Here is a 71,116-nt window from a genome sequence, read left to right as displayed (position 1 = left end):
GCGCAGCCTAGAGCCGAGTAGAGAGCCGAGACCAGAGCCGAGCCTCGAGCCGAGCCCAGAGCACAGCCGAACACAGAGCCCAGATCCGAGCTTCGAGACGAGCCCCGAGACAATCCCCAAGCCCAGACTAGAGCCGAGGCGAGCCGAGTCCAGAGCCTAACCCAGATCCGAGCCCCGAGCGCAGCCTAGAGCCGAGCCGAGCCCAGACCATAGCCTAGAGCCGAGCCCAGCGCCAAGCATCGAGCCGAGCCCCGAGCCCAGCCGAGCACAGAGCCCAGATCCGAGCCTCGAGACGAGCCCCGAGACAATCCCCAAGCCCAGATTAGAGCCGAGGCGAGCCGAGTCCAGAGCCGAACCCAGATCCGAGCCCCGAGCCCAGCCTAGAGCCGAGTCGAGCCCGGAGCCCAGCCTAGAGCCGAGCCCTGAGCCGAGCCCCGAGCCGAGCCCCGAGCCCAGCCGAGCACAGAGCCCAGAGCCGAGCTTCGAGACGAGCCCCGAGACAATCCCCAAGCCCAGCCTAGAGCCGAGGCGAGCCGAGTCCAGAGCCGAACCCAGATCCGAGCCCCAAGCACAGCCTAGAGCCGAGCCGAATCCAGAGCCGAGCCCAGAGTCGGGCGCGAGCTGAGCCTCGAGCCTAGCCAAGAGCAGAGCCGATCATTTGGGCCAGCCCAAAGCCGAGAGCAGACAATTCCAGAGCCGAGCCTCGAGCCCAGCCTAGAGCCGAGCCGAGTCCAGAGCCGAGCCCAGAACCGATCCCCGAGCCCAGCCTAGAGCCGAGCCGAGTCCAGAGCCGAGGTACGAGCGCAGCCTTGAGTCAAGTAGAGAGCCGAGCCCACAGCCAAGCCTCGAACCGAGCCCCGAGCCCAGCCGAGCACAGAGCCCAGAGCCGAGCCTCGAGACGAGCCCCGAGACAATCCCCAAGCCCAGCCTAAAGCCGAGGCGAGCCGAGTCCAGAGCCGAACCCAGATCCGAGCCCCGAGCCCAGCCTAGAGCCGAGCCGAGCATAGAACATAGCCTAGAGCCGAGCCCAGCGCCGAGCATTGAGCCGAGCCCCGAGCCCAGCCGAGCACAGAGCCCAGAGCCGAGCCTCGAGACGAGCCCCGAGACAATCCCCAAGCCCAGCCTAGAGCCGAGGCGAGCCGAGTCTACAGCCGAACCGAGATCCGAGCACCGAGCGCAGCATAGAGCCGAGCCGAGCCAGAGCATAGCCTAGAGCCGAGCCCTGAGCCGAGCCTCGAGCCGAGCCCCGAGCCCAGACGAGCACAGAGCTCAGAGCCGAGTCTCAAGACGAGCCCCGAGACAATCCCCAAGCCCAGCCTAGAGCCGAGGCGAGCCGAGTCCAGAGCCGAACACAGAACCGAGCCCCGAGCCCAGCCTAGAGCCGAGCCGAACCAGGAGCCCTGCCTAGAGCCGAGCCCAGAGCCGAGCCTCGAGCCGAGCCCCGAGCCCAGTCGAGCACAGAGCCCAGATCCGAGCCTCGAGACGAGCCCCGAGACAATCCCCAAGCCCAGCCTAGAGCCGAGGCGAGCCGAGTCCAGAGCCGAAGCGAGATCAGAGCCCCGAGCCCAGCCTAGAGCCGAGACGAGTCCAGAGCCGAGCCCAGAGTCGGGCGCGATCTGAGCCTCGAGCCGAGCCATGAGCAGAGCCGATCCCTGAGCCCAGCACAAAGCCGAGAGCAGACAAGCCCAGAGCCGAGCCTCGAGCCGAGCCCCGAGCCCAGCCGAGCACAGAGCCCAGAGCCGAGTCTCAAGACGAGCCCCGAGACAATCCCCAAGCCCAGCCTAGAGCCGAGGCGAGCCGAGTCCAGAGCCGAACCCAGAGCCGAGCCTCGAGCCAAGCCTAGAGCCGAGCCGAGTCCAGAGCCGAGGTACGAGCGCAGCCTAGAGCCGAGTAGAGAGCCGAGACCAGAGCCGAGCCTCGAGCCGAGCCCAGAGCACAGCCGAACACAGAGCCCAGATCCGAGCTTCGAGACGAGCCCCGAGACAATCCCAAAGCCCAGACTAGAGCCGAGGCGAGCCGAGTCCAGAGCCTAACCCAGATCCGAGCCCCGAGCGCAGCCTAGAGCCGAGCCGAGCCCAGACCATAGCCTAGAGCCGAGCCCAGCGCCAAGCATCGAGCCGAGCCCCGAGCCCAGCCGAGCACAGAGCCCAGATCCGAGCCTCGAGACGAGCCCCGAGACAATCCCCAAGCCCAGATTAGAGCCGAGGCGAGCCGAGTCCAGAGCCGAACCCAGATCCGAGCCCCGAGCCCAGCCTAGAGCCGAGTCGAGCCCGGAGCCCAGCCTAGAGCCGAGCCCTGAGCCGAGCCCCGAGCCGAGCCCCGAGCCCAGCCGAGCACAGAGCCCAGAGCCGAGCTTCGAGACGAGCCCCGAGACAATCCCCAAGCCCAGCCTAGAGCCGAGGCGAGCCGAGTCCAGAGCCGAACCCAGATCCGAGCCCCACAGCCTAGAGCCGAGCCGAATCCAGAGCCGAGCCCAGAGTCGGGCGCGAGCTGAGCCTCGAGCCTAGCCAAGAGCAGAGCCGATCATTTGGGCCAGCCCAAAGCCGAGAGCAGACAATTCCAGAGCCCAGCCTCGAGCCCAGCCTAGAGCCGAGCCGAGTCCAGAGCCGAGCCCAGAACCGATCTCCGAGCCCAGCCTAGAGCCGAGCCGAGCCCGGAGCCCGGCCTAGAGCCGAGCCCTGAGCCGAGCCTCGAGCCGAGCCCCGAGCCCAGCCGAGCACATATCCCAGTGCCGAGCCTCGAGACAAGCTCCGAGAAAATCCCCAAGCCCAGCCTAGAGCCGAGCCGAGTCCAGAGCCGAGGTACGAGCGCAGCCTAGAGCCGAGTACAGAGCCGAGCCCAGAGCCGAGCCTCGAGCCAAGCCCCGAGCCCAGCCGAGCACAGAGCCCAGAGCCGAGCCTCAAGACGAGCCCCGAGACAATCCCCAAGCCCAGACTAGAGCCGAGGCGAGCCGAGTCCAGAGACGAACTCAGAGCCGAGCCCCGAGCACAGCCTAGAGCCGAGCCGAGCATAGAGCATAGCCTAGAGCCGAGCCCAGCGCCGAGCTTTGAGCCGAGCCCCGAGCCCAGCCGACCACAGAGCCCAGAGCCGAGCCTCGAGACGAGCCCCGAGACAATCCCCAAGCCCAGCCTAGAGCCGAGGCGAGCCGAGTCCAGAGCCGAAATGAGATCAGAGCCCCGAGCCCAGGCTAGAGCCGAGCCGAGTCCAGGGCCGAGGTACGAGCGCAGCCTAGATCCGAGTAGAGAGCCGAGCCCAGAGCCGAGCCTCGAGCCGAGCCCCGAGCACAGCCGAGCACAGAGCCCAGATCCGAGATTCAAGACGAGCCCCGAGACAATCACCAAGCCCAGCCTAGAGCCGAGGCGAGCCGAGTCCAGAGCCGAACCCAGTACCGAGCCCCGACCCCATCCTAGAGCCGAGGCGAGCCGAGTCCAGAGCCGAACCCAGATCCGAGCCCCGAGCCCAGCCTAGAGCCGAGCCGAGGCCAGAGCCCAGCCTAGAGCCGAGCCCAGAGCCGAGTATCGAGCCGAGACTCGAGCCGTGCCCCGAGCCCAGATCCGAGCCTCGAGACGAGCCCCGAGACAATCCCCAAGCCCAGCCTAGAGCCGAGGCGAGCCGAGTGCAGAGCCGAACCCAGATCCGAGCCCCAAGCCCAGCCTAGAGATGAGCCGAGCCCAGAGCCCAGCCTAGAGGCGAGCCCAGAGGTGAGTATCGAGCCGAGCCTCGAGCCGAGCCCCGAGCCCAAAGCCGAGCCTCGAGACGAGCCCCGAGAAAATACCCAAGCCCAGCCTAGAGCCGAGGCGAGCCGGGTCCAGAGCCAAACCGAGATCCGAGCCCCGAGCCCAGCCTAGAGCCGAGCCGAGTCCAGAGCCGAGCCCAGAGTCGGGCGCGATCTGAGCCTCGAGCCGAGCCAAGAGCAGAGCCGATCCCTGAGCCCAGCCCAAAGCCGAGAGCAGACAAGCCCAGAGCCGAGACTCGAGCCGAACCCCGAGCCCAGCCGAGCACAGAGCCCATAGCCGAGCCTCAAGACGAGCGCCGAGACAATCCCCAAGCCCAGCCTAGAGCCGAGGCGAGCCGAGTCCAGAGCCGAAGCGAGATCAGAGCCCCGAGCCCAGCCTAGAGCCGAGCCGAGGCCAGAGCCCAGCCTAGAGCCGAGCCCAGAGCCGAGTATCGAGCCGAGACTCGAGCCGTGCCCCGAGCCCAGATCCGAGCCTCGAGACGAGCGCCGAGACAATCCCCTAGCCCAGCCTAGAGCCGAGGGGAGCCGAGTCCAGAGCCGAAGCGAGATCAGAGCGCCGAGCCCAGCCTAGAGCCGAGCCGAGTCCAGAGCCGAGGTACGAGCGCAGCCTAGAGCCGAGTAGAGAGCCGAGCCTCGAGCCGTGCCCCGAGCCCAGAGCCGAGCATCGAGACGAGCCGCGAGACAATCCCCAAGCCCAGCCTAGAGCCGAGGGGAGACGAGTCCAGAGCCGAACCGAGATCTGAGCCCCGAGCCCAGCCTGGAGCCGAGCCGAGTCCAGAGCCGAGCCCAGAGCCGAGCCTCGAGCCGAGCCCCGAGCCCAGCCGAGCTCAGAGCCCAGAGCCGAGCCTCGAGACGAGCCCCGAGACAATCCCCAAGACCAGCCTAGAGCCGAGGCGAGCCGAGTCCAGAGCCGAAATGAGATCAGAGCCCCGAGCCCAGCCTAGAGCCGAGCCGAGGCCGGAGCCCAGCCTAGAGCCGAGCCGTGAGCCGAGCCTCGAGCCGAGCCCCGAGCCCAGCCGAGCCCAGAGCCCAGAGCCGAGCCTCGAGACGAGCCCCGAGACAATCCCCAAGCGCAGACTAGAGCCGAGGCGAGCCGAGTCCAGAGCCGAAGCGAGATCCGAGCCCCGAGCCCAGCCTAGAGCCGAGCCGAGCCCAGAGTCGGGCGCGATCTGAGCCTCGAGCCGAGCCAAGAGCAGAGCCGATCCCTGAGCCCAGCCAAAGCCGAGAGCAGACAAGCCCAGAGCCGAGCCTCGAGCCCAGCCTAGAGCCGAGTCCAGAGCCGAGCCCAGAGCCGAGCCTCGAGCCGAGCCCCGAGCCGAGCCCCGAGCACAGATCCCAGAGGCGAGCCTCGAGACGAACCCCGAGACAATCCCCAAGCCCAGCCTAGAGCCGAGGCGAGCCGAGTCCAGAGCCGAACCCAGATCCGAGCCCCGAGCACAGCCTAGAGCCGAGCCGAGCCCGGAGCCCAGCCTAGAGCCGAGCCCTGAGCTGTGCCTGGAGCCGAGCCCCAAGCCCAGGCGAGCCCCGAGCCCAGAGCCGAGCCTCGAGATGAGCCCCGAGACAATCCCCAAGACCAGCCTAGAGCCGAGGCGAACCGAGTCCAGAGCCGAACCCAGATCCGAGCCCCAAGCCCAGCCTAGAGCCGAGCCGAGGCCAGAGCCCAGCCTAGAGCCGAGCCCAGAGCCGAGTATCGAGCCGAGACTCGAGCCGTGCCCCGAGCCCAGATCCGAGCCTCGAGACGAGCGCCGAGACAATCCCCTAGCCCAGCCTAGAGCCGAGGGGAGCCGAGTCCAGAGCCGAAGCGAGATCAGAGCGCCGAGCCCAGCCTAGAGCCGAGCCGAGTCCAGAGCCGAGGTACGAGCGCAGCCTAGAGCCGAGTAGAGAGCCGAGCCCAGAGCCGAGCCTCTAGCCGAGCCCCGAGCCCGGCCAAGAGCCAAGCCGAGCCCAGAGCCCTGCCTAGAGGCGAGCCCAGAGCCGAGTATCGAGCCGAGACTCGAGCCGAGCCCCGAGCCCAGCCGAGCACAGAGCCCAGAGCCGAGCCTCGAGACGAGCGCCGAGACAATCCCCAAGCCCAGCCTAGAGCCGAGGCGAGTCGAGTCCAGAGCCGAACCCAGATCCGAGCCCCGAGCCCAGCCTAGAACCGAGCCCAGAGCCGAGCCTCGAGCCGAGCCCCGAGCCCAGCCGAGCCCCGAGCCCAGATCCGAGCCTCGAGACGAGCCCCGAGACAATCCCCAAGCCCAGCCTAGAGCCGAGGCGAGCCGAGTCCAGAGCCGAACCGAGATCCGAGCCCCGAGCCCAGCCTGGAGCCGAGCCGAGTCCAGAGCCGAGCCCAGAGTCGGGCGCGATCTGAGCCTCGAGCCGAGCCAAGAGCAGAGCCGATCCCTGAGCCCAGCAAAAGCCGAGAGCAGACAAGCCCAGAGCCGAGCCTCGAGCCCAGCCTAGAGCCGAGTCCAGAGCCGAGCCCAGAGCCGAGCCTCGAGCCGAGCCCCGAGCCCAGCCGAGCTCAGAGCCCAGAGCCGAGCCTCGAGACGAGCCCCGAGACAATCCCCAAGACCAGCCTAGAGCCGAGGCGAGCCGAGTCCAGAGCCGAACCCAGATCCGAGCCCCAGCCCAGCCTAGAGCCGAGCCGAGGCCGGAGCCCAGCCTAGAGCCGAGCCCTGAGCCGAGCCTCGAGCCGAGCCCCGAGCCCAGCCGAGCCCAGAGCCCAGAGCCGAGCCTCGAGACGAGCCCCGAGACAATCCCCAAACGCAGACTAGAGCCGAGGCGAGCCGAGTCCAGAGCCGAACCGAGATCCGAGCCCCGAGCCCAGCCTAGAGCCGAGCCGAGCCCAGAGACGGGCGCGATCTGAGCCTCGAGCCGAGCCAAGAGCAGAGCCGATCCCTGAGCCCAGCCAAAGCCGAGAGCAGACAAGCCCAGAGCCGAGCCTCGAGCCCAGCCTAGAGCCGAGTCCAGAGCCGAGCCCAGAGCCGAGCCTCGAGCCGAGCCCCGAGCCGAGCCCCGAGCACAATGCCCAGAGGCGAGCCTCGAGACGAACCCCGAGACAATCCCCAAGCCCAGCCTAGAGCCGAGGCGAGCCGAGTCCAGAGCCGAACCCAGATCCGAGCCCCGAGCACAGCCTAGAGCCGAGCCGAGCCCGGAGCCCAGCCTAGAGCCGAGCCCTGAGCTGTGCCTGGAGCCGAGCCCCAAGCCCAGGCGAGCCCAGAGCCCAGAGCCGAGCCTCGAGACGAGCCCCGAGACAATCCCCAAGACCAGCCTAGAGCCGAGGCGAACCGAGTCCAGAGCCGAACCCAGATCCGAGCCCCAAGCCCAGCCAAGAGTCGAGCCGAGCTCAGAGCCCAGCCTAGAGGCGAGCCCAGAGCCGAGTATCGAGCCGAGCCTCGAGCCGTGCCCCGAGCCCAGAGCCGAGCATCGAGACGAGCCGCGAGACAATCCCCAAGCCCAGCCTAGAGCCGAGGGGAGCCGAGTCCAGAGCCGAACCGAGATCCGAGCCCCGAGCCCAGCCTGGAGCCGAGGCGAGTCCAGAGCCGAGCCCAGAGTCGGGCGCGATCTGAGCCTCGAGCCGAGCCAAGAGCAGAGCCGATCCCTGAGCCCAGCCCAAAGCCGAGAGCAGACAAGCCCAGAGCCGAGCCTCGAGCCCAGCCTAGAGCCGAGTCCAGAGCCGAGCCCAGAGCCGAGCCTCGAGCCGAGCCCCGAGCCCAGCCGAGCACAGAGCCCAGAGCCGAGCCTCGAGACGAGCCCCGAGACAATCCCCAAGCCCAGCCTAGAGCCGAGGCGAGCCGAGTCCAGAGCCGAACCCAGAGCCGAGACTCGAGCCCAGCCAAGAGCCGAGGCGAGTCCAGAGCCGAGCCCAGAGCCGAGCCTCGAGCCGAGCCCCGAGCCCAGCCGTGCACAGAGCCCAGATCCGAGCCTCGAGACGAGCCCCGAGACAATCCCTGAGCCCAGCCTAGAGCCGAGCCGAGTCCAGAGCCGAGCCCAGAGTCGGGCGCGAGCTGAGACTCGAGCCGAGACAAGAGCAGAGCCGATCCCTGAGCTCAGCCCAAAGCCGAGAGCAGACAAGCCCTGAGCCGAACCTCGAGCCCAGCCTAAAGCCGAGTCCAGAGCGGAGCCCAGAGCCGAGCCTTGAACCGAGCCCCGAGCCCATCCAAACACAGAGCTCAGAGCCGAGCATCGAGACGATCTGGAGACAATCCCCAAGCCCAGCCTAGAGCCGAGGCGAGCCGAGTCCAGAGCCGAAACCAGATCCGAGCCCCGAGCCCAGCCTAGAGCCGAGCCGAGCACAGAGCCGAGTCAGAGTCGGGCGAGATCTGAGCCTCGAGCCGAGTCAAGACCAGAGCCGATCCCTGAGCCCAGCCCAAAGCCGAGAGGTGACGAGCCCCGAGCCAATCCACGAGCCCAGCCCAGATCCGAGCCATGCCCAGCACAGAGCCGAAACCAGATCCGAGCCTCGAGCCCAGCCAAGAGCCGAGCCGAGTCCAGAGCCGAGTCAGAGTCGGGCGAGATCTGAGCCTCGAGCCGAGTCAAGACCAGAGCCGATCCCTGAGCCCAGCCCAAAGCCGAGAGGTGACGAGCCCCGAGCCAATCCACGAGCCCAGCCCAGATCCGAGCCATGCCCAGCCCAGAGCCGAACCCAGATCCGAGCCTCGAGCACAGCCTAGAGCCGAGCCGAGTCCAGAGCCGAGCCCAGAGCCGAGCCTCGAGCCGAGCCCCGAGCCCAGCCGAGCACAGAGCCCAGAGCCGAGCCTCGAGACGAGCCCCGAGACAATCCCCAAGCCCAGCCTATTGCCGAGGCGAGCCGAGTCCAGAGCCGAACCCAGATCCGAGCCCCGAGCCCAGCCTAGAGCCGAGCCGAGCCCAGAGCCCAGCCTAAGGCCGAGCCCTGAGCCGAGCCTCGAGCCGAGCCCCGAGCCCAGCCGAGCACATAGCCCAGAGCCGAGCCTCGAGACGAGCCCCGAGACAATCCCCAAGACCAGCCTAGAGCCGAGGCGAGCCGAGTCCAGAGCCGAACCCAGATCCGAGCCCCGAGCCCAGCCTAGAGCCGAGCCGAGCCCGGAGCCCAGCCTAGAGCCGAGCCCTGAGCCGAGCCTCGAGCCGAGCCCCGAGCCCAGCCGAGCACAGAGCCCACAGACGAGCCTCGAGACGAGCCCCGAGACAATCCCCAAGCCCAGCCTAGAGCCGAGGCGGGCCGTGTCCAGAGCCGAAGCGAGATCCGAGCCCCGAGCCCAGCCTAGAGCCGTGCCGAGCCCAGAGCCCATCCTAGAGGCGAGCCCAGAGCCGAGTATCGAGCCGAGCCTCGAGCCGTGCCCCGAGCCCAGAGCCATGCCTCGAGACGAGCCCCGAGACAATCCCCAAGCCCAGCCTAGAGCCGAGGCGAGCCGAGTCCAGAGCCGAACCGAGATCGGAGCCCCGAGCCCAGCCTAGAGAAGTACCGACTCCAGAGCCGAGCCCAGAGTCGGGCGCGATCTGAGCCTCGAGCCGAGCCAAGAGCAGATCCGATCCCTGAGCTCAGCCCAAAGCCGAGAGCAGACAAGCCCTGAGCCGAGCCTCGAGCCCAGCCTAGAACCGAGTCCAGAGCGGAGGCCAGAGCCGAGCCTCGAGTCAAGCCCCGAGCCCAGCCGAGCACAGAACCCAGATCCGAGCCTCGAGACGAGCCCCGAGACAATCCCCAAGCCCAGCCTAGAGCCGAGGCGAGACGAGTCCAGAGCCGAACCCAGATCCGAGCACCGAGCCCAGCCCAGAGCCGAGCCGAGCCCAGAGCCCAGCCTAGAGCAGAGCCCAGAGCCGAGCCTCGAGATGAGCCCCGAGACAATCCCCAAGCCCAGCCTAGAGCCGAGCCGAGCCCAGATCCCAGCCTAGAGGCGAGCCCAGAGCCGAGTATAGAGCCGAGACTCGAGCCGAGCCCCGAGCCCAGATCCGAGCCTCTAGCCGAGCCCCGAGCCCAGCCGAGCACAGAGCCCAGAGCCGAGCCTCGAGACGAGCCCCGAGACAATCTCCAAGCCCAGCTTAGAGCCGAGGCGAGCCGAGTCCAGAGCCGAACCCAGATCCGAGCAACGAGCCCAGCCAAGAGCCGAGCCGAGCCCAGAGCCCAGCCTAGAGGCGAGCCCAGAGCCGAGTATCGAGCCGAGCCTCGAGCCGTGCCCCGAGCCCAGAGCCGAGCCTCGAGACGAGCCCCGAGACAATCCCCAAGCCCAGCCTAGAGCCGAGGCGAGCCGAGTCCAGAGCCGAACCGAGATCCGAGCACCGACCTCAGCCTAGAGCCGAGCCGAGTCCAGAGCCGAGCCCAGAGTCGGGCGCGATCTGAGCCTCGAGCCGAGCCAAGAGCAGAGCCGATCCCTGAGCCCAGCCCAAAGCCGAGAGCAGACAAGCCCAGAGCTGAGCCTCGAGCCCAGCCTAGAGACGAGTCCAGAGCCGAGCCCAGAACCGAGCCTCGAGCCGAGCCCCGAACCCAGCCGAGCACAGAGCCCAGAGCCGAGCCTCAAGACGAGCCCCGAGACAATCGCCAAGCCCAGCCAAGAGCCGAGGCGAGCCGAGTCCAGAGCCGAACCCAGATCCGAGCCCCGAGCCCAGCCTAGAGCCGAGCCGAGCCCGGAGCCCAGCCTAGATCCGAGCCCTTAGCCGAGCCTGGAGCCGAGCCCCGAGCCCAGCCGAGCACAGAGCCCAGAGCCGAGCCTCGAGACGAGCCCCAAGACAATCCCCAAGCCGAGCCTAGAGCCGAGGCGAGCCGAGTCCAGAGCCGAACCCAGATCCGAGCCCCGAGCCCAGCCTAGAGCCGAGCCGAATCCAGAGCCGAGTCAGAGTCGGGCGAGATCTGAGCCTCGAGCCGAGTCAAGACCAGAGCCGATCCCTGAGCCCAGCCCAAAGCCGAGAGGTGACGAGCCCCGAGTCAATCCACGAGCCCAGCCCAGATCCGAGCCATGCCTAGCCCAGAGCCGAACCCAGATCCGAGCCTCGAGCCCAGACTAGAGCCGAGCCCTGAGCTGTGCCTCGAGCCGAGCCCCGAGCCCAGCCGAGCACAGAGCCCAGAGCCGAGCCTCGAGACGAGCCCCGAGACAATCCCCAAGCCCAGCCTAGAGCCGAGGCGAGCCGAGTCCAGAGCCGAACCCAGATCCGAGCCTCGAGCCCAGCCTAGATCCGATCCGAGTCCAGAGCCGAGCCCAGAGTCGGGCACGATCTGAGCCTCGAGCCGAGCCAAGAGCAGAGCCGATCCCTGAGCCCAGCCCAAAGCCGAGAGCAGACAAGCCCAGAGCCGAGCCTCGAGCCCAGCCTAGAGCCGAGTCCAGAGCCGAGCCCAGAGCCGAGCCTCGAGCCCAGACTAGAGCCGAGCCCTGAGCTGTGCCTCGAGCCGAGCCCCGAGCCCAGCCGAGCACAGAGCCCAGAGCCGAGGCTCGAGACGAGCCCCGAGACAATCCCCAAGCCCAGCCTAGAGCCGAGGCGAGCCGAGTCCAGAGCCGAACCCAGATCCGAGCCCCGAGCCCAGCCTAGAGCCGAGCCGAGGCCGGAGCCCAGCCTAGAGCCGAGCCGTGAGCCGAGCCTCGAGCCGAGCCCCGAGCCCAGCCGAGCACAGAGCCCAGAGCCGAGCCTCGAGACGAGCCCCGAGACAATCCCCAAGCCCAGCCTAGAGCCGAGGCGAGCCGAGTCCAGAGCCGAACCCAGATCCGAGCCTCGAGCACAGCCTAGAGCCGAGCCGAGTCCAGAGCCGAGCCTAGATCCGAGCCCTGAGCCGAGCCTCGAGCCGAGCCCCGAGCCAATCCCCAAGCCCAGACTAGAGCCGAGGCGAGCCGAGTCCAGAGCCAAACCCAGATCCGAGCCCCGAGTCCATCATAGAGCCGAGGCTAGCCGAGTCCAGAGCCGAAACCAGATCCGAGCCCCGAGCCCAGCCTAGAGCCGAGCCGAGCCCATAGCCCAGCCTAGAGGCGAGCCCAGGTCCGAGTATCGAGCCGAGCCTCGAGCCGAGCCCCGAGCCCAGCCGAGCACAGAGCCCAGAGCCGAGCCTCGAGACGAGCCCCGAGACAATCCCCAAGCCCAGACTAGAGCCGAGGCGAGCCGAGTCCAGAGCCGAACCCAGATCCGAGCCCCGAGCCCAGCCTAGAACCGAGGCGAGCCGAGTCCAGAGCCGAACCCAGATCCGAGCCCCGAGCCCAGCCTAGAGCCGAGCCGAAGCCAGAGCCCAGCCTAGAGCCAACCCCAGAGCCGAGCCTCGACCCGAGCCCCGAGCCCAGCCGAGCCCCGAGCCCAGAGCCGAGCCTCGAGAAGAGCCCCGAGACAATCCCCAAGCCCAGCCTAGAGCCGAGGCGAGCCGAGTCCAGAGCCGAACCCAGATCCGAGCCCCGAGCCCAGCCTAGAGACTAGCCGAGCCCAGAGCACAGCCTAGAGCCGAGCCGAGTCCAGAGCCGAGCCCAGAGTCGGGCGCGATCTGAGCCTCGAGCCGAGCCAAGAGCAGAGCCGATCCCTGAGCCCAGCCCAAAGCCGAGAGCAGACAAGCCCAGAGCCGAGCCTCGAGCCCAGCCTAGAGCCGAGTCCGGAGCTGAGCCCAGAGCCGAGCCTCGAGTCGAGGCCCGAGCCCAGCCGAGCACAGAGCCCAGAGCCGAGCATCAAGACGAGCCCCGAGACAATCCCCAAGCCCAGCCTAGAGCCGAGGCGAGCCGAGTCCAGAGCCGAACCCAGATCCGAGCCCCGAGCGCAGCCTAGAGCCGAGCCGAGCCCGGAGCCCAGCCTAGAGCCGAGCCCTGAGCCGAGCCTCGAGCCGAGCCCCGAGCCCAGCCGAGCACAGAGGCCAGAGCGGAGCCTCGAGACGAGCCCCGAGACAATCCCCAAGCCCAGCCTACAGCCGAGGCGAGCCGAGTCCAGAGCCGAACCCAGATCCGAGCCCCGAGCCCAGCTTACAGCCGAGCCGAGCCCGGAGCCCAGCCTAGAGCCGAGCCCTGAGCCGAGCCTCTAGCCGAGCCCCGAGCCAATCCCCAAGCCCAGACTAGAGCCGAGTCGAGCCGAGTCCAGAGCCGAACCCAGATCCGAGCCCCGAGTCCATCATAGAGCCGAGGCGAGCCGAGTCCAGAGCCGAAACCAGATCCGAGCCCCGAGCCCAGCCTAGAGCCGAGCCGAGCCCATAGCCCAGCCTAGAGGCGAGCCCAGATCCAAGTATCGAGCCGAGCCTCGAGCCGAGCCCCGAGCCCAGCCGAGCACAGAGCCCAGAGCCGAGCCTCGAGACGAGCCCCGAGACAATCCCCAAGCCCAGCCTAGAGCCGAGGCGAGCCGAGTCCAGAGCCGAACCCAGATCCGAGCTCCGAGCCCAGCCTAGAGCCGAGGCGAGCCGAGTCCAGAGCCGAACCCAGATCCGAGCCCCGAGCCCAGCCTAGAGCCGAGCCGAGGCCAGAGCCCAGCCTAGAGCCAACCCCAGAGCCGAGCCTCGACCCGAGCCCCGAGCCCAGCCGAGCCCCGAGCCCAGAGCCGAGCCTCGAGAAGAGCCCCGAGACAATCCCCAAGCCCAGCCTAGAGCCGAGGCGAGCCGAGTCCAGAGCCGAACCCAGATCCGAGCCCCGAGCCCAGCCTAGAGTCTAGCCGAGCCCAGAGCACAGCCTAGAGCCGAGCTGAGTCCAGAGCCGAGCCCAGATTCGGGCGCGATCTGAGCCTCGAGCCGAGCCAAGAGCAGAGCCGATCCCTGAGCCCAGCCCAAAGCCGAGAGCAGACAAGCCCAGAGCCGAGCCTCGAGCCCAGCCTAGAGCCGAGTCCAGAGCTGAGCCCAGAGCCGAGCCTCGAGCCGAGCCCCGAGCCCAGCCGAGCACAGAGCCCAGAGCCGAGCCTCAAGACGAGCCCCGAGACAATCCCCAAGCCCAGCCTAGAGCCGAGGCGAGCCGAGTCCAGAGCCGAACCCAGATCCGAGCCCCGAGCCCAGCCTAGAGCCGAGCCGAGCCCGGAGCCCAGCCTAGAGCCGAGCCCTGAGCCGAGCCTCGAGCTGAGCCCCGAGCCCAGCCGAGCACAGAGGCCAGAGCGGAGCCTCGAGACGAGCCCCGAGACAATCCCCAAGCCCTGCCTACAGCCGAGGCGAGCCGAGTCCAGAGCCGAACCCAGATCCGAGCCCCGAGCCCAGCCTAGAGCCGAGCCGAGCCCGGAGCCCAGCCTAGAGCCGAGCCCAGAGCCGAGCCTCGAGCCGAGCCCCGAGCCCAGCCGAGCCCAGAGCCCAGAGCCGAGCCTCGAGATGAGCCCCGAGACAATCCCCAAGCCCAGCCTAGAGCCGAGGCGAGCCGAGTCCAGAGCCGAACCCAGATCCGAGCCCCGAGCCCAGCCTAGAGCCGAGCCAAGTCCAGAGCCGAGTCAGAGTCGGGCGAGATCTGAGCCTCGAGCCGAGTCAAGACTAGAACCGATCCCTGAGCCCAGCCCAAAGCCGAGAGGTGACAAGCCCCGAGCCAATCCACGAGCCCAGCCCAGATCTGAGCCATGCCTAGCCCAGAGCCGAACCCAGATCCGAGCCCCTAGATGAGACGAGTCGAGACCATACCCTAAGCCCGAGCCGAGCCTCGAGCCGATCCCTGAGCTGAGCCGAGAGGCAAGCCCCGAGCCCGGCCCCGAGCTAGTCACCACGACCAGCTCCGTGTTGAGATGAGCCGAGCCCGGAGCCGAGCCCAAAGCCCAGCCCAGACCCGAGCCAAGCAAAGCCTAGAGCCGAGCCCAGATTCGAGCCCTGAACCCATCCCCGAGCTGATCACAGAGCCCAGCGCCTAGCCGAGACAAGACGATCCCAGAGCCGAACCCCGAGACAAGCCCATAGCCGAGCCCCACGAAGACCCAAGCCGAGCCCCGAGTTGACCTGAGCCAAGTCCCGAGCCGAGCCCAGAGCTCAGCCTTGAGCCAAAACCCGAGCCGAGACCATAGCCGAGCTGAGCCAAGCACCGAGCCAAGCCCGAGTTGAGCTGAGCCAAGCCCAGAGCCGAGCCCAGAGCCAAGCCCAGAGCCAAGCCAAGTCTAGCCAAAGACTGATCCGAGCCACTGGCACAGACCAGAGCCGAGACCCGAGCCTACCCCCGAGCCCAGCCCAGAGCTGAGCTGAGACAAGCCCAGAGACGAGCCCTGAGCCAAGCCTGAAGCCGAGTAGAGGTGACCGCCGAGCCAAGCCGCAAGCCGAGCTCCGAGCCGAGCCGAGCCGATCCTAGCCCTGAGCCTGGCCCGGAGCCAAGCCGAGGCAAGCCCCGAGCTGAGCCCCGAGCCAAGGCCAGCCGACCCCGAGCCTTGACCAGAGCCCAATCCCGAGACAAGCCAAGTGGTGAGCCAATCCCCGAGCCCAGTCCCCAGCCAAGCAAGTCGAACCCAGAGCTGAGACCCAAGCCCGGCCCCGTACTGATCCCCAAGCCCCGCCCCAAACTCATCCTGGAGCTCAGCTCAGAGCCGAGCCGAACCCAGAGCCTAGACCCGAGCCGAGCCCCGAGCCGAGACGCGAGTCGAGCCCAAAGCCCAGCCCCGGGTCGAGCCGAGCCCAGCCCTGAATCAAGCTCCAAGTTGACCTGAGCCAAGCTGTGAGACCAGCCCCAAGACGATCCCCGAGCCGAGCCCCAAGCGGAGGCCAGCCGAACACGAGCACAGACCAGAGCCTAGGCCCGAGACGAGATGAGCCCTGAGCCAAGTCGAGCCGGGCCCAGGGCCGAGCCAAGCCGAGCCCCGAGCTCAGACCCGAGCTGATCCCCGACACAAGCCCCGAGCTGAGCCGCAACACAAGTCCCAAGCTGAGCTCTGAGCCGAGCCCCGAGATGAGGCCAGCTGACCCCGAACCTAGACCAGAGCCCTGCCCCGAGCTGAGCTGAGAACCGAGCCAAGCCCCGAGTTGAGCTGAGCCGAGTCCAGAGCCCAGCCCCTAGCCGAGCTGAGCCTAACCCCGAGTCCAACCTCGAGCGGACCGCCAAGCCGAGACTCGAGCTGAGCCCCTAGCTGAGCCAAGCCGATCCCAGAGCCAAGCCCCTAGCCCAGCCCAGAGCCGAGACGAGCGAAGCCCAGAGTTGAGACGAGAGACTATCCCCGAGCCCAGCCCCGAGCTGATCTCAGAGCCCAGCCCCGAGCCAAGCCAAGCCGAGCAGAGCCCAGAGCCGAAACATGAGCCTAGCTTAGCCCAGTCAAGCCCAGCCCCGAGCCCAACCTTGAGCCTAGCCGAGAGGAGCCCTAGCCGAGACCCGAACCTAGCTGAGCCTAGCCCTGAGCCGATCACGGAGCCGAGCCTCGAGTCGAGCCAAGTCTAGCCCCAAGCCGAGCCAAGAGCCCAGCCCCGAGACGAGCCGAGTCCAGAACCAAGCCCCGAGCCTAGCCTCGAGCCGATACCCGAGCCGAGCCTCGAGCCGATCCAAGCCTCGAGCCAAGCCAAGCCCAGAGCCGAGCCCCGAGCCGAGCCTGGAGCTGAGACTAGAGCCGAGCAGAGCTGAGCACCGAGCCGAGCCCCGAGCCAAGCCGAGCCGAGCCTAGCCCTGAGCTGATCCCTGAGCCCAGCACTGAGCCAAGCCAAGTTGAGCCCATAGCCGAACCCCAAGCCGAGCCTCGAGCCGATCCCCGAGCTCAGCCCAAAGCCAAGCCCTGAGCCAAGCCCCGAGCCGAGCCCAGAGCCGAGCCTCAAGCACCCAGCAGAGCCCAGAGCACAGCTTCTAGTCGAGCCCAGCCCTAATCTGAGCCCCGAGCCCAGCCCTGAACCGAGCCGATCCGAACTCAGAGGCAATCCCAGGGCCGAACTGAGCCAATTCCAGACCCGAAACCTGAGCTGAGCAGAAAAGAGCCCCGAACCGAGCCGAGCTCCGAGCGGACTGGAGTTGAAACCCAAGCCGAAACCTGAGCCGAACACTTAATCGAGCCAAGCCCAGAGCCGATATGAGCTGAACCCCAAGCCAAGACGAGCTGAGCCCTGAGCTAAAACCCAAGCCCAAACTCAAGCCGTGACACGAGCTGAGACCCGAGCTGAAACTCGAGCCCAGACTCAAGCCGAGCCGAGCCCCGACCTGAGCTGAGCCAAACACGGAGCCAAGCACCGAGCCGAACATAGCCCAGACCCAAACCCTTAAACGAGCCAAAACCCGAGCCCAGCCTCCAACAGAACCGAGCCGAAACCCGCGCTGACCCCGAGCTGAGCTGAACCGAACCCTGCCCCAAGCTGAGCCCCGAGCCCAGCTCAGAGCCAAGCCTCGACCACTGAGCAGAGCCCAGAGTGCAGCTTCTAGCCGAGCCACGAGCCCAGCCACGAGCCGAGCCAAGCAGAGCAACTAGCCAAGCCCCAAGCCCAGCCCAGAGCGGAGCCAAAACATGAGCCGAGGCCCAAGTCGAGCCCACCCAAATCCCGAGACGAGACGAGATGAAACCCGATCCCACACTCGAGCCAAGCCACAAGCCTGGCCCCGAGGCAAGCCGATCCCCGAGCTGAGCCCAGAGCCAAGCCGAAACCTGAGCCGAGCCTCGAGTCGAGCTATGACACGAGCCCAGCCCAGCCCCGAGCCCAGCTCTGAGCCAAGCCGAGCTGAACCCTGAGCCGAGATGAGCCGAGCAGAGCCGAGCCCTGAAACGAAACCCAAGCCCAGACTCGAGCCAAGCAATGAGCCGAGCTGAGCCCCGAGCCGAGTGCAGCTGAAACTTGACCCGACCCAGAGCCGAACCTAGCTGAATCCTGAGGAGAGACAAGCCGAGCCAAGCCCAGCCCAGAGCCCAGCCCAGAGCCGAGCCTCGAGCACTGAGCAGAGCCTGGAGCGCAGCTTCTAGATGAGCCTGAGCCCAGCTGTTGGAGAACGGCTTGCAGAGAGCAAGGCCATGGGTCTCTGCAGAAGCTGATTGCAGCCATCTGAGGTAAACAAAGGAAAAAACCCAGGGTACAGTTATGCCAAATAACAGACTGTTATGTTAACAAAGAGAGAAACTGAGGTACACAATGGCCTTGATGGTAAAACAACCTTGGGAAAGGAGGCAGGCCAGAAGAGGGAAGATGTTGTGACGTATCTGAAATGCCACAAGGGGCTGGGATATTATAATGTGGCCTTTTACATGTATCCAATAGATTTGTGAGTAGTATGCATGATTATTGTAGAGTGCTTATATAAGGTGTGATTTCTTTCAATAAAGTTGAAGCTTGCTCTATCATTCACATTGAATTGGCTGCTTGCTTCCTCCGCCCGTCGCAAGTGGCGCACTGAACAGGGTTACCCGAACCCTGCTTTTCCACCAGACAGAATCCGGGAAGCGATGGAACGGATTTTCGGAGCAGGAAGGTGAGAAGGTCACTGCCTGGTGCAGGAGATGTGTGCCGTCTCCTGAAGCGCCGGGATTTGTAAGGCTGACATTGGAGCAGCGGATCCACAATATTGCTTCAGGAGATACTGCGGACCGAGAGGGCTAATGAGGAATAGGCCGAAGTGGTATATCCAGGAAAGGCCATAATGAAGGCTGAATTTGGGGAAACCTAGGAAAAGCCAGCACTGGTTGTTAGCTACTGAAGGGATACTGCTGAAGGTCGTCAAGCTACGATACAGGAAAAGGAATCAAAACAAGTCTGCCCGGGCAGGACAATGGAACAAGAGGTAGCCCTCAAGATTTTTGCTTTTTAGAAAAGCGGGGAGTAAGTCCGATAAAAAACTTAGCCGCGCTGATTGGTCTGGGCAAGGCTAAGGGACACTTTAAAGAGACAAATTTATTGTTTGAAGAAGCAGTATGGTGTGATAATCTTTTAGACTCTGATGCTGTAAATCCTGAAAAAGAATCTGAACTGTCTGGTCTGTATCCTCCCTTAATTGGGGATGATCTGTAGATAAAAGTGAGGCGAAAAAACCGTAAAAGTGAGGCGAAAAAACTTTGGTGCAAGGGAATATGGACACGGCAAGAAAAATTCTTACTCCTGTAAGCTATGAGCTGAGTCATCAGCCACGTTGGGAAGAACGGCATTTTTCTGTTATTAAAGATTTAAGCATTAATAAGAACGGGCTGCAAAAACTCAGACTACAACAGCTGTACTGGAGGCGATGGCTCAGGGATATCGATTGGCCCCATAAAAACTGGCTAACGCTTTTAAGAAAAAACGGCATTCACGCTGGCACAGTACTCTATCTGAAAAACCGAGCGTGTGGATCTCCGTGCTCAGCGTTCGGAGCTGGCGGCGGCGGCCCGGGGCCTCCCTGACCCCCCCGCCGCGGAGCAGCTGCCTGCGGCTGAGCCCGGCACTGCGCGCTCGCCCCCCCCCCCCGCCAAAAGCGGCAGGGGTATGCGGCACAGGCTTTATATGTTCTTAATGGAATCTTCGTATTTGTAATATTTGTCACTTTATGTTGTGAGTGATAAGTGTCAGGAGCTCCTTTGTGTGTGTGTGTGATTGTGTGTGTGTGTGTGTCTGTGTGTGTGTGTGTGTGAGACGCGGCCCACTGCAGCCGCGGAGTTCTCCGCCCAGGGAAGCGGCCGACCAGGAACTGCAGGGTCCTAATGCCCGCCCGCTGGGGCATCGGTGCTGCAGTTTGTTTAGGCTCAGTGTTCTCAGTGTTACAGGTGAAATACCTCCTCTAGCAGGGGGCAGTCATTCTGTGTTGATTGTTGTTTTGAATTTAGGTGCGTGCTCTGCGGGGAGAGTGCACCTCTGTACCATCTGCCTAATGAAAATACTGTTAAAAAATCATCGGCAACCTTACAGGGGTTGTTTGTTTTACCAGGGGTCATAGATGCTGATTATGAAGAGAAAAATCAAAATTATGGTCTGTACCCCTATGTTCAGTAACAAAAAAAAAGTAAAAAAATGTTCAGCTTGTTAAAGAAGCTGCAATTACTCAGGATTTGGATCAGCAGGTACCCCTTAAATATTTTTGGACTAAAACAGTAACACAAGGTTAACTTCTGGTAAAATGTACTCTCGTTAAAGCTAAAAAATCTGTCGAGCTGACATGCATTTTAGATACTGCTGCAGATGTGACCATAATATCTGTGAGCAGATTGGCTGTTAGCTCTGGTACCTCAAATGCTTTTCAGGGTTGGTGTCATGCTTTAACAATTTAAAGCAAGGATCTCATTCATGTAAGGGGCCCAGAAAGCTGGGTAGCAAATATTCATCCATTTATATTGGAAAACCCCTATTGCATTTTGGGGTCATAACTGTATAACTCAATGAAGAACTCAAATTGGATCAAATTTGTCTTAATCACCACTGTAGCACAACCCACCCTGAAACCCACCCTGACACTAACCTTGTGAACTGAATCACCTGTGTGCATTGTCCTGCGACAACTTAAAACTGTTATTAAGACTTTAAAAGATTTACAGACACTGTTAGGAACCATAAATTGCTTACAGCCATTGTGGGCCTAACTCATGATCATCTGCATAGCATTTTTGATATTTTGTGAAAAGATCCTTCACTGACATCACCCAAAGTACTTACAGAAAAAGCAAAACAAGATCTTCACCATATAGCTAATAAGCATCGCAAGTACACTGCATTCCCCCACAGGACAAACCATCGTAGAAAGAGCGCACCAGACCTTGAAAGTGCTTTTGCAAAAACAAAAGGGGGGAGAGAGCTTGGCTCCAGGTCAACCATTTGCTCTGCTGTAAAACGCATGCATTTCTTCCACCAGAATGCCAGAGCAACACAAAACCAGTCTTCTTTATCAAGGCATCCAGCTAAAAACATCACTGCAACTTGCCCTGAATACGAGAAAGACTCCATCTCTTCAAACCTTTTAAACATCTCCCCTGTGCTACAGGTGTCACCAATATTGTGTCATTTTTCATCACAGATACCAAATCAACAAGAAGTCCAGAGCAAAGCTCAAGTGTTAACAAAAACCTAGAAAGGGGTAACTGGGAAGGACCATTTCCTTTAATAACCTGGGGAAGAGGTTATGCTTGTGTCTCCACAGGTCTCATCTCCAATGGTCACCGACAAGGTGTGTGCAACCACACCTGAGGGTGAGAGGCAGCCAGCACTCAGGATCCAGCTGTGGGTGCTGTGGGTGCCCCTGTGCCAACAGTTTGCGATCACTTTGACTGATCTTTTAAGCAGAATGTCTGAGTAATGTTTGCTACTGCAACAGGACAAACTACACTACAGTTGCCAATTCTGTTAAGAGAAAATGCTAACAGTAATTGTAACTCCTTTATGAAATATATAGGCTCACTAGTCACTTGTGCAAAATGTAGTTTAGATAAAATATAGTTATTAATAAGGATAAGATGCTGTAAGAATGTGTGTATTCCACTTCCTTTGTTTAGTAATATTAAGAATTAAGAGCTCAAGTGTTTAACCTTATTTAGAAACTCCCTTGGTTTTCCCCCTGGAGTACTGGCCAGGCTCTGGGTGGAACCCAACAGGAGGATGAAATCAGATGTTTCCGCTCAAAGAAAGCTGCCAGTTATTTTGGCCTGTTGCTTTAAAGGCTGGACCTGCTTGCAGCGACTTTGGATGCCTCACCTACGGATGGACGCATCACGTAGGGTTTCCAGTTTGTGAGGAAGGGCACTCTAAATTCTCGCTGCATCCAGGGTTCCCTAGCAGTTGCGGATCTGAATGTTAGTACCGTATTTTCCTTACTGTTTATTTTTGTACTATTTAGTCATATCCCTTAAATATGGATAGTGAAATTAGTCTACTATTTTTAATTAGAACTATTCTAAGTATGCTGTGTTTTGAAGTTTGTCTAACCCTTAATTGATACAGCTCTCAAACAAGTCTTGCAGGTGCCGCAGCAAAACAAAGAAAAAGGAGGGCTGGAAGGCATCGGCCTCACACAGCTTCTAACAAACAGCTAAGCTTTAATGAAGAACAGGCCTCGTAAGATAGATAAGAAACTGCAGAGTGTGCCAAGGTGGCAGGGAAAGATCAATCAGGACAGCAGGCATTTTGCCTGGGCTTAGCAACTGCTGCCGACCCATCCCAGACCTGTTTGGTATGCCATTTGTACTGGTCATTATGATTGGTATAATCAGACAATCTGGCTGAGATGGCAAGATGTGACTCCTTCAGCAGTACCGGTGAATAGCACTAGGTTTTGTAGTGATGTTTATACAATAAATTTACATCTTGAAGAAGGAAGAGGGTTTAATAATGATTTGACTAAAAGGTTACCAATTATTAGATGGTTAAAAAATTTTTGTTTTTACATGGAATAACAGTTTAAATTGTCATTGTAATCCTTTTAATGGTGTTAACCTGTGTGTGGAAGTGTTTTATGAGAATGATGGACTGAACAATAAAAGGGGTCTGGATCACTCAAAAACAAAAAGGGGGATTTGTGGAATGCCTGGGAAACAACGGACATGTTATGAGTGATCCAGACTGAGTGGCATCACTGTAATCAGGCTGTAGCTGTTGGGAAGAACACCGGCAAGGCCGAGAGGATGAGAAACTGCGTGAGTAGCAAAGAAATAAGGATGCTGGACTGTGGGAAATAAGATGTTTGCCTAACAGAAGAACTACGTGTGAACACCATAACGGGACCAACCATAGAGGGCGTGAAGGCTTGTGGACAGTAGTATAGAACCAATCCTAGTTTGTTTGCTTTCATGTGATTGCTCTTCGATAGTATGTGGGATGCTTTGTACTTGATAAGGTACCTTCGACAGTTTAAGGTGCGCTGTATTACAGAGTCGAGCTGCCATACACTTTCTTTTGCTTGCCCAGGGGCATGGATGTAAAGATTTTGATGGGATGTGTTGTTTTAATCTATCCGACCACAGTCAATTAATTCAAAACCAATTACAATGGATGAAGCAACGTTTACAAAAAACACAAGTGGTTGTCAATCCTTGAGACAAATGGTTACAATCTGTGTTTGGTCTGTCCCTATGGCTACAAGGTCTGTTACAAGAAGGATTGCGGTGATTAGGAATAGTACTATTGATTGTAGTAATTATTAAAATAGCATATATTTGTATAATGACAAATATTAGTAAATTTATGCTTGTGCAGCCTGCACAAAAAGAAGAAGGGGGAATTGTTGGAGAACGGCTTGCAGAGAGCAAGGCCATGGGTCTCTGCAGAAGCTGATTGCAGCCACCTGAGGTAAACAAAGGAATAAACCCAGGGTACAGTTATGCCAAACAACAGACTGTTATGTTAACAGAGAGAGAAACTGAGGTACACAATGGCCTTGATGGTAAAAACAACCTTGGGAAAGGAGGCAGGCCAGAAGAGGGAAGATGTTGTGACATGTCTGAGATGCCACAGGGGGCTGGGATATTATAATGTAGCCTTTTACATGTATCCAATAGATTTGTGAGTAGTATGCATGATTATTGTAGAGTGCTTATATAAGGTGTGATTTCTTTCAATAAAGTTGAAGCTTGCTCTATCATTCACATTGAATCGGCTGCTTGCTTCCTCCGCCCGTCGCACCCAGCCCCAAGTCGAGCCAGCCGAGCCGAACCTTATTTAGCATTTCTTGCAGTGTAGGTTGGTATCGTACATATAAAATACCTTATTTAGCCTTTCCTGCAGTGTAGGTTGGTATCTTACATAGATAACGCCTTATTTAGCCTTTCGTGCTCTGTAGGTTGGTATTGTACTTTTATAAAACCTCATTTAGGCTTCCGTGCAATGTAGGTTTGTATTGCAAGTATAAATTCCTTATTTAACATTTTGCATGGAATAGATTTGTATCATACGTTTATAGTGCCTTATTTAGCTTTTCGTGCAGTGCAGGTTGGTATCATACATTTATAATGCCTTACTTGGTCTTCTGTTCAGTGTAGGTTGGTATTGTAATTTTATAATGCCTTACTTAGCCTTTTGTGCAGTGCAGGTTGGTATTGTACGTATAAAATGCCTTATTTAGACTTTTGAACAATGTAGGATGGTATCGTATGTATAAAATGCCTTATTTAGCCTTCCGTGCAGTGTAGCTTTTCATCGTGAGTATAAAATGCTTTCTTTAGTCTTTTGTGCTGTGTAGGTTCGTATCATGTTTATAATATGCATTATTTATTCTTTCGTGCAGTATATGTTGGTATCGTACGTATAAAATGCATTATTTAGCCTTTCATGCGGTGTAGATTGGTATTGTGTGTATAAAATGCCTTATTTATCTTTTTGTGTGGCATAGGTTGTTATCGTATGTTTATAATGCCTTATTTAGCCTTTTGTGCGGTGAAGGTTGGTATCTTGCGTATAAAATTACTTATTTGGTCTTTTGTGCGTTGTAGGTTGATATCGTACATATAAAATGCCTTGTTTAGCATTTTCTGTGGTGTAGGTTTTTATCGTGCATATAAAATGCCTTATTTAGCCTTTCGTGATGTGTAGGTTCATATCTTGCATATAAAATGCCTTCTTTAGGCTTTTTGTGCGGTGTAGGTGGTTTCTTGCGTATGAAATGCCTTTTTTAGACTTTCGTGTGCTGTAGGTTGGTATCGTACATATAAAATGCCTTATTTACCCTTCCATGCAATGTAGGTTGTTATCGTACGTTTATAATGCATTATTTAGCCTTTCGTGCTGTGTAGGTTGGTATCTTGTGTAAAAAATGCCTTATTTAGCCTTTTCTGCATTGTAGGTTGCTATCATACGTATAAAATGCCGTATTTATACTTTCATGCAGTGTAGGTTGGTATCGTACCTATAAAATGCCTTATTTAGCCTTTCATGCTGTGTAGGTTGTTTTCTTATATTATGCCTTATTTAACTTTTTGTGTGGTGTAGGTAGGTATCGTGCGTATAAAATGCCTTATTTAGACTTTCCTGCATTGTAGGTTGGTATCTTGCTTATATAATGCCTTATTTAAACGTTTGAACTTTGTAGATTGGTATTGTACGTTTATAAAACCTTATTTAGCCTTTCGTGGGGTGTAGATTAGTATTGTAAATTTATAGTGCCTTATTTAGATTTTTGTGCGGTGTATTTGGGTATCGTACATATGAAATGCCTTTTTTAGCCTTTCGTGCGCTGTAGGTTGATATCTTGCATATATAATGCCTTATATAGTGTTTTGTGTGGTTTAGGTTGGTATCGTGCGTATAAAATGCCTTATTTAGTCTTTCGTGTGGCGTAGGTTGTATCGTACGTATAAAATGCCTTAGTCTTTCGTGCTGTGTAGGTTGGTATCGTTTGTATAAAATGCCTTATTTAGCCTTTCGTGCGTCGTAGGTTTATAATTTACGTATGTAATGCCTTTTTTAGCCTTACGTGCGGTGTAGGCTGATATCTTGCATATAAAATGCCTTATTTAATCTTTCGTGCAGTGTAGGTTGTTATCGTGTGTATATAAGCCTTATTTAGCCTTTCGTGTGGTGTAGGCTGATATCTTGCATATAAAATGCCTTATTTAATCTCTCGTGCAGTGTAGGTTGTTATCGTGTGTATATAAGCCTTATTTAGCCTTTCGTGCGGTGTAGGTTGATATCTTGCATATAAAATGCCTTATTTAGCCTTTCATGCTGTGTAGGTTGGTATCCTGCGTATAAAAGTGACTATTTAGCCTTTCGTGCTGTGTAAGTTGGTATTGTGGGTATAAAATGCGTTATTTAGCCTTTTGTGTTGCGTAGGTTGTTGTCGTACATTTATAATGCCTTATTTAGCCTCTCATGCTGTGTAGTTTGGTGTCTTGCGTATAACATTACTTATGTGGTCTTTCGTGCAGTGACGGTTGATATCGTACGTATAAAATGCCTTATTTAGCCTTTCGTAAGTTGTAGTTTGGTATCTGTCCTGGTTCAGCTAGGATGGGGTTAAGTTTTCCCAGCAGAGAGGGGGAAGGGATCTCCAGCCGGGTTATTCATACCATGCTGACGTCAGGTCCAGGGGGCAGAAACCTTTTTTACTTTCTCTTTGGCTTTTTGGTGGAGGGGAGCTGTTCCGTCACCATTTTGCGGTACTTCTCTGTATATCTTTTGTCTTGTTTACTGTTAATGCTGTTTATTGTTGTTATAATTGCTGCTGTTGTTGTTCAGATTGTTTATCACACTGTTGTATTAAATTTCTTCTTATTTTAGCCCGGGGTTTGTGCCTCACTTCCAGCCCGACCGGCTGCGGGTGGGGTAGGGGCAACAGCAACGTGCTCTCCGGTCCCGGCAGGGCTTAAACCACCACAGTATCGTACATCTAAAATGCCTTATTTAGCCTTACGTGTGGTGTAGGCTGGTATCTTGTGTATAAAATGCCTTATTTATCTTTTTGTGTGGCGTAGGTTGTTATCGTATGTTTATAATGCCTTATTTAGCCTTTTGTGCTGTGTAGGTACTGGTATCTTGCGTATAAAATTACTTATTTAGTCTTTTGTGCAGCGTAGGTTGATATCGTACCTATAAAATGCCTTATTTAACGTTTCATGAGGTGTAGGTTGGTATTCTGCATATTAAATGCATTATTTAGCCTTTCGTGCCGTGTAAGTTTATATTTACGTATAAAATGCCTTATTTAGCCTTTCATGTGGTGTAGATTGGTATTGTGCATATAAAATGCCTTATTTAGCCTTTTGTGTGGTGTAGGTTGCTATATTGGGTATGAAATGCCTTATTTAGGCTTTCCTGCAGAGTAGGTTGCTAACATGCATATGAAATGCCTTATCTAGCTTTTCGTGCAGTTTAGTTTGATATCTTGCCTTTAAAATGCCTTATTTAGCATTTTGTGAGGTGTAGGTTGGTATCGTATGTATAAAATGTCTTATTTAGCCTTTCACCCAGTGTAGATTGTTATCTTGCATATAAAATGCCTTATTTAGCCTTTTGTGCTGTGTAGGTTGGTATCTTGCATATAAAATTATCTATTTATCCTTTCGTGCAGTGTAGGTTGGTATCGTACGTATAAAATGCCTTGTTTAGCCTTGTTGTGCTGTGTTAAGGATGGTATCTTGGGTATAAAATCCCTTATTCAGGCTTTTGTTGGTGTAGGTTTGTTTCTTGCGTATTTAATGCCTTAGACTTTCGTGTGTTGTAGGTTGGTATCATATGTATAAAATGCCTTATTAAGCCTTTCCTGTTGTGTAGGTTGGTATCTTGTGTATAAAATGAATATTTAGCATTTTGTGCGTTGTAGGTTGGTACTGTATGTATAAAATGCCTTACTTAGCCTTTCGTGCAGTGTAGGTTGGTATCCTACGTAAAAATGCCTTATTTAACCTTTCGTGCAGGGTAGGTTGGTATCGTGTATAAAATGCCTTATTTACCCTTTCTTGCAACGTAGGTTGGTATCGTACGTATAAAATGCCTTTTTTAGGCTTTCGTGTGGTGTAGGTTGATATCTTGCTTATAAAATGCCTAATTTAGCCTTCTGTGCATTGTAGTTTGATATTGTACATTTATAATGCCTTATTTAGCCTTTTGTGTGGTGTAGGTTGGTTTCTGAAACGCTGGGGTTTCAACCCCAAGCCCCAAATCAAGGTTGACACATGGGTGACTCCCACAGCCCTTCCCAAACGGGGGGTGAGTTTCCCTTTAGGCTTCCCCCCAGGGTGGAGCCGGCCTGGCAGACAGAGCCGTTGGGTAAAGGAGCCCCAGGTGTCTGGATTAAGTGACCAAAGGTCAGGTGTCCCACTGAGGGATAACAGCTGGGACCAGTTACTGGAATGGGGGGTATCTGTCTGTGAGGTGTATGCACTATGCAGTTTCCTGTTGGGGAGGCACTTTCTGACTCTCTGGAACTGGACTCCAATTAGGTCTGGTTTTTGTAAACATGGGCTGTATAGAGGTTCAGTTTGTGGCTTCCTTGGTCTTACATGTTTGGCTTGTTGACTCGGTTGTCTCCCGTGCCTTCTATGGGAGACTGCATTCCACCATTTATTCCACCCATTGTTGGTTGTGTGGTGTCATTGTTGGGGTCAGTGGGATTGATGTCGATTGTGTATAATCTGACTTGTTTGTACCCCCAGCACTCACCCATGTACTGACCCTTTTGTATCAAATACAATTTGGTTATTGGTTCATCTTTATGCTGGCTGTGTCCTTTATGCTAGGCCTGATAATTGACAAAACAATAGTGGGAGGGAATTCTTAGTGAAATTAAATTGGCTTTTTAAATATGTAGATGTGGCAGATTGTGACACTGGCAGACTCTTGTTTTTATGAATATGCCAACTTTTGGAATCTGGCTCCTTGCTGGATGGAGGAAGTGGGAGTGGGGAAGGTAAGGACCTGATCCAGAGAGGAGTGAGGAGGTTAAAAGGGTAGGGCTGACTAGAGGGTGGGCTTTGTTCTGTTAGAAATGGGGAGGATGATGAAGTGCTGCTGAGGGAGGAAGGGTTGAAGGTAAGAAGACGGACTGAGTATGGGTTGGGGTGGAGTTCACTGCAGGTCATGTGAAAAAGGAAGCCATAAAGCGTTGGGAAGGAAAGAAGTTTAAAGGAAATTTGGGGCTAGTGGAGCTCTGAAAGTGAAGAGGGTGGAAAGTAGGTCAGTGGAAGGAGCTGGAAAGATGGGAGAGAGATTTTTCTTTGTAAATCAGGCAGGAGTTAAGGGAGAAGCTGGGAGCTAAACAGGTCAAGAGCTGACAGAACTGATTGCCAAGAAAAATTTGTAACCTTTCTGTTACCTCAGATATTGAGATCCAGGGCTTAGTCTTATTTTCTATGGATATTGGCTCTAAGGGACAGTGTGCAGAGGACAATAAGGCAGCGTGTAAAATCTGCATTGCTGGCAACAACCTGTCAGGCATTTCAGCTGAAAGAGGGACCTAATGCAGTTTTTCTACTGTAAATGCCACAGTGTGGATGGTAGTGTTGAGTCTGTTTGCATTTTCATTAGTCAGTTTAACAGAGTTTTTCCTTTGGATGAAAACAAGAAGTTGTCATTTTTGTCTTTACTCTTTAAGAACAGAAATGCCATGGAAAGCAATTTGATCTTTTTATCAAAGCTATACCTGTTCTTTTGAAACACTTTACCTTCTCTGAGCCTGTAAAAGGGGAAAGAAAAAAAAAAGGAAAGGAATATTTCTGCATCTAGATTCATAGAGATTGATGCCTATAACTTCTATTCATGTGAGCTCTGATCAAATGTAAATGACGAAGTATCCTTAGCACTGACATCTTCCCGAATTTGATAATTCAAGTCTTTATAACAAAATCCATTTGCTCCCTTCTGATGTGACAATTATGTGCTCTTCTTGCAGTAGACGACAATACTTCTTTTTCTGTATCTTTTTCTCCTTTCACCTGGTATTTACCAGGGGCAACTATTTTCACAGCTGTTGTTCAGACATGGCTTTTGTGTTCCTTATTTTGCAAGTATATAATATGGGAAATATTTTTTACTTTGTGTTTAAGGCTTGTGTGATAAATTGTTTTCTTAAATGATTTGGCATTTTTCACATTAAAAGGAATTTATGAACAGTTTCAGAACAAGACTACGGCTGTATTAAGTAGATTTAGATGAAGGGGGGGGGGGGGGGGGGGGGAAGCAGTCAGTAGAAACCACAGACTCTTCTATGGACAGAATTGTATTCAGGAGAGCATATACCTGCAGATAGAAAGGTAAGCTTCTGAAGTGAATTCTGTGTGTCTACTGTGTTGGTATTTCTGAGGGAATTATTAAAAGATGTGGTGTCACCCATTTATTCATACTGTACTTTCACTGTTTAACCCTGTGCTTCAGGGGTTCTGCTGGTCAGCAAATTCTGTGGTCAAAAATAACCAAGGCACAGGTGGGTCAGTTAACCCTGGCTTGGGTCCCTGTAGTCATGACACCACGCTGCAGTGTGATGCGGGCGCGGGGGAGTTGTTGGTTGAGGGTGGCAAGCAGAGAAAATGTCTTTTTTGAAGTGGCTGATACCTTAAAGTGCATGTCAAGCTACAGCCTTGTGCTGGGGCTCAGAGACTGGCTGCTGCTGGGATGGGATGTCAGGTTGGGCCTCACAGTGGTGTAAAGATTTCTGAGGTGCTATTTAATATGCCTTGTTCACACCTACACTGATAAACTGATCACCAGAGATACATTTTCAGGACTTTTTTCCCCCCCTATGTCAGACAGAAGGTAACTTTTGGGAGATTTTTGCTTTCCCCATACCTTGGCATGTTGTTCTTTGTATTGCCCATTCCTGTGCCAGAGGAAGGTGCCTGCAATCAGTAAAGGTTGTGCAGAACAAAACATCAATTAAAGAAATGAAGAGAGAGTCATGGCTGGGCTTCAGCTGCTGCTAGCTCCCAGGCACACGTTAAGGATACGTGTTGTGTGTAACACAGTGTCTACTGAATGGAAATTAGTTCTCAGCTACAAAGTCACTTGTTTTTACACTGAATCCCTTCTAAATTTGAATCCTTTCTATTGGAAGAAGAGGTTAAAAAAAGGATTATATTCTATGATTTGATCAAGTGGGAAAATGTTTATGTCTTAAACAAGAATCATCATTGATAAGTGAGAAGTGCCTCGATTTCAGAGACAAGCTGCCAGGCTGCTCCTACTGCCTGTCAAGTTTCTAAGAGCAGAAGGGAAGCAGAAGTAAAGTTAATGCCTCAGGACAGTACGGTTTAGTAACAGGATATGATCAGAGCTGATATATTTACGTGAAATGGAGTGTTCCTGAGGTCTTGTGAATGTATATACTCATAAACATGCATATACTTTATTTTGGTATTTCTAAAGCAAGAAAATAATGAAAAAATAAAATGTCCTCCCTACTTTTCTGTGTCCAGATGCAAAATCAGGAGTGAAACAACCCATTGAGAAGTGAGTAGGAACCTACAAAGCTTATTTGTGCAAACGAAATCCTCACAGCAGACAGACTTAGGGTGGGTGTTGGTGGATGTCAGGTTCTTCATTGCCTGAATTAGGCACTGGTAAGACAAGACATGGAATTCTCAGCATGTTGGTGTCTTTGTGATGTTTTTATTTCAAAGAGGTACAGATACATGAATAAAAATCTTGGGCTTAAGGGAAAGGAATAGTCAGCCATTCAGCCATGGTTCATGAGTGGCAGCAGGATTTGTTTTAATAACTTGAGTTGTGGAACTGGATGCCAAACTATTCTGAACTCAGTGCTTCAATGGAGTCACCTGTCTGCAGGAAGGACCTAGAGGTGGAAGAGAACAGAACTGAAGCAGGGATGCTGTGCTTACTAACAGAAGAAAGGAAGGCACCATTAATGCATAGTTTTTCTCCTGGAGAGCATTCACCTTACATACAGTCTGCATAACAAAGGCATTTGGGACATTATTAAATGCTCTGAAGTGATACACTGATTTTCTGAGGCGCATTTATTGATGCACTGTAGGGGGACTGTAAGGTCTATTAACTGGAGAAGTTCAAAGATACTGTTGTTCAATATTTATTTAAAAAAATATTTCCATGCAGCAGGGTGTCTGATAAATGTTTTCGGATCTTCTGTTGTCCCTGTGATGCACACTTCAGTTTGTTTAACGAATCTCTGCTCTCTGGACCTGACACACGAAGCTGCCAAAAACTAAATTGTTCCTCAGCCTGGGTGGTGGTGGTGTGAGGAAAGAAAAGCCAATGTTCCTATGGGGGAGTAAAACTTTGTCATGATCAGCTGCTTCAATCATTATTGCATGTTTTAAGAGATGGTGAACAAACTCAGGACTTGTTATTCTGTCTCTGTGTTTTCATGGCAAACAGTATTTCTTTACCAAAACCAGAACCAACATTGCAGGTTCTGTCAAGGGCTTTGTTCAAGCTTAGAGTTGTTTGGCAAATAACAAAGGAAATTTCTGGGTTTATTCATTCTACATCTTTCAGAGGTCGAAAGATGCACCTTCAGGCAATGTTTTTGTTACAGATGTATTGCAAGTTGTTTTCACCTTCAGGGTGAGCAGAAGGGATTAGCGGATCCCAATGTGAATTAGAATTTCATTTCAGACCTGAGTTCCATTTGATGTGCTGTTGCTACCTGCTGGGTTTGCACGCTGGTGTTGCAAAAGCCACGTGCTAATAGGCACATGTAGGGAATGGTTATACTTCAGAGTTCAAACAATAGGTAATGCAGGGAAGACTGACATCATAATAGTTTTGACTCTTATGGGCGGCTTCACAGTAAAGATGAGCTTGAATAGGACTGTGTATGTAACGATATTCCTGAGTAGAAATTAGAAGAACATACATCTATGAATAGAAGAAAAACACCCCAAACTGTTACTGCCTGAGATCCCTTCTATTTTAACATTTTTTTTCTTAGACAGACTGTTGGAAACTATTTTTACTAACAGTATTTCTAGACCAAACCCAGACTATTTTGTTCTTTGCTGTATTTGTGTTTCCTAAGGTAAGAGGTGATGCTGTGTCCAAGCAGAAGGCAAGTGCCAATGCATGTGGTGTGGTTTGTCTTTGAGAGTCTGGCTCACTATTAAAGCATTCGACCCAGTTTTGTTGATCTGTTCTCTGGGATGGCAAATCATGTGTGATGTGGATCCGGCCCAATTTTTGAGTGTACCACATGGTTTCCTCTTTCAGCGGATAACGTTTGTTCCCTTGACTCTGTCCTGTTGGATCGGCTGGATTCTCAAGTATCTGCAGGGTGTGTTGGTACCTGTTAGATAAATGAGACAGGTTTTTAACTTCATCTGATCTGACCCAGTTGATACAGCTTGAGGTTCACCTTGAGATTCTGTACACAGTAGTTCCTGTTTTATTAAATGGGAATTGGTTTCATGTAGCTGTTAATGCTCTGCCCCATTTTACAGAGGTCTTTTTCCTCTACATACTGACTGGTGCTGCCAGGGATAATAGAGGTGAGCCAGTATTATTTTTATGCTGCCCTGCTTGGGATCTGTGTTTTCTCTGGAAATGTTTTTTTTATTTGCTAGGAGATTTTGCATCCTACAGTTGTCTTAGTTTTGTTGCTAAATGTTTTCAAAAAGTTAACAAAACTCCTGGCTAAAAGTATATCAGAGGGCATCACAAACAGTTGCAGCAAGCTGGTGAAAATAATTCATTTCAGGTTTTCACTTGATTTGCTGTCCTTAGAGGTCTTGTGGTAGAAGGATGGATTTGGGTGAGGAGATGGAAGACAACTGTATGAAAGAGCAGCTGTCAACACCAGCACTAGGGTGTTATTCATCATTAGCAGACATAGTAGAAGCAGTGTACCGGTTAACTACCAGCACAAATACTGTAAACTGTGGAACAAAACACCAGCTTCCAGCAGTTTTTTCTGGACAATGTTCCTCCCTTTAGTCTGTGATCCTTGAAGTCAGGAGGCCAGGACCCAAAAGTGCATTTGAATTCAGCAATCTAAAACATGTGATGTTGTTGCACACTGACATCCTGCTCATCCCAGCCTCACCCCTCTCAGCCCAGCACAAGCAGCTGCAGTCTGTTATTTATCAGACACAGCAATATTTCATTGCAGACTTGCAAGAAGAAACTATGACTGACTTCTACAACTGTTACTCTGAAATTCATAGATTAGCATTTTTAATAATACTTCAGACTGCATGTCGAGGAGCTTCAGTTGTTCATGTTATCTGAAATAAGGTTCTGTAACCTTGGAAAAAATACACCCTCCTTTTTTTCTTTTCCTTAGGGCATCATAGTATACAGAGCATATAAGTTTTTGTCTTAAGACTGTATTTTTTATTAGAACAGAAATAATGTATTGAGGAACTTCTAATAAAATTAACTGAAGTTTTGCATGAGGAAAGACAGGGTGTAAAGGACTAGATATAGGCAAGGACCATACCATTACTCTTAAGGATATTCAAATATAAGTTGCATTGTCAAATACTGGAAAACACCTACAGTTTAGAGTGCTCATTTTATGCTCCACTTAACCCTCTTTCTCAGTATGGCTTTTTATTTTAAGACCAGAAAAGAAATAGTCCAAATTTAGTCAAAGGCTTCGTTGTAATGAGTTTATCTTTTTTTCCAAGTTCTTACATGAATTGAAGTGATAATGGTGCCCTCTTATTGTATGATCCTGGAATTGAAGCCCTGAGAAATGAGTGAAAGAGCACACTCGATTTTTGTGGTCTGTAAATAGACCTTCACTGTCATCAACTTAGAAATGTCAGTCACTAAGCAAGGAGATTCATTTTGCCTGAAAAAGTAAAAAAATGCATTCAAACCAGTACTTCAAGCCACTTTTATCTCAGCATACTCTAGGAGAAAGGAGTCAGGAAAAAGCAAAAATTAGCATTGCTCTCAAAAATGCCTGCAGTAGTACAAGAATTCTCTTCTCTCATTTTTGCAAAAAGACTGACAAGAGCTTGTTACGGTAAATGCTCCTACTGCTGGAAAAAAAGTCTGATGTGAAAAATGCTTGTTGTGCCATTGGCCCCTCACAGAAGGTTGGAAAAGGGTGCAATAGGAATGTGATTCCTGCAACTGAAGCAGGTATTAAAATATTTTTTTAAGAGAGGATTAATTTTATCTCAATTTAGCCAGTAAGCTGGAAGTACGGGTGGAGGTAAAAAGAGAGTATGGCAATAACAGATAAAGAGATAACAGCTTCATATTTAGCGAGCAGGTATTACTCTTCTATTACCTGCTCCCTTTTGTTGATTTGATGAATTGGGTAATTTGGTTTGTGCTGCCTTTGAGATTTATTTCTAAATACATGTGTGTGATACAGCACTCTATCATGTATGTCCTGTTCACTGCTTCCAGGGTGAAATGTCTTTAGGCTTGGTACATGACATTTCACCCATTGCATTCTCAAGGGAGACAAACGATTTTATGTCCTGTCAAGTCAACAACTCATAAACAGGGCCTTTAGGAATGAGAGGCTCCTTCCTTCTCTCCTTCCTTGCAAACATATAGGCATTGTGTAAGAAGGGAAGAAGGTGCATTGTAATTACAAATAAAGGTGTTAAAAAAAGGAAAAAAAAAAAAGAGCACACTGCATAGTTGGCTGCTCCAGTAATACTGATACCATTGCATACAGTTACAGTTCACCGAGCACATAATGCAGACTTTTAGCTCCTTAACACATACATTATAAATAGGAAGCTAACAAGAAAGTTATAGCCTTGTTATTACATTATTCCATTCCTTTTTGGAAAATTCTGAAATCACTGTGCTCTTAAGTTCTTTTTTTTAAAAAAAAAAATCTTAAAATTTGCATTTTTCTCACTTGAAACTCTCCATCGTGGTCATTAATGGAACGCTGTCAGTCATGCTGACATTTATTTTCCATTTCTGATTTCTGTGTCCAGGACTGATGGAGAGCTGCATTTATCTGTTTAGCTTGCAGAGTCCTTATAGTCTCAGCATTGCCTTTGTATCTGTATAGAGCTTGTGGCATGCTTGGAATGCTGCACGGATTTTTGAAATACTTGTGCTAATTTCGTCTAGATCTCTGGGTAGTACAGGTTTGTCTACCGTAATAGAAAGAAAATCGTTCATAATGACGTTAGTTACTCTCTCTGTACATGTGGTGTCACAGAGCATGAATGTTATTTCCGAGTTACTATGGTGAAGGCATAGTAATCAAACCTGGACGGATGTTTTGAGTTCACATTTCTTGGAGGACTTTGATTTGCTGTGCCTGGAGCTGCAGTTGGTGACCAGATGAGGAGCTGTTAGCTCAAGCTCTCCCTTAACCTCTCCATAGGCTTGCTGCATGAGTAGAGCTAAGTGGTTTAAATGCTGCCTTTTTTTCCCTATCTTGAAAAAAACCCCACAGTCATCTTGCTGGCTGTGAAGATGCTGATGTAACGAGGGATTATCTCCCTAGGATCATAAGGTGATAACAAGATATTCTACTGGATGGTTTTTACTCTCTCTTAATCTGTCCTTTTCAGTTTAGTGACTCAATGTCTGCAGGAGCTGAAGCCTGTACAAGCTTTGCTGTATTTGCTGCTGTAGTGAACAGAACCAGCTGAGTGTACATGCAGGACAAAGGAAAGAGAAACAAAGATTTATGCTTGTAATTCTGAGGCAGCTAATTCATATTATATTCTTCAGTTTATTATTGATCCAGTCCTACAGATTTTGGGTGGTTTTGAAATATATCTGGAAATATATTTTTAAATGTTAATTCAACAAGTAAAGTTACTATTACATTGTTCAGAATTCATTTTCCATTCATTAAAAATGTCATAGCTAATTTATAGGTATCTGTTTGTTTTATGAGGCTATTGACATTTCAGCCCAGTGGTATTTGTCAAGAGGAAAGTTGTTTTGTTTTTTTTTTTCCGTTAGCATTACAAGCAACAAACAGAAATCTCTTTTTTTTTATTTTGGTAAAACTTTATTTCAATATTTTATTAATATTCTCATGGGTGAAGGAGATACTTACGTGATTTAAGAAAAATCTTAACTTCCTTAATGTGGGAAGATAAATGTCTTTGTATATCTTTGCTGTTGCGTTTAAAATACAAACAGCTCTCTACCCAGCCAGTCCTGTTCTAGTTTTTACTGCACTGCAAACCTTCATTAACCTGACTGGCTTTAGTGTGTTGATTTTACTAGAGGTTTGTGGTGTATTGACTGGCCAAGCACTTCCAATCTTAGGTTGAAAACGAAAACTCCGACTCCAGTTACCCTGCAGGCCTGGCTGGGCTGTCACAGTGAACGCTGCGCTGCCTATCTGGAACAGACAATCCCATGGATGCAGAATAAGTTTGATAAAGCAGAGCTGTGAGAAATTTAGCAAGGTACCGGGAACATTAACTAATAATCTCATTTCTCTGGCAATTGAAGGCATTCATGCTGGTGTCAGAGGTACAGTTTGTGAGTGCACTAGTTTTTTTGTTTTAGAATTATCTGCGATCAGGTTTTGTGTTTCTTGTTCTCTGTATAAATACAGTATTAAAATTCACCATTAATCCTGCAGGTGCTCTGTTGAAGCACATGACAGTCACCTTAGAGTATACAACAATTTGCATGTAAAAAATCTCAGCATGAGCCTGAATGTTCTGTTTTGGTGAGAAAACCAAGGCCTTTGCTGGACAGTGTCTCCAGAGAAGCTGTGTGAGGGAGGCATCTGAAACCTCTTTCTTTTTATCCCTCGGGTGGGGTTTGACAGCGAGGCTTGCTGGGACATCAGGGACCAGAATGCTCAGTGCAGACATTGGGGACATTCAATCGAAGTTGTTTAAAGTGTTATCATATGAAATTTTTCTTTTTTCGAATCAGTTTTGCTTTTCTGGAAACCTTGGAGTGTTATTTCAGCTCCATATCACACACGAGTAGGGAAGCAGCTGTGCATGGCAGGGGACCAAAATCCTATGGTTTTATTAATATAACTAAAAAAACAAACACCCCCCCCACTCCCACTTTTGGACTGTTCAGTAGCCTGTGTGAAAAATGCTGGGTTTAGGTTTAATTGATTCTGTCTGATCATAGTGGCAGAGTGATTTTCTCCAGATTACTGGATCAAACTTTTTTTGCATGTGAATTGAGATCAGTAGTGGTGCTGTTGCAAGCAGTACTTCAGTGGCCAGTGCATGTGGTGAGATTGGCTTTTTTCCCTTTGCAATACTCGATTTCATTTGTTTATCTTTAGATAATTTGACCTATGGTCATGAAATAATGGTATCCAAATCGATCTAAAAGGCAGAGAGGCAGAACTGAGCATGGGAATTTCTCACTGCAGTGTATAGATCCACAGTGGTTACTTTTCTTGCTTTTCATGTATTTATAAAAAGAAAGTGAAGAGAATGTTAAAAAAAAAAAAAAAAAAAGGAAAACCCCCTTGAATTTCTCCATCGAGGATGGAGATTAATCTGCTGTTAATTCTGTGTATTCACTGAGAAGTGCAGGACCCGTTATAACTTGCAGTTTTATGTGGTTTTACCTGCTGTTGCGTGCTCTTACACTGTTTTTATCAATCTGGTTGCCCATACTAACAAATTTCAGGTGTGTGAGTGTCTGTGCAAGAGCTGCAACAGGCAGTGATTTAAGATTTTACTTAATGCTTTAATACCACCCTTGATCAAGTTCCTGAAACTCTGTGTCACCAGGAGAGAAATCTTCTGTGGCTGGGCTCTGCTCTCACCTGACAGATCAGCTGCAGAACTGAGATGAGAAACCCAGGTTTGGGGTTGCAGCATTGAGAAGATGTTATACTGTGAGGTAGCTGCTTTTTCACTCACCAGTAGAATAATAAAACAACTTTTATAGATTGAGATACCCATGCAGAGCTCCGCATAGCCTACTGCAGGTAAATAAAGTGCTACAAATATATTGCTGCTTCAGGTGCAAATCCTGAACTAGTGTTTTTAGAACACACTTTTTTATTAAACTTTGTCTAGCAGGAGAAAAAAACCACAGTGCTGGTGGGCAGCATGAGCCTTGGAGGCTGTTTGTTCTGTCTTCCTGCCCTTGCTTATATTTGGGAGAAGAGTGTCTAAATATGAAAAGCCAGGCCCAGTCCTGTGCTGAGAGCAGCAGGGGAAGAGAGCAGTGGCAGTGAGTTCCGCTGCTGGCACATCTTCCCACCCCCTGGTATCTGTATTCCCACACATTAGTATCTGTATGTCCAGGAGCTGCTGAACCGAAAACATTATTTTGGATCTATCTTGGTCTGAATACCCGTATCCTGATGTACAGAGTGTAGGGTATGACAGTGCTTTAATGTGGGCTTCAAAGGTGCATAACTTGGAATAGCTGTTACTGGAAAACTCTTTGTGTTTGGGAGAGATACTCCCTAATTCTGCGACGCAGAAACATGGAATGTAGGGAGAGGCGCTTGGAGGATCTCGCGATGTATGGGAAGAACAGGGAACTAAAGATCTCGTGATGTGCAGAAAGGCGTATATAAAGCAATTGCGCAGTTAACTGAGCAAATAGCAACCACCATATTGGTGTTTGTGCTTTTGTTTTTTAACCTCCTGCAAGGGTTAGCTGTGGTCTGAGCGCCACATTTCTGTGGATTGGCAGGTAGAAAAAGACAGCCAATACCTTACCACAACAAATGGTGACTCTGGTGTACGGATGGTGGTGGTCGGTGGTAGACGGCAGGAGGTGACGGAGCTCCACGCAGGACGGGAGACTCCACGGCGCGCCATGGAGGCCGCAATCAAGGTATTTAAAATATGGGGAAGACAGCATAAGACTTCTATGAAGTCGAGCGCTTTAAGAGTTATGCTACAAAGATTATTAAAGCTCGGCATTTTAGCCAAGCTGATGGATTGCATGAAGTCAGAGCTCTGGCCTCTAATAAAAGCTGATTTAATAGAGCAGGCAAAATTGGGAAATCCAGAGCACTTGGTGACTTGGGATAAGGCAAATGCATTGATGAAAGCCACCCAAGCCGAACAACATGCATCTAAGGATGCACACAGGGGACTGCAACGCTTCTCAGAGAAAATTGCGCAGAGGACCTTGCAGATATTTCCTCTAAGGATGTCCGGGTTTAGCTAAGATAGAGTCAAGGGTTTTTTTGGTTTGTTTGGTTTTGTTTTTTTTTAGCATAGAGAGAGGGGGAAGGGATCTCCAGCCGGGTTATTCATACCATGCTGACGTCAGGTCCCGGGGCGGAGCCTTTTTACTTTCACTTCTGGTTTTGGAGGTTGCGACACACGCGGCGGGCTTGCTCCTTGATCATCTACCAGTATTTCTCTGTATATCTTTTATCTTGTTCAGTGTTATTGCTGTTCATTGTTATTATCACTGCTACTGTTGTTGTTCAGATTGTTCTATCACTCTGTTGTATTAAATTCCTTGTTACTTTAGCCCGGGTCTGTGCCTAACTTCCAGCCCGACTGGCCACGGGTGGGGGAGGGGCAACAGCAACGTGCTCTCCGGTCCCGGCAGGAGCTAAACCTGCACACAGGAGGAAGCTATCAAGCTAGGGGCGGCGTGGCCCATAGAAGGCAAACCCCCTGACAAGAACAAAGCAGGGAGCGGAAATAGCACTAGCCCTTCTGGTCCACCCTCACACACACACACACACCCCGTATACACTCGGGGAACATTACAAAAAGCAGAAGCCACAACACAACCGGCTGACTTTGAGGATGAATGGCGAAATCAAATGCAACAATGGAAAGAAGAAATGCAGGCAGTTCAAAAACAGCAGGAGAGTGAAAAGGGGCAGCCCCAGCCGGATCCCCTGCTCAACTGGCTTCCAGGTGCACCCCTTCCTTTGGAGGAGATGGCACCCTGTGTCTTGGCAGGAATTTTTGACCCTTGCTGTACAAAAGAATCGAGCAACCAGTTTGCTCATTGGCGAGATCAAAAAACTCAGGCGGAGTCAGATGATGAATCAGACGGCAGCGGTCCGAAATCCAATCAAATGGAAAAGGGAGGAGCGATGCCACAAAGGGAGGAGAAGAAACCAGAGGAGGAGATGATGGAATTGCTAGTGGAACTGGCAGCAGCGGTGCAAACACTGGCAGCCTCCACCCAACAGAACACATGCCTGATTGTGGGCGGGGCTACTTCTTGTTTACAAAAACATCCTACTGATTGGCAGCTCATAGCTAAAGAGTGTGTAATGTCAGGCGTGAAGCTTGAACCTACAACCATACATGCTTACCCAGTTAGGCTGATCCCAGGAATGGGGGCCAGGCTCCTCCAATACCCCACAGGCAACCCCCACAAATCAGAGACAGCTTTTCCTATACTCCCCAAGTCACAATCAGATATGCCCGCAATTGTCCACAGGAGGTCCCTCCGAGCCAAGAACCGTGGCTCTTGTTTTAGATTGTAGTGACAAGTCCATGGTCACCGTTTGGATGAGCCAGCCTCGCCCAGGAAGAACAGAAGAAATAGTGCTGCAGGCCATGATTGATTCAGGAGCTGATATAACAGTAGTGCGCGAAAAATTGTGGCCAGGGCAGTGGCAAACTACATTTGGAGGATTTGTGGCAGGTGTCAGAGGAGAAGAAACAGTGTACAAAGCAATTACCAACACAACATTTAAAATCCAAGACCAGGAAAAGGGGGTCTTGATTGCAATACTCAAGCCTATAGTATTAGCAAATCTCCAGAGAGTTTTGTTGGGCTGCGACTGCATGCAACAAAAGAAAATTGGCATTACAAATTTAGATTAGAGGCCACTGCCGAGCACATACCACCCTTAAAACTTACATGGTTAACTTCTTCACTGCTGTGGGTCGAGCAGTGGTCACTGAACTCAGTAAAACTAAGTGCACTTCAACTATTAGTGGAAAGAGAAGTACAGGCAGGTCATTTGGAACCCTCTACAAGCCCTTGGAATACTCCTGTGATAGTTATCTAAAAGAAAGATAAGTCTAAGTGGCGCTTACTTCATGACCTCAGGGCTGTAAATCAACAGATGCAGGCAGTGGTTGTCCTGCAACCTGGATTGCCCTGGGGTTCCACCGTACCGAAAGATAGGTCCATTGTGATTATTGATATCAAAGATTGTTTTTTCAGCATCACTTTACATCCTGCCGACAAAGATTTGCCTTTACCGTGCCTTCTGTGAACCTCGCTCAACCAGCTCAGCGTTGGCAATGGACTGTATTACCTCAAGGTATGAAAAACTCACCTGTCATTTGTCAGCTGTATGTGGCCAAAGCCATCGTGCTCTTGAGAGAAGGTAAGACTGACCATCACGTGGTACACTATAAGGATGACATATTATTAGCAGCACCTACAGAACAGCAAGTGGAACACCTGTTCCAGCATGCCAGAGCCTTGCCGAGGCAAAAATCCAGCGAGGTACGTGATTACAATATCTGGGCATGACTTTAGCTGGGAACCATATAAGTCCACAACCAATAGCTCTTTCTCCACACATTGCCACTCTTCATGATGTTCAGAAATTAGTAGGAGCCTTGCAGTGGCTCTGCAGCTTTATCTGTATTCCTTTGTGACTTACGCAACCCTTTTATGAATTGCTGCAAGAAGAACACTTGTGGGAACCAAAGAAACTCACAAAGGAGTGTCAGGACAATTCAACACTAATACAAGCTATTTTACAGCAACAGAGACCTTTGCAGCAATGGGATCCAAAACAGTCAATCACAGGAGGGTGCTTTATTTCTGACCATGGCACAATAGGCATCCTATTTCAAGGCACAGACAGCAAGCCTGCACCTTTAGCCTGGGTTTACCAAAATACCAACAAGGCCGCCTTTGTTACCATAGTCGCTTATAGGGTGCCTATGTAATATGACCCTTCAACACTTTGGAAAGGAACCTGACACAGTACTCATCCCCTGGAAGCAGCAAGTGTGGGACGACATGGTTAAGCGTTTGGAAGACTTATGTACCATCTTTGACTTTCCAGGCTCCATAGTAACTGGAAAGGGTCTACAATGGGTTTCACACTTGAAAACACTTTAAGCTACAACTCACACTACCTCTAGTCATGCACCCTCTTACTGGCACAACTACCTTTACAGATGCCTCATCACAATCCCAAACAGCTGCAGTCGTATGGAAAGCTGAAGGATGCTGGAAAAAGAAATTGTGGACTCAGACTGACAAATCAGTACAATGGTTGGAAGCCAAAGCAGTCCAGACAGCACTCCAGCAGGAAACAGAGAATCCAATTAATATTGTTACAGACTCTCTATATGTTTATAAACTTGTACACAAAATGACAACAGTAGGATTTGTACAGACAGAAGCGTCAACTTTACTTTATGATGCTCTACAACAACGTGTAGGACAGGCCTTTCTTACACATGTGAACAGTCACCAGTCCCTACCTGGTCCAATCATAGAAGGCAATCATCACGCTGACCAGGCGGCATGGGGTATATGGTCACTAGATGCTGCAAAGCATTTACATGCCTTTCTACACCTCGGAGCAAAAGCCTTAGCGAAAACATGTTGTTTTTTGCTTGTGACAGAGAAATATATAGTGGCACTTTGTCCCTACTGTCACAAGGGCCCACTGTGGGAAGCAGGTGTCAATTCAAGGGGTTTCTCTTCCGATCAGATATGGCAAACTGACATAACAGAATGTGACCTACTAAAACTAAAGAAATACCTCATAGTAACCATTGACATCTTATTAGCCACAATGGCTCGCAAACAAACAGCCAGACACATTATTGTTCATTGGGAGGGTGTCATCGCCTTATTAGGGAAGCCACAAGAAATCAAGACAGATAACGGCCCTTGTTTCATCGCTAAACGTACTAAAGAATGATGTGCATTATGGGACATCAAATTAGTACACGGCCTGCCCTACAACAGTCAAGGACAAGCAATAGTGGAACGTGCGCATCGCACCCTAAAAGCCAAACTACAACAGCTTGGGGAGGGGGAAGGTCATAAGGGGACAATAGCCACAGACCGACAGCAGACTCTTTTGTCCCACGCCCTTTATGCTTTAAATCATTTTGTTAGAGGCGATGAGTCCACACCTCCCCTGTGGAAACACTTTATGCTAACCCAGGCGACAAAAAACTATTCTTTAGTTCAGGTCAAGGAACCAGGAGCGATGGCATGGGAATTGGGCTGGTCGCTGAGAGTGTTTGGGCGTGGGTACGCAGCAGTGGAAAAGGATGGTTTAATTAAATGGATACCTGCACGATGTGTAAAACCTGAAACAACCACTTCTTCTTAAAAGTTTTTGTAGATTTTCTGTGGCCTTTGGCTACTTGGATCTTTCACTAAACGAACCATCTCACCCAGACCTAACGTATGGGTAACTATAGCAAATGAGACGGGAAAAGAACCCTTTTGTCTATCTATGGCAACGCCATCTGATCCGTTCCAAACATGTCTATTAAGAGTTCCATACTTTAATCCATAAGAGTTTATTGAACTGGTATCAAAAGATAGTTGGGCAAAGATGACCTTTTCACAGGTCAACACCACTACCCAAAATATTAATTCTGGCGGCAACCCCACAACCATTTGGCAAGGTCAAATTAGTGGATGGTGGAGGGATGTGGTACAAATAGAACCATTTTCTTTTAATAACCTGGGGAAGAGGTTATGCTTGTATGTTCACAGGTCACAGTCCCTGGTGATTACTGGCAAGGTGTGTGCCACCACACCTGAGGGTGAGAGGCAGCCAGCACTCAGGATCCAGCTGTGGGTCCCCCTGTACCAGCTGTTTGCAATCTCTTCAACTGATCATTTAAGCAGAATGTCTGGGTAATGTTTTCTACTGCAACAGAACAAACTACACTACAGTTGCCTTAATGAAATATTTAGGCTTACTAGTCACTAGTGAAAGATGTAGTTTAGATGGAATGTAGTTATTAATAAGGATGAAATGCTGTAAGAATGTGTGTATTCAACTTTCTTTGTTTAGCAATATTAAGAATTAAGAACTCAAATGTTTAACCTTATTAGAAACTCCCTTGGTTTTCCCCCTGGAGTACTGGCCAGGCTCTGGGTGGAACCCAACAGGAGAATGGAATCAGATGTTTTCGCTCAAAGAAAGTTGCCAGTTATTTTGGCCTGTTGATTTAGAGGCCGGACCTGCTTGCAGCGACGTTGGATGCCTCACCTACGGACGGACACATCGCGTAGGGTTTCCAGTTTGTGAGGAAGGGCACTCTGAATTCTCGCTGCATCCAGGGTTCCCTAGCAATTGCTGATCTGAATGTTAGTACTTCTATTAATTAAGTGTGCTACTCTGTATTTTCCTTACTGTTTATTTTTGTAGTATTTAGTCATATCCCTTAATTATAAGTAGTGAAATCAGGTTACCTTTTAACTAGTAATTATAACTGCTGTCTTCTTTTAGCCTTCTGTGGAACTATTCTAAGTATGCTGTGTTTTTGAAGTTTGTCTAACCTTTAATTGATACAGCTCTCAAACGAGTCTTGCAGGTGCCGCTGCAAAACAAAGAAAGGGGAGATCTGGGAGGCATCGGCTTTATACAACTCTGACACATGGTTGGTAAAGCCTGGGGAGGGGGAAGTGTAGGGAGAGGCGCTCGGAAGATCTCTCGATGTACAGGAAGAATAGAGGCGCATGAAAGATCTCACAATGCACAGAGAGAACAGAGAACTAAAGACCTCGCGATGTGCAGAAAGGCGTATATAAAGCAATTGCACTTAATAAATCGAGCAAATAGCAACGACCATATTGGTGTTTGTGCTTTTGTTCCCACAAAGGTTTTAACCTCCTGCAAGGGTTAGCTGTGATCTGAGCACCACATGTCTGTGGATTGGCAGGTAGAAAAAGACAGCCAATACCTTACCACAACACAGTCCTGGGCTTTTTGTGGGGCTGTTATCTTGAAATGGGCTTTGCCTTGGCAAAGCAATGGCAAATCACACATTGCCACTTGAGCACTCTGACTACATCATGAGCCCATGGGACTCTGTTCTGTAGGACTTGGAAAGATTTAGTTGGAATATGAATCCAGCTGAACAGCATCTCCAGGAGACAGATCATGGTCTGAGCACAATACTACACTGTGAGCTTTACTGACCAAACCTCTGCTTTTCTACACAAATGCTAGTGATCTCCATAGAGAGAAGGCTGTTTCAGCCAGTCCTCCCGCAAAGCCCTTACACTGGTTAAATCCAAACAAACAGGAGGGCCCTTCTGCAGATAGCCACAGCAAGCAGAAAGGCAATCGTTTGTTAAAGCCATCTGGAAACCTGTTCCAGCAGAAAACAAAATCCTTAGCAGACTGTTGGCAAAACTTCCCACATCTCCGGGCCAGGGGGCCATCAGCAACATATCCACACCTCCGACATCTGGGCTCCACAACAAAATGGTTTCCAGCCTATCACATCCTCTGAGCTAAAACTATCACCAGGAGCTGACTCATCCCAGGACTCAGCACCAGTCAGGCACACAACCTGCGGTTCAGAAGTACCCCTGAAAAGACCTTGACAGCCTGCATTAAAACACAGGCGTGCATTTGAGATGTAGGCACTGCCCAGTAATCTCTTGTTTGCATCAGAATCAGAGGTGCAAATTCAGCCTTACTTCTACTGAAACTTTCCTTACAGATAACTCATTTTCTGTGTTCATAAACGGCAGTAAGGACCCGGTTAGCAGGTGCCCTGGACACTGCCTACAGTGAAGAAATCATTTAGCCAGGCTGCAGTTTCCTTTCCCCAGTGCTGTCTTGCCTTCCAGAAATCAATCAATATCAAAAGCTCCCTATGAAGACTGCCTGAAAAAGCCAGCTACAAGTGCCTTGACTTGTGCTATTTTTGTCAGACATCAGGCAGTCAGTCTGGCTTCATTCAAGTACATTAGGACAAGTTCAGTTCATATTTACAAGGAATCACAGCAGGCCCCATCTGTTCCTCCAGCCCCCACCATTACTCCTGTGCAGCCTCCCTGGGAGCAAGAAGCACAGAATAAGAAACCTCGCTTAAATAAGATAAGATCCACAGCCTGCGGTTTAAACAAGATGCACAGAGCACTGACAAAATATGGCAACACTATGATCATAGAGTATTGCAAACCAGGGAAACCACATATCGTAGTCCAGCTGATGAATAAGGAGTGAGCGCAGCAATAAAACACTTTATGCTGGTTGTTCTGGTGGTGAGCACAGCTGAAGTCAGTGTGGTGTGGGTTTGTACACAGGCAGTGACAATCCATTGCTGTCTGAGACTTTGGCTGAGGCATCATTCGGACGACTCTCTCCTCTCTCCCTGCTCTGCTCGGGCAGCGAGAGGCCTGTGTGCTGCACGCACGAGGTCCTGCAGCAGTACAATATCTCTGGGTGGATCAGGCTCGCGTGGCTCTGGCCGAAGTCGCCCCTCTGATCCAAGGACAGCTTCTGTCTGAGCACAGATGCTCGTCTGGAGTTGGGAGCTGCAGTGTTTGATCTGCTGCCTTTTCCTAGGAGGAGATGCCAAATAGTTGTTCTGCCGTGACAGCTGAATGCTGCCCTCTTGCCTCTGTAGAGGGTTAGATCCCGAGAGTGCAGGTGTCGGTGTGGGACTGGCACCCACTCTTGGCATGTGTGGAAGTGTCCCGGCCCGTCTGGAGATGAGCTGCTGCCAGCTGATGAGACAGGAGGGCCCACAGCTGTGGGTCAGCCTTGCACGGTCACTGATAGTACAGAACCGCAGTTCAGGGGCCACGTCCCAGGTTTCTGGCTTGATTCTGAAACCTGAACTGATGTCGTTCTCATTCCTGGCCCCTCTATTCCTGTTCCACCGGGCTGATCTGCCTGGCTGCAGTCTGCGCTTCTGGTTCCATGCTCCTGCCAGCAGACAGGGCATGGAGAAAGGGCCCTCAGCCATGACTGGGGTGTGACCTCTCAGCTCCCTCCAAGGGGGGTGTCGTTTCCAGAGGGGTGGCAGGATACAGCTGTGTAAATATTTCCTGAGGGAGCCTGACCTGATGGCTGTCCCTGTCACTAGCTGGCAGAAAGAATGACTTTGTCTTGGTGAATCTTCTGGGGAATGTGCGCGCTGACATGCAACAGGTTTATGCAAACACTTGAATTGTAAAATGACCCGTAGGTGCAGTTCTTTACTAGAATGAAGATAAATGCTGAAGATTTGCTGTGAAGGACCAGGGTGATCTGCATTCATGAAAGTAATTTATCGTGGTCAGACTCTTTCTCCCAGGTGAGAAGATTCAGTTGATTAAACCCAGTGCATCTTGTTTCAAGGCAAACCCTCACTTTAGTGGCTATGAGTTTGTGCCATGAGAATTTTTCTTTTTCAGGTGAGTTTTGTTTTTCCTTTAGCCATTTTTTTTTCTTGGAGAATGTTGAACTGCGTAGAATTAGTCTGACACTTTTGTTTTATACTGATGAGATCTGTTGTCTTGCAGTAATTCCTACCAGCACAGGCAAGTGCTTTGGGTTTCAGTATCTGAACTATCCACATACGAGCTGGCAAGTTTGAGGAAACCTTGTGCATTTCATGGTTATGGCACAGACATTTCTTCCTACACGAGTTACCTGCATTTGAAATGTGCCTGACAGTTTTCAGCACGGATTTGGCAGGTGTCAGTGTAACTCCTTGCATATGGGAGATGGAATAGCAGGTGCTGCCTTGTGCAATAGAGTCGGTTTGAAATGATTTAGGGTCCAGCTGTGATCTCTTTTTCAGGCACATGTTGCCTCTTGTGGGAATCACCAGCAGATGAGACAGATGTGCAGTCACAGGGAGTCATAATTCTTTGTTGTCCTGCCTTTATGGGATGGCAGAGTGAGGCTGTGGAGGTGAGTGTGCCTAATAAATGTTTGCTCCCATCTCTGCAGGTGATCTTAATTTCATTTTCCATCCATCTCCTGTTGCCTGACTTGATGGAAATCAAGGCTGAGTTTTGTTCTACAGCTTTTTTCCCATATGCTTCTGCTTCCTTGCACTTTACAAAGTCTTGTCAAAGGGCGTGAGACAGGTGCTGGGTTCTTGCTGTCATTAGGATCAGGCAGATGCATTCAGGAGTTCAAGGTGAATGCCAGAACCTCTTCCTGGTAGAGCTATTACACACTCTCCCTTGGAAAAAGGGATGGATTTGTAAAGAGCTGCTGAGGGTCAAGGTACACGGTTCGGGGTGATGGTGGTGCCCTCGGAGCACTGGATCTGAGCACAGGAATTATCACCAGGTTGGGTGGCAACAGGAAATCATTCAAATAGATGAAAGGATAGGTGATGCAAAGGTAAATTCCACTGTTTGTTACCAAATGTCACACTGTGTGGTGAGGACTACTTCACAGCTGCTAAAATCCAGCCCTTTTTTTTCTGAGTAATTGGACTTTTGGAACTTGCTGCAGCTGCTATAGTTGCAGGTGATGCTTATGAGGGTCCTGAAGTGGAGTCAAACCTTTCTGTGGGTGCAGGTAATGCCTGTGCTTTAGTGGAGGGAACTGCTGGGCATGAAACCCACCAGTGTGTGATACTGTCACGTCCCGCTCCGATGAGGGGGGCAAGTGACTCAGATTCGCAAATCCCCAATTGGAGCGGACAACAAGTCTCCAAGTTCAAGCATTTATTAACTACCTACAATGCACTAATTGAACACATGATAATTGGCCAAGTACAGAGCAAGTTGTGGTGAGCAATATAATATGCTTTGCATTTCTTAATAGAAAAAGGAAAAGAGGGAGATAGAGGGAATGGGGGAATACAGATCACCGGTCTGGGTTCCTGCGCTGATCCCGCCGGCGAGGGTTCCAGGAGGCGGCCGTCTTCTCCGCTGGCATTCGTCTTCTTCGCTTCACTGCTTTCTCCAGACAGTCGGGGGGGCAGGGAGAGGGGCAGAGAGAGAGAGAGCCCTTTCTTCCCCCCTTTGATTTATACCCATTTTCCTTGGGTCCGTCCCCTAGGTCGACCCACATAGCTACGTATCCCATGTACAGGGAGGGGTAAGGTGTTTCATGGGATGATGTCATTAGCATGATCATGACAGCCCTCGTTAGCATATTGAGGGGTGTCAACTTTAATATGCATTTTGTGGATAATGAAGCAAAGTTCATTCACCGGACACATGGCCCTTGAAATTTGCCCAGGTGCCCCAGGGCAGAGCCGTCCTGTCTCCACAGGGCTCTCTCCCCCAGCTACATCGGGCAGCGTTATCAGCTTGGGCCTCCACAGAATGCACCCTGTGACTCAGAGTTTTGTCTTGCGAGTGTTTGAGGCATTTCTTCAATCAGCCTCAACTTTTGCTTTCCCAGGTTGTTTGTCTTAGTTTCTCACAGGCCTGGTTTCTCGTCTCTCACATCCCACCCCGTGACTCAAACACTCCAAGTTCTTTGACTATTGTGATCTCAAAAGGTATAGGGAAAAAGAAGACAGAAGGTAAGAGAGTATATATCCAACTGCTTCAAGGCATACTATGGAAAACAAAACTTTGCACAATATTACAATACTAATATGTACAAGCTGTCTTCCCCACCCCGTGAGTCCTGAGGATCCCGGTGATGTTACCCATGACCCAAGGTTCCATACATCAAACCAGTTCATTGGTCAAGAAAGTTCTCTGTTCCTGTTGGCAATCTTCTTCATTGTGGCACGGGTGTCCTCTGTAGAGGTGGTGTAGAGGTGCATTGTGGATGGGGATGTAGCATTCTCCCTCAGAAAGACTCAGCATACCGCACAGTCCATGTTCCTTCAGCAATGCTAGCTGGATTCTGCAACACCATCCTAGATGCTTGATAGATCTGCACCTTTAATTCCTTAAAGGCATACCTTGTTAGTACATACATATGCTAAGTTAAATTTTCTAAAACTATTTGAGGTTACACAATCACATTAGAAGGTCAATAAGGATGTACAATTTGTTAATGCTTAATCTGTGGGACCAGACCCCTCTATCTAGTCTTTGATTACTTCATCTTGCTGTTGGTTATATGATATTCGCAAGCACCAGTGTGTAGTCACAGGTGACTCACAGACTTCCTTAATTTTGGAGGTGATTCCCAATAAGGTAACTTAAGGCACAACTCCAGATTAGTCTTCCAATAGTAGATTTTCCACACTTAGCAGGTATGATTCCACAAATTCTATAATAATGTAAGCAGATTACAAATAATAATTAACTGATAATGCCTATAACTATTGAAAGCACTAAAAGTAACATAGGTTTTTGGTCGTCCAGGATCAATATCCTGTAAAACAAATACATGCATAACAAAACAATGATGGTTAGAAAGAAGGGACAATCCACCTGGTATTGATACAGTATTCTTTCCCATGGGCATCAGTAGCCACCCATGAACAGATATTGATGGGAGTTTTTTGGGTTAGGGGTACTTGCCCCACAGTGGGTAAGTCTACTAGAACAGGTTGTCCAGGATAATGGAGCGGGTTTGCAAAGTCTTTAGTCTCTTTTTCACATTAACAATTTTAGAAGGAGGAAGCACAGGTGCTTGCTGTAAAAGTCTTATAGAGGCAGTTGGGGACCCAAATTTCCATTTTCTTCCTTTTGAATCTACCCAGACTTGTCCCATCAATAGGTCAAGTTCCAGGATATTTGTGGGAAAATTTCCTAGAATCATAATAGCTTCTGTTGCAGTTTCATTCCCAGGTAACCAGCATTTCACCCGAGTAGTCGGCTGTGGCTTAGAGTCTCCGAAAACATCTGTAGCCCAAATCTGCTTTTTGCTAGCAATTATGCCGTTCCGCTTGGCAACATCAGTTTGGAGTGCTGAGACCTGAGCACCCATATCTACTAGAAATGTAACTGGAGTTTTAAGGGAGCTGAGTGGAAAAGTAATCAACAAGTCTCCCTTAGTATTTTCTGTGAGCCTCCTTAAGTGGACTCACCTGCCATCCCCTGGCTCACTTACTGGGGATGGCACATCCAGTTTCCCAACCCTAAATCATTCAAGTCCTCTTCAGGGGCAGTTGGTGTTTGAGAAGCAATTACCACCATCTCGTTAGTTTTCAGATCTGTCCCTCCCTTCGTCCGAAAGGTCTGCTCGGTTGTGTGTGTGTGGGGCAGCTTCCTTCTGCCTTTCCAGGCTCGAATGAGCTTTTCTAAAACTGCAGTAGTCAGACCATCCATTAACTCTCGGGGAATCCCCTGTCTCGTTCCCTCAGTCCACAAGAGGTTTCTCTTTGCTCTTAAAACTTGTGGAGGGGAAGGAGACGGATTTTCCTGCTGTTCCACTCTGCGTACCAAGGGCTTGGATTTACCCATTCCCCTGGTAAGGCCCATTCTCCGACCATAATTTATTAAGTCCTGAGCTATCTCTCCCCAAGTCATGGGCTCTCCCACTCCCTGTCTCCCCCTCCGTGGGGTTAATGCAATCCACAAACGATCTTGTAATTGTACTGCATATGATTTCAAAGAGTCCGGCAAGCCCCTGATCAGGGGAGTCATTTGATCGGGGTTAGCAATTAATAACATCGGGGAAGGCTGCTGCGGAACCAAACGCCTGTCATGCATTAATTGGAGACAAGCAGCCTTCTGCAGACTTTCAGTCAAATGATTTATGGTTGGGGTCTCAATACATACTGGATCCCCCCTTTCCAATGGGTCCAGACTCCCAGCCCAATAAGCAGCTCGTTGAGTTAACGACCAAGGTTCTCTCTGGTCGTCAGTAACTAAGAAAACCCCTGGCCCCCAGTACCCCTGGGCCTCATCTTCTGATAACAAAATTCGGTCGCCACCAGTCAAAGACACCCTCCACACATATTCAGTTTCAGTTTCCTGAGCTCGTCTGGTATATTTCTCCTGAATTTTTGCAAGCTCAGTTGCTGGGTACGGTGTAGTTTGAGTGGTGACCTGCGGAGCTCTTCCACCTTGACCCTCGGTGGTCTCCGTTTTAATTAATGGTCTTAAATTTGCCCCCTCGTTTTCGGGGTAATAAATCTCTCGGCTTATCTCTAAATCCTTCATTGGGTACAAGGGTCTGGCTGCTGATTTTGCCAGACTTGTAAATCCCTGTTCACTATCCAGAACAGAGCTAAGATCTGTCTGGTTAAAAGTTTCTTGTTCATTCCCCTCCTTTTCAGACCGTGAGATTTTTTCTCGGTCCAGGGCATCTATTAGAGCCATGTGAAGTCGCTGAGTGATGTTACGCTCATCAGCTAATTGACTTTTCAAAGCTTCATTTTGCTCTTGCCAGAGTTTAGCTTTTTGTTCAGTAACTTTACGTTCCTCAACCAATTGATCCTGGAGAGCTTTTACCAGATCTTGTAGGGATTCGATCATTTCCCTTTCTAATTGTTTCTTAACATGTTTATCTTTTTGGGCTGCAGTCAGTGCTGCCCCTAATACAGCACACACAACAGCTTTTCCTTTGCCTGGTCGCGACCCTTTCACCCCTGCAAGCACACTGATATAGCTCGCCACTGCTTCTGGATTTTGCCAATTATCGTGGGCCCAAACCTCTACTAAAGGAGGAGGACAAGCCTTATACTCCTTCAGCTTCTCAAAAATAGGGGAGCAGTCAAGCACCGACATTTCCTGGCCAGTCATGGCTTGCAACTGCTCGAACCTCTCCCGGCTTAAAGCTGAGAGGTCACTTCCCGATTCCCCCTGTCCTTATCGGATAGAGAATCGGTATCCCTCCGACCCTCTCCCAGCTTAGAGCTGAGGGGCCAATTCCCAGTTCTCCCTGTCCGAGTTTGTCGGATAGAGAAGCACTATTTCACAAGACTTTGCGACACCAAAGGGGATCCTGCCGACTACGCCAATTTAATGTCACGTCCCGCTCCGATGAGGGGGGCAAGTGACTCAGATTCGCAAATCCCCAATTGGAGCGGACAACAAGTCTCCAAGTTCAAGCATTTATTAACTACCTACAATGCACTAATTAAACACATGATAATTGGCCAAGTACAGAGCAAGTTGTGGTGAGCAATATAATATGCTTTGCATTTCTTAATAGAAAAAGGAAAAGAGGGAGATAGAGGGAATGGGGGAATACAGATCACCGGTCTGGGTTCCTGCGCTGATCCCGCCGGCGAGGGTTCCAGGAGGCGGCCGTCTTCTCCGCTGGCATTCGTCTTCTTCGCTTCACTGCTTTCTCCAGACGGTCGGGGGGGCAGGGAGAGGGGCAGAGAGAGAGAGAGCCCTTTCTTCTCCCCTTTGATTTATACCCATTTTCCTTGGGTCCGTCCCCTAGGTCGACCCACATAACTACGTATCCCATGTACAGGGAGGGGTAAGGTGTTTCATGGGATGATGTCATTAGCATGATCATGACAGCCCTCGTTAGCATATTGAGGGGTGTCAACTTTAATATGCATTTTGTGGATAATGAAGCAAAGTTCATTCACCGGACACATGGCCCTTGAAATTTGCCCAGGTGCCCCAGGGCAGAGCCGTCCTGTCTCCACAGGGCTCTCTCCCCCAGCTACATCGGGCAGCGTTATCAGCTTGGGCCTCCACAGAATGCACCCTGTGACTCAGAGTTTTGTCTTGCGAGTGTTTGAGGCATTTCTTCAATCAGCCTCAACTTTTGCTTTCCCAGGTTGTTTGTCTTAGTTTCTCACAGGCCTGGTTTCTCGTCTCTCACAGATACAAGCAGGGTGTGAAGGCGGGCAGGGGAGGTCTGAGGCTGCTTCTCTCAGGTGCCGGATGATCCAGGGCTGTGGGGCCAGGCAGGGCTGGATGATGCACAGCCAGGTGGGTTAGAGTCTGGGTTTTCCCTGCATTTACCCTTCCAGCTGCTTGGTTTTAGGCTGAGAACTTGGGCCTGTTCTGCAGGTTGCTTTTATGCAGCAGCAGAAGGCGATGGTGGTTCCTAGTGGATTTAGTAATTAAGTGGACTTCTGACAGTTGTGGCACACTTTCTCTGTCCTCCAGAGTTACTCCCCTGAAATGTATTTATCAGATAAAATGTGAAATCTAATGGGTATGTTTGTAGCCTGCAAGACTGCTGTTAATCATAGGGACACCATTTCGTAATGTAGATTATCTCCCCCGGCTGGGAGATTGTGATAAACTGGGAGGACAGACCAGACTAGACTTGTTCCCAGGGAATGAAATGGCTTTATTAACCTTCGTATTTATAAACTGCAGGCGTGAGTAACAGTAATAATAATATCCTAAAAGTTTTTGGACGGGTTGGGAAGTAATCAAGTAGGCGTATTTTGTTGACACAATTTTGAGATGAACGTTCTTGTTTTCTAAAACAAAAAGTTTCACGATGCTGATAGTGCCATTTGCAATGTAAATACGGAGGAGGGGTGTGTGTGAGAGAGAGCAAGACAGTCTGAGTTGACAGGAAACAAAATGAACAAAATGTGTCCCGGAGAGCATGTTCAAGACGCTTGTGTCCATTTGCCACAGGAGAGGTTTCCGGGTCCCCTCTGGCACTCTTCCCTAAGAAGTGTCCCTACGTTAGCCGTTGACCTCCACGGGGACTGTAAATGGCCCCACTCGCAATGCTTGCTGAGAGCCCTTTGGGAGCGGGTGACTGCGAGGGAAGAGAGAGGGTGAAAAAACTTTTCATGAACTTGGCTGGAGTTTTATTTGAAATGGGGCAACAAGTGTTAAGGTATAAGGTGTCTAAAATACAAGGTTTACAGACGAAGTGTTACAGGCAGCACTTTTTAGAGTATGCAAGCACTGTTAGCCATACGTTAACCAAACGGAATAGGGCTGGGGTACCTCACTGTCAAATCTAGAATCAACTGAAAATGATGTGCACATTTAGAGCTCTCCAAAAACTTTCTCTAGCTTTGAATGGGTGAAAGATTCCTAAAAGAAAAACATGCTCTTCTCTGCAAGAGCTCAGTGTCTGGGCTAGATTTTGACTTCTGCTACTCTGGTTCAGAATTCTACATTTTAAGATAAGATTTAAGAAATATCCTCTCACTGCTTGGGGGCTACTTCTAGCATTAGAGTCTGGATTTGTCACAGGGACACTTCACCCTTTCCCATGTTCAAATCTTTCTTCTTTAAACCTGGGCTATTGAAAAAAATTACAATTCATAAACAACATGACAAGAGATCTTGAGGCCTTTTCTGTGTAAGACTTGTGAGTGCCCAGCGAAAAAGAGGAAAAAAAGAAAAAATTACTTCAAAGGTAACCTCTGGCTGGACAGTCTGTCTTTGCCATGTGGTATCATACCAGCTTCCTTTGTAAAGCGCTTTGTGATCTCTGAATGAAGACTTATTTTTGCCTTGGGTGGTAGATCCCGCGTCTCTTGCTGTTCTTTAGTCTGTTATGAATTACTCAGTAAATGGGTAGTGAAGCAGAGCTGATAGATGTAGAAAATTCTGGAAGTCTGAGGTCCCCCCGAGTATTGCGCTTCCTCCTTATTTGCAGCCTTCCCCTGACCACATCTGTTGTTGGAGATGATCAGGGCTGAGCCTGCAGCAGTCCAGCCCATCTGCCTGCTATTCCTCACCAGTGTTGTGCTGCATTTCTCGGGGTGTTTCTCCTGTGCATTTTTTGAAGGTTCTTGCCAGGCGAATGACACAGTTGAGCAGAAGTCCACAAACCAGTGCACAGAGTAATGATCTGCTGATGGTAATTCCTGGGAGAAGCATGGAGGAGGTGGCCTGTTGATGTCATTTCTGTATCCAAGGGGAGAGTAACACCAGGATGTCCCGTGGGAGTGCAGCATCTGTTGCCAAATCAAGATATTGCTTGAACAAGGTGTTTTGGGGTGCAGTAAAGGTGTCCCTGTTCTGCCAGACAAAGAGGATGGGTTGTTCCACACGCGGCTGGCAGTGAGCCTGCCCACACATGGCCCCCACTCACACCTCCCAATCTGCTGTGGCTGCCCAGTGCTCAGTGTGGTTTGTCAGTGGCTCTCAACTGCAGAGCATCCACCCTCGCCTTGGTCGGTGTGCTGTCCCGGGGGGTGAAGGGCAGCACTAGTTATGCACCGTGGGAGCTGCTTTTTCTTTCCTGTTATGAGATGAGCCACAATTTTGCTTTCTTTCCTGATACCTGGGCTGCCAAAGCAGGCAAAGTATCGACCTTTCATTGTTCGTGTCAGAGCTGATATTCTGACATCTCTCTTCTGCTGTTGGTTGCAAAGGCCTGGCACGAGGTGGGGGTGGCGTTTCGCCAGGTGCTGTGGAAAAGCAGAGATGGAGCCTCTCCTAGAAGCTTTCTCAGCAGAAGAGCGTGGCGTAAGAGGATGGAAGGAGCCTTATCTCAGCTCTGCAGAAGGAGCTGGACGCTGTAACATGGCATTAAACTGTTTTTGTATTTCACAGAGTACTTACACCTGTGCCAAACAACACTGCGGGTTTTTCTTGTAATAGCACAGTTCAGCTTTGGCAAGAGGAAATGACGTTCCTTTTGCCACCGGCCTGGCCGGAGCCTCAGTGCCAGCGGCTCATGGCAGGGCGTCTGGGTCTGTGTCTGTGCCCGCAGGTGCTCCCCACGTGGGGGCTCATCCTGACCCGGGTCACTGAGGCTGGGTCCCTGTGAGGGTCAGCACTACCTGAACAACAGTGGGCTGGTGGTTTTTAGGAGGGGTGTTGTTACACATCATCTGCTGTAAACAAGCGTGCGGAAGAGACCCAGGTGTGAAGCGCGAGGCTTTGCTGGAAAAGCAGCTTGTGTGGTTGTGTGTATGGAACTGTGCTTTGTGCCCCTTGAGAAGGTGAAGCACTGAGTCATTTCTGACTCGTCTTTGGCCTGTAATTTTGGGAAGTGGGGCTTTGGGTCTTGAGGGATGTTCTGCAGGACTCTTAGATATCTGTCTCGGTCTGTTTCCCTGAGGGACTGGTTTACATTATCTCACAGTCAGCGAGGATTGATTATGGTAGAAACCAGGCAATTTCCTTTTGACTTTAATAACATATTCTTACGACAATCTCGTGGCCTCTTATCTAATAGTTCTGAAAAGCTGGTTGATGTCTATCACTGAATGGGCTACGGACCAAAACTGTTAATTTGGGTGCTTGGAAGACGTGTGTGTAGCTCCCACTGTGGCCCAAGGCAGGTGGGGAAGGGGCAAACAGGCACTTTCCCACGCAGCTCTGCCCTTAGCACTGACTTCTGCTGGCTATGAGCTTGCACACTGTCTGTGGCAAAACAGTCTTCCTGGGAAGACTCACCCAGGTGGGGAGTTGTTTCCTTGGTTTCTGTGTTCAGCACCTGGAGCACAACAGGGTGAAGATCTTGAGATACAGAAACCTAATCTAAGTGGGTTTGGGAGCGTGGTGCTGGGAAGGCAGTTTCCTTCCAATGTCTTTTTCTGCAAGTCAAACTTCTGGGATTTTCTCTGGCAGAGGGAGCTTGGTTTTATTGATGGGCAAACACGTGTACACGCTTGCATTTCCTGTCCTGTTTGTAGCTCAGCAGGGATGTACGGCGTGCCCGAGGGCCTGGCACGGGGCTCTCTGGGATGCCACCAGCCCTCCAAAACGGGCCACATCTCCCCGGGGACACGGGCATAGTGGAGGTGGCCCCGCAGACCCTCCCCAGCCCGCTCCTCTCTGCTGTCTCCTCCAGACCCCCCTGCTTCTGATGGTGAAGACCATGACCGTGTCCTCACCCGGGAAGACATCAAGAAGCAGGGGCTGCTCCTGATCGAAACCAATAAGAAACGTGGCAAGAAGTAGCGATTGCTCCACGCACGAGAGCTCTGGGTGCCCCAACCACCCCTTCTGCTCTGGAGGCCCTCAAGCACCCGTTGTACCCTTTTTCTAAATACAGCAGTTATTCTTAGGCTGAATAGAGCAGGTCTTTGTCATCCCTCCGAAGCCCATAGCAGACCTGGACCAGGAGCTCCTCAGTCACTTCTGTCAGGCAGAAGCAGCGGGCTCAAGCCCTGAGGGGAGCTGAGCTGGGTTTGGAGGCAGCCCCCTCCCCCTGCCCCTCGCCCAGCTGCTCTCCCCGCAGACATGGGGCTGGGCTGGGCTGGGCTGGGCTTTCCCAGGCAGAGCAGAGCTGGGGGCAGGCTGGCTTTCTCCCCCTTGGTCCTTCCTGGGACCTCTGCTCCCCCCGACAGCTCTGGGAGCCCCGTGGGCTGGTGTCTGCCCCAGGCAGCTCTGGGGAACCGTGGGGCAGGGGCTGAGGCCTGGACAGGTATTGGATCTCAGGGGGGTGTTTTCGTGTGCATGTGTGGAAGCAGAAGGGCAGGGGCTGCCTGGGAAAGGGAGAGCCACAGTGGAGGTGAAGCCCCTGGCCCGGGCTGTCTGACCTGGCGTGGAGTCCTCGTGCCTCTTCCCTCCCCTGCCCCCTGCACGCACATTGTGCCACTCGTCCCCCTGAGCTCCGAGCGAGCGTTGGGGACAACCTCTGGGCTGCAGGGAGGTGCCTGGAGAGAAGGGCTGCCCCGAGGTGCCCCAGGCCAGCAGAGGAGGCTGCAGCAAGCCTTTGGCTCCAGGTGGGATCCCCAGCCCTGCCCATGGCTCACAGACACCCGCCCTGCAAAGGCCGAGAACTGGGGGCTGCTGGTCCCCAAGTGCAGCCAAGGCTGGGGGCCGCTGACAGGGCCCCGTGGTCCCCGCTGGAGCCCCTGGAGAGCGGCACCTCCTCCAGCTCCGCGGGGGCCATCAGCACCAGCGCGAGCTTCCCCCGCCCTTCCCACCTGGCCCCTGCGCTTCGTGCTGACGTCACCTGGGACATCACCGCGGGGCAGAACGGCTCTTTCTGCCCGGGCTCTCGGCAGACTGGCAGCGCACCCCAGATGTTCATGGTGGGTTTTGTGTGGCTGCAGGGGTGGGGACCGCAGCGCCCAAACACAGAAAAACTTGTGTGTTTTAAAGGAAGCTCCAGAAAGACCGTCACGTGCCAGTGAACGCATCGAGCGGAGCTTCCCCCGTTCGACAGCCGTCTGGGGGGCGCTTGGCAATTAAAGAGACCCCAGAATGACACCCACCCCCCAGCCCTGTCCCCTTCTCCCGTGCCCACCACAGCCACGCCGTGGGTCAGGGAGTCCTCTGCTGCCAGGAGCTGCCCAGCCATGGCAGGGGAAATCTGAACATCCTCTGCACACCAGGGGCCGAGCAGACAGCGAGGGGTGGTGCTGGACCTCTGACACTGCGCCCGCTCAGCACACCCGGGGTTTGAGGAGCCTCAGCCAGGCTGCGCTGGGCAGGCCGAGCTCAAACAGTGCCGGTGAGAAACCAAACCCCTGCCTAGCGCCCCCCGCCTGCGGCCCGGCCATCGCTGCTGGGGCTGCGGGCAGCGCGGGCAGCACGGGCAGGGGCGGGCAGCGCCGCTTCAGCCCCCTGGAGAGCGCCCGGCAGAGGCAGGTGTAGGTGTTTCTAGGCGCCAAGTCCGTGTGGAACTTGCATTTTGGGCAACAGTGAGATTGAACAATGGATTCGTTTTCTCGGTCCTTCTCAGTATAACTGGGCCTGTGGATATTTTAGTGGATTTTGGAAAGATGGAGGTGAGTTGTCTCTAGGGAATGCTGCTGTCAGACTCCCAGCAGGTACCAGGCATTACCCTTCAGACACCATCTGCCAAGGTTCGTAGAGATCTGGTTTAGAGTCTGACCTGGGATGTCTGTGAAACACTTTAATCAAGGGAAGAGTGTAACGGCTTGAGAAACAAGAATTAATGCCCTGGCTGCTGCTGGGGGTAAATAGGAAGGGAATGTATAGAAGTGTCAGAACTCTTTTTGGTGCAGGAGGAACCCCGGGCAGTGGTGCCGGGATCTCTGGGATCGGGTGTGTCTGGGATATACCCACGGTGAAGTGATGCTCCAGACCCTGGGTTTCTGCTCTTGGTAACACATGACCGGCCGCACATGTACCAATAGCAGCCAGGGGTTGTTTTTATGGTATACTCAGCATTTGGGATTGCTGGTGGACTTTGTATGAAATGCGTAAGTGCAGATGTGAAGGGTTTTGCTTCACAGGCGAGAGCCTGGAGCCTTTGCTGTGAGTTGGCAGCGCTGTGATTTCTCGTGTCCCTGGGCAGAGCCCGGGGTTGAGAAGAGCCCCGCTGCTGTGCGGAGCTGCAGGCGGCCACACAGGGGACAGGGCTCCAGAAACACGGTGTCAGTACATAACACTGGGTTTACTTGTAAAGGTCAAACCCAAGGTTTTTCCCCATTAATTTTTTTTTTGTTTTCGCTTGATTTTTTTTTGTTTGTTTGTGTGTTTCAGTGTACTTAACCTATTTTAAAGCAACAAATGAACTGTTTTATTAGTAGTTGTTTAATTAGTAATAGGTAACTGAACTCTAAAGAACAGGCAGATTTCCTGGCAAACATAACCTTGTTCTTTTGCCACCTCCTCTCAGGAGCTGTGCCCGTAACCTCACAGTTTCACCCAAGATCAGATACCACCCTCCCACCTAGCAGCGTTAAGGCAACTTGGTTGTTTAGCCACGAGCTGCAGAGGAATGCTATGGCTGTGTCAAACCTGATCAGTTTTAGTTTCCAGCACTGTAAAGTAAGTTCAGCTGGGGTCATCTTTTAGCAGACACCTGAAGTATGATTCAGACTTGCATTTTTGGGATATTAAAAAGAACCTTTTAACCGCTCTGCACCCAGTCCTGTCCTGGTGCATCTCACAGCCCTTGGCTTTTCCTGTTGCCTTATTGACAACACAGGCACTTTCAGACTCTTTATCCTGCCTGTGCTTTTTCATTTAACATCTCACAAAGTCCACTACCCTCAATGTCACTTCCAATTGGCATTTGAATTTAAGGTGAAATCTAGACCTTGTGAGAAATAGGTTATTTTGTTCTTCTTCAGATGGTTCTGTCTCCTATGCAGTGTGATTCACTTTGGCTGATTCATTTATGCAACCTGACAAAAATCTCCTGGTTTTTTATGGATGGCTTCTCCGAGTGTCACACTGAATTTGCTCAGTCGAACAACGTGTATCCACCAGTGAACTGGAGAGGAAAGCGCCAAAGCTAGACGGGGAAGCCGTCCTAAGATGATACTTTCTTTCCTACTTTCCTCCTTCAAGATGGAGGCTTTTTTCCTGTTACTTGTGTTTCTGTTGTCCTGTCTGTGTATGTGCCCACATCGCATTGCACTATCCTTACACCTCTGCCTCAGACTGGTACCCCATTGACCTCAGCTATCTGTGTGAGACGGGCCTTCTGTCCCCAGCATGTTAAATTTAGTTACCTGTTTGTGGCCACAAAAAAAAAAAAAAATCAAAAAAGGATTAACTCTTCTGGCTATCAGTGTGAATACTTCTATACATAAAAACTGCCATTGCCTCCGGTGGGAAGAAGCCTCCATGCATCTCAACAGAGCAAAGAGTCAAGTCAGTAATACCAGAATCAGGTTTGGCTCAGGTCAGGTGGTTGTCACAGGGTCTGATGGTCACTGGAATGTCCTCTGATCCCCTCCAAGACATTAGGTATTCACTTAATGCTGGTGGTGGCAGCAAAGGGCAGTGGGTAGAGCATCGGATAGGGGGTCACAAAGACTTGGGTCTGTGTCCCCCTCTGCTGTCAGCGGGTGGATCAGGGCAGTGCCACTTGACCTGAGTGTGCTTACGTGTCAACCCCAGCATCTACAGAACAACTCATGTCTCTCAGGAGAGGAGGGTGTGGGTGCTGGAAGGAGCACTGTGGTTAATCAGGGCACCCCCGTCTCGGAGCAGTGGGATCCCCAGCTGGGGTTTGACTCACTGGCTCCAGGGGAAGGATTTGATCCTGCCCTTCAGAGTGTTCCCTCTTTGGGGAAGAGGCGGTGGGATGGACAGAGAGGTGTTGGATACCTGCTGTGAGCTGTATTAGGGGTGTGCTGGGTAAGTGAAGACCAGTGTGTCTGCGACTGGAGGAATCTCCCTGCTTTGGCTTACCTCAGCCCAGGCTCTGCAGGGAGCAAGGCTACGTGGAATAGTGGTGTGTCACCACTTTGTAGCCAGCCGCCTCATTTAGTGCAATAAGATCATTTATTTTGATACATAATTACATGGCTTGATACTTTAGTCAGCAATTAACTAATCCTAATGGGATGTAAATTAATTAAGAACACAGTTTGTCAAATTCAGTTTGCTTTTACCCAATTCCACTCTTCTGGGAGCAAAATGGAAGACATTGGCCCCAACCCAGGATGGCAGTACTGTCAGCATGAGGTCCACAGCCAGTGCTGGCTACAAGGCATAGCAGAGCTCTGGGGGTGGGTGTTACACCTTCTTGTTCTTAAGAAGTTGTTCTTGAGAAGAGGTGTTCTAGGGGAAACTTTCTTACGAGAAGATAGCTGCTTATGAGAGATGGATCGATGACCTAATACTGAGTAAAGAAGGGAATTAAGAGGGGAAGGAGAAAAGTGCAACAATCCCCTTCCATATTTAATCACTGCACAAAAACCCAGCCATTGTAGGTAAAATCTGCCTGGCCAGGAGACATCAGAACAATGTTATGCTTTATTCTTCCATGTATCATTTTGTTATTACAGCAAACCTTTTCTATATTAGTGTTTCCTATGAAGTTCAACTCAGATGATAGTATCATGTCCTAAATGTGGTTCCTATGCAGCAAGAGTAACTACCAGACCACCTCAACTCCAGCAATCTCAAGATTACACTGACAGGGTGTGAAAAAGATAGAGGGGGAAGAAGAATTTTCTGTTTCACCGCCGGGGAAGTGGGAATATAATATGTTCTAAACGACATGCAGCGAGCAGCGTCATGGCATGACAATATTAATTTGTCTAGAGCCAGGGTAGGACGTGTCTTACCAAACTTTACCTCTTTAAATGTTGGGTGTGTTGTCCAGATGAGTAGTGACAGTTAATGGAAAGAGGGAGTGAGGCACATGTTAGGTGGGAATGACTTACCCTCCTGGGAATGCTGATCTCTGGTGATGACAGGAGGAGCCCACAAACCCCACCTAAACTAAACATCCCAGCATTCCGACAGCTAACACGAGGGGAGATGGAGGCCTCCTGCCCACGTACACTTGCTTACCCCTCAGGACAGAAGGGATCAAAGTGGGACAATTGAAGCCACAGGATGAATGGAAGAAGAAGCCTGTTTTGGAAGCAAATGCAGATAGGATATTTCTGCTCTACAGCTACTATTCCAGAAATACCTGTGCACTCTCACCCCTGGTAGCTTGTCTGTGTGTCATATATTAAATGATCAAAGCAATGCTCCCACATTTCATGTGGAAAATCGTGAAGGCAATCAGCACACACAGAGCTCAGTGAATCAGATGTGTCCTGGATGCACCAGGCATCCAGCAGGCAGTTGATGTGGGTATGAACAGTGATGCTTTCTACAGGATTTCTGGGCATCAGGCAGCCTGCTTAGGGCTTCTGTTCCAGCTGAGCTGCTGGACACAGAAAATCTCAGACAAAGGTCATATTTCTTTTTCTGTTCCAACAGTTTTGTAAAAGGCTGGCCATATAAGGCATTCTAATGTAGGACAAGATTTTGTAAAATAATTTAATATCCTTGTATGCTAAAGGTCCCTTAATAATTTAGTTTTCAAGGGACTGGTTTCCCTGATTGCAGAGCCCAGCATTAATCTGACCTTTTCTTATTCTTCATTCAATAACTCATCTATGTAGGCTCTTCTTGCAGTGTTTTGTAGGTGTCTCTTCTTATTTAATCTGTCTTCCAGATCAAAGCTCTTCAGAAGGAATTTTCCATGTTAGTTGTGAGATAATAAAAAATAAAGTAAAATAAAACTTTTTTGTTTTGTTTTGTTTTCTTTTTTTTTTTGTTTTGGTGAGCTTTTGACTTGGTAAACAGAGAGAAATGCTGTTCATTTAATAATCAACCATTCCACATTGGCTATGTCATGTGTGTTGTTGACTTCGGTCTCTAAAAATAATAGGCTCTTAACAAAAGTCTTTTCATGTTTAGATCATTTAAAAGGGCTCACCTGTGTAGATAGAGTAAGCCTGTCCCACAGGATTTGCCTCTGGTAGGGCTCTCTTTCAACTTCCTTGCTGTCTATTCACATGAAATGTAGGAGTTTCACATATTTAAGGCCACATCTACACTAGAAAATAATGCAATGTGAAAGGAGAGGATCTGAAGAGTAACAGTTGGTGCTAAGGGTACAACATTCATGCTGTAAGTATTCTGGGGGATTTAGCTTTAGCTGGGTCACCTGGACTGAATGCCCATGGGCACCTGGTACTTTTGAGTACATCCTCCAGGGCAGTTTCATCCAAACTCAGCTCATGTGCTCCAGGACCCCTCCACAGTAACATCCCAAGTGTGGTAAGCAAGGACAGTCAGGAAAACCTCCCTCAACTCTCTTGCAGAGATTTACCCCATCCAGCCAAATGTCCTGCTGAGCAGATATGCATACTTATGAATGCATACACATACATCGTCCCACAGCCTTGTTTCCACAGGGCCCAATCTAAAAACATTCATTTATCAGCTCCACAATGAGGCTGACTAATTCTGCTGTCCCTTAACATCTAGCCTGCACCATTAAGAGTGATGAATAATTCATCTGCTTCCAAGATCTGGCTGATAGAAAGCACCACTGGCCTTCCAGCTTATTTTAGAATTAATAGGTCCTGTGGATGCTATCTATGTATAGAACATATACAGATAGAAAAGCCTCTGAATGAATAAGGAATTTCACTGAAACAATTCTTTGTGTTAAACACAATTTAACATTGTATTGGGATCTCTGGAGTGCCTCGGATAAAAATCTCCTTTTAGCACAAGTATCCTAATCTTTCGGGACAGCGTACTCTAATATAAGTCCTTCTTACATCTATAGCATTTTAAAAAATAAACCTCCTCAAATTCCAACCAAACAAAAAATTAACCAGAGTGAATTCCATTTGGTCCTACCTCTTCTGAACTGAATTGAGGAAAATTGATGGATCTTGAAAGTAATATACTTTTATTTCTCCTCAGTCCTTTGTGAAACACTTCAGTGCACCCACAGCTTTACAGTCATAATGAGTCATAAAACTCAAGTTTTATGGTTTGGCCTTAACAAAGCATATTTAAGGTTAATTAGCAATAGTCGCCTCCAGCAGACAAAACAAAAATTTGCATGGGCGGAAAATGGATACACAGTCCTTTGTTGGTGGCTTGAAAGCATGCTCACCTGTAACCATTAGCATCAGCTTTGGCTCTTTGCACCCATGGAATAGCCAAGAAAATAATAAAAACACTGCTACATATATTTGATCTCTTGGTAAAAAAAGAGAATATTTAAATAGTTCTCTGCCTAGGGAAAACCTTTTCGTGTTTCTATGTGTTTGTCTTTTTACCTGCACCTGGCCAGGTGTATATTACTGCATGTTTCAAACTCTCATTTGAACACGTGCTGCCCACCAAAGAACTTCCAGATGCTGTGTCACGGCATGTCCTCGATACGACACCGTGTGTTGTGCTAGGTCCTGCAAACACATCTGTCAGTAATAGGAAAGCTCCCTCTCTTTCTCCTCTTCCAGTCTTTCCATAACTCCCAGACATGTGATCTGTGTTAACAAGCTTACGACGCAAAATTGCAACTTTTTCAGTTCAATCTTGTAAACAGGAGGGAGTTGGACTGAGGTCTTAAAACAATCCCCAGACACCCTAATGCATGCTCAGATTTTCAGATTGCCAAGTACCCACCCTCCTAACAAACCCTTCAGCCCCTTGCTCCAGAGTTTCTGCCCAGATTTAGGAACTCAGCTCTAGGCTCTTACTTTGGAAAATTTTCTTAACTCTCCTCATAGACAAGTTGGCTAGGCTCTCTCTTTTATCAACTACAGCAATTCCCTTCTGCCTAATTCTGACAACTTGTATTTGGAATTGTGTTCTGACTAAGTGTCTTCAGACTTCATTTTGGATGTATTTGTCTGTTCCAGGTATCTGGCCATTGTGCACCCACTGAAACCACGCATGAATTATCAAACAGCAACCTTCATAATCGCCTTGGTCTGGACTGTCTCCATACTTGTAGATATTCCATCTGTGTATTTTTCTACTGAAACAGTGTTATTTATAGTGAAAAACCAGGAGAAAATATTCTGTGGTCAGATTGGGCCAGCTGACCAGCAGATGTACTACAAATCATACTTCCTCTTTATCTTTGGCATTGAATTTGTTGCACCTATCATTGTGATGACCTTGTGCTACGCCAGGATATCATGGGAGCTCTGGTTTAAAACCATACCAGCATTTCAGACAGAACACATCAGAAAGAGGCTTCGATGCAGAAGAAAAACTGTTATGGTACTGATGTGCATCCTGACTGCCTACGTTCTCTGCTGGGCACCCTTCTACGGCTTTACAATTGTCCATGACTTTTTCCCCACCATCTTCGTGAAAGAGAAGCATTATCTTACTGCTTTTTATATAGTTGAATGCATTGCTATGAGTAACAGCATGATAAACACCATGTGTTTTGTAACTGTAAAAAATAACACCATGAAGTATTTCAAGAAGATCATGTTACTGAGATGGAGATCGACATATAATGGAAGCAAATCTAGCACTGATTTCGACCTGAGAACAAGTGCAATGCCAGTCACAGAGGAGGTAGACTGCCTAAAACTGAAATAAATTTTCTGCAGTTTGAATCTCACATATTTCAGAGAGGGGCTAAAGAGGAAATAATGCCTTCTCAGAAGCTTCTCTCTTGTCTGTGGGAATACCCACCGTTGGTGAGAGCCCTCTAAAAGCAGCCTACTATGTATTTCCACCAGAACTCTTTTCACTGGACTGCTGTATAACCCCGTAACTCTGACTGATGCTGTGCTTCAGTTCACCCATCTGTAAATCTGGGAGGTAGATACTCATTTTACAGTTGTTTAAAATTGAAGATGAACAAACAAAAAAAAATAATCTATGAATGCATTAAAGCATACTACAATGATGTAAGAGTTGATTGCTGATCCTAGCAATGATGCCTCTTTGTTTCTTCTTAAGAGAAATCTCTTAACCCCTTGGAGCTTATCTTTTGTACCTTTAAGATATTTGGTGTCCTTTTCCTTCTGCTCATAAGAGGAAGGAAGGCAAAAAAAGCCCATTTTGCTTCATGTCACTCTTTATCCTCTCAGTTTACCCCTCATGATTAAGCTCCTCAAAGTCTACAGACCACCAGCTTTCTATGGTCCAATGTGCAGCATGCTCTTATGAAAGGCACATTCTCTACAAAGGTAAATACTGCTTCACAGTCTAGTGAAAAACTCATCTCTTCCTGTGACACCTTGCTTAAAAATATTCTATCAACATTCCACTCTGTAGTTTTATGTAGAGTGTTGACTCTGTTTATTATGTATTTGGAAATGGCACAGCTACATCTTGAAGGGATGTTACCTTCTCTCACCTCCAGGCTATGGCCAACTTCTGCTGCCTTGATTCGCTGAGCTCTTCAAAGAATCAATCACAAAATCACAGAGGTGGAGAACAGCAACTCCAGATTGTCTAGTCCACCCCTCGGCTCAAGCAGGGTCAGCTAGAAGAGGCTGCCCAGGACTGTGTCCAGCTGGGCTTTGACTGACTCCAGGGATGGAGACTCCACAGCCTCCCTGGACCACCTGTGCCAGTGTTCAACAGTCCTTGCAGTAAAGAAGGGTTTTCTTATGTTCAGATGGTATTTCATGGGTTTCAACTTGTGTTTCAGCTTGGTTTGCAGAGGGACCCATATAAAACTATAGCATGCTAGTGGGAAGAAAAACACCCTGCTGAACCAGATCTAGACATTTTACCAAGCCTGTGTACAACTTCAAAATAAAGTACAAGTAGGGCCAAAATAGCATAGAGATCTTGAGATGATCTGTCTTTCTGCAACCAATGGAGACAGACTCTAGGCTTCCACAAGCCAGTCAGTGGTTGAGTTGAGTAGCTCATTGTCTGGTCAAAGGTGAGGCAACAACTCAAGATGAATTGTGCATTGCTTCCCCCAGAGCTGTTTTTACTATTCTGATTTTATGCAGCTCCAGGATGGGTGTATCTTAACTGATAACTGTGATAAAGCAGGTGACAGTAGCAGTAATACCTACTCATTTAAACTACACATAAGATATCATGGACTTTTGTGTACTGAAATCGAGTCTTTTCTATCGTGATGACAAATGCTTCCTGTTTTAAAGTATGTGGTACCACCTACTTTTGGAGTAAATGGCTTTTGTAAATAATTTGTCTATTTGTGTACTTAAAGTGAGAAACAAATCCTGCTAATAAAAGAGTAAACATGGAGTAAATATCAACATTGTGAACTATGTTTTAGATTTTCCCCTTAGCCACAGTTTTCCTACTCAAGTGACTAATGTCAATTCTCCCATTTCTGCTAAAGAAAAACTACCAGGCCGACCAATTAAGTTTAATGCAAAAGGATATTCAAATCCATTAAAGTGCTTAAATCCTCTCGTCATTAGCTGCTCTTAAAATATACACGTTGGAAAGGGTATCAAAATTTCCTCTGTTAGGCAAAACAATTACTGAAATCATTCTTCAAAATGACAGATTAGAATAGGGTAAGTACTAAATCCATTTGTTTCCCAGCATGCCAAAGAAATTTAAAGGACCAGAGAGTTGCAGTATTCCATCATCAAGAGGCTTAACCTTGGAGTTTCTCTTGAAATCTCAGGGTTTCTTCTGAAACTGCACCCATATTTATCTCCTGAAACCTGCAGTAGTTATTGGGGATTAGCTAGCAATACTACCTGTTATTAGAGTGTCCTGATATTCCTTTCACCTATTTTTCCTAGACTTTTCCTGGTGCGACAAAGCCAAACAAATCACAATTTTCCACACCTGGAAATCTACCTCAGGCTGAGTTATTAAAAAAATAAAAAGCTCATCCCCCACCAAGCAATATAGTGCCAAGCAAAAAACGGGGAAAGAATTGCTTTACATTTCTGGAAATCACTTTGAGAGCTCCAAGAGACCTCTTCTGGTCTGGCCTGCCCAGTGTTCTCAGACATCACCACGTCCCTGTCCCTGAGAAGGGCAGTAAAGCAGCAGCTGCCACAGCCCATTTTGTGGATTTAGGTTTTGCAGTCTGCAACATTGCTGTATTTTGACATTTTGGGGTCTTCTCAGCAGCAAAGCAGTGTTTCAGCCTGAATGACTGGATAGGGCAGGAGAAAAAACTGTGCTTTGCCCTCAACTGCACTTGTTGTGAGCAGCATCCCCAGAAAGAGGGGGATTCCCACCCAGGAAGGGTGGCGGTCTCCTGTTCCCTGATCAGAGTAGCCAAGCAAGTCCTTAGCCTGTGTCTGCACCAACTCCAAACACCAAAAAATGGTCATGGGCTTCACTTTCAGGGACCAATGTCTGCTCCTAAGCTGAGCTACAGCAACCAGGGGCCCAGGCAGCGAGCCCAAGGACCTTGCATGGGAACAGAAACCCCATGGAGGATTTTTGTGCCCACAGAACTGATTTCATCAAGGGAGTAATGGGGTACATTACCTAGGGGTACCTACATTGGCCAGGGCCTGCCTGCCACCCATGACTACAGTTAAATGGAGAATTTAGAAGACTCTTAAAGTCACTTAAAAACTCCCTTTAAGTGCAGAAGTGTGCAGCTGGCCAGGTCCTGACCTGAGTGGCTCCCTCAGGCAGCAGGGAACAGACAGTCCAACCAGAGTAGCTGAGGGAGGGGGCCAGACCCCATGCTCCCTATAGTGAGTTGTGCAGGAAAAACTAAAAATAACAGAAAGGCTTTTTTGTACCCACCCACACAACTCAGGCTAGGGAGTGTGGGTGCCAGTGGGTGTTCCAGAGATGGGTGCTCCCTTGGCTCCCTCTCAGGTGGGGGCTACCCTGCTGCCTCCTGCCCGGCTGCTCCCTGCAGAAACGCCTTCACACTTACACTGACTGGCAACATTCAGTGAGGGAATTGAATGTGGATCGCACCTAACTGAAGCTTTGCTTGCAAGAGCCATGCTTAAACAGAGAAAGAAAAGCACAAGCTGGAAGGCAGCATCTGTCGCAGAGGAGAAGCAGCCCCTTCCAGCACAAGCTCTTACACACTGGAAGGCACTAAAAACTGCAGGGAGACCTCCACAGCCATCAGCTGCCTGCTGTTTGCTCCACTGGCACAGCAGCAATAAGGACTTCACCACGCAGGAACTGTGGGATGTGTCAAGGACAAGCAGTAGGTGGGGGTGAGGTATCATCCTCCTGAGAGCTGTTAGCAGGGTTTAGATAACCATGCAGTGAATAACCAAGTCTTAGCTGTGGCTTGCTCCAATTTTTATTGCCAAAAGCAAAAATGTAGTGCTATCATGATGCCTGATTCTAGCTCAGCTGTCCTCCTGTGGCACAGCTCCCAAAACCATAGGCTTGTTTTCTTCTGCAGCAGCTCCTCCAGGGATAACTGAAGGTAAAATCCAGTCCCTGCTCCTTCACACTGGCTCTCTGAAAAATAAAAAAAAAACAGGTGTAACTAGAAACTAAAATGGTGACCCTGAACAGCTAAGAGAGGATTAAAAAAAAGCAGTTATTCTCAGCAACAGGCACTGAGAAAATAAAGTATGTATTTTAATAAAGCAAGAGCAGGAAAAGAAACTCCAACCATTGCCCCTCTACCAAAGGAGGATGGCCTGCAAGACCCCAGAGTGGGTCACAGTAGCCAGGCCATGAAATTTCCCTGAAGACTGACTCACTCACTCAGCAGCTCAGACTTAACTGAGCTCCTTCTTTTCTGAGCCTGGCAGCCTTTCCTGTGGCAACAGCACCCTCCAGCTGCTGCCTCTGCAGCACAGCATCATACGCCTACTGCACTGCCCTGGAAACTGCACCACCTCGCACCAGATACCTTGGTGACAGGGACATACAGATATTCCCAGGATTTCTGGGCCTCCAAAAAGTAGCAACAGATGCTCCAGCTTTTGTCACTCAGGCACCTAGGCACTTACCCATCACTTCTGGTGTCTGAATTCTCCCTTGCTCCCTGTGTCGGCAGGGCTGTGACCCTCACTGGGTGCTTGGGCTACCCCCTTTCAAAACACTGGATATCATCTGCGCTGAAAAAACAACACCATTAAGCAGAAGCAAGCAGAATTGAGATAAGACGAGAAACTACTCCCTTGGACTCACCAGAGATCCTCTTCTCTCTTACGCTCTGTTAGGATCCTGTTCTATAGACTCCACCCTAACACACGTTGCCAGGAACAGTCCCCAAACCACCGATGAGACGGGCAGCACTGCAGCTTCCAAAGTGACCTTTCTAATACCATCCAGAGCAAAAAAAAACCTGATATAAAGCCACCACAAGAATCCTGAATAATAAGAATCAACACTGAGCATGAAGTTGCTCAAAGCACAAAGTCACCTCCCTCAAAACCAGGACTTGGTAAAACTGACAGAAGACACAAAGATGGTCACAGTCCCCAGAAAAAGACACCCCTGAGCTCAAAAGACCACCAAGGAACATAAAAAGCCCATGTAAACTCATCAACCTGCTCACCTGCTGGTTCCAAAAGAAAAACATGGAAGGTAACAGACAGAAAGCATGCATCACAGAAAACATGTTGAGGCACAGCAATAAAATCTGGGGG

General features: G+C 50.3%; 1 pseudogene; it reads left to right on the top strand.

Annotated features, from left to right (window-relative positions):
• The first annotated feature begins 41,690 nt into the window (after positions 1 to 41,690).
• LOC141965213 (prokineticin receptor 2 pseudogene) lies at positions 41,691 to 66,170 on the top strand (annotated as a pseudogene).
• Positions 66,171 to 71,116: the final 4,946 nt, after the last annotated feature.

Source organism: Athene noctua, chromosome 12, assembly GCF_965140245.1.
Source record: "Athene noctua chromosome 12, bAthNoc1.hap1.1, whole genome shotgun sequence".
Classification (NCBI taxonomy): Eukaryota; Metazoa; Chordata; class Aves; order Strigiformes; family Strigidae; genus Athene; species Athene noctua.
Note: the sequence above shows the minus strand (reverse complement) of the source record. Positions and strands in the feature narration are given on the sequence as shown.